Consider the following 72,089-nt stretch of genomic DNA (forward strand, 5'->3'; position numbering starts at 1 on the left):
AGCTTGGTATGTACCCACTTATGCTGTAATGAATTCTCTCTTAAAAGCTATCCACTTTCTGAAAGTTGAAGAGCTATTGACACAAACTAAAAGCTTTCTTGCTGTGATCAAATTTCTCACGAGCTGGATGGATTCCCTGTTTATTTTGGGAGCCTGGAGGCAGGGAGGCTGAAGAACAACACATTCTGGGAAACCTCTGTAGCTTTATGTTTTGATGGAGGCAACACATCAGGTCGCATTGTGTACCATTCCAGAGCACTAGAGTCACGCGCTCAGAGTGTTAATCTATGCAGAGAATATGTCATGGTTTAATATTTTGCATTTTGCTTTGATCTACAGCTTTTTGGTGCATCAAAATGTCTTTGCAAAACAAGTGGTCGCAGAGTTTAGGTGGCAGAATGCGGTCGGAAATTGTCCAGGTTTTTCCTGGAACAGGGGTGGGCAACTGAGACATCCATGTGGGGAGTACCTATGTAGTTCATTGCAAGAGAAAACAGGGTGGCAAGGTGGCTCAGCGGTAGAGTTGCTGCCTCAAGGAAACCTGGCCTCCAGTGGTTCGTTCCTCAAAGTGAAATGCAGGAAGACTGTGCCACTGTCTGCATGCCACCAATGACACAAACGGAGTACCAGCATTACCTGTATATTCTGACACTCAGCAGGACAGGCAGCATCTATGGAGAGAAAAACAGAGTTAATATCTCGAGTAAATATATTAATGATCTGGATGAGGGAATTGAAGGCAATATCTCCAAGTTTGCGGATTACACTAAGCTGGGGGGCAGTGTTAGCTGTGAGGAGGATGCTAGGAGACTGCAAGGTGACTTGGATAGGCTGGGTGAGTGGGCAAATGTTTGTCAGATGCAGTATAATGTGGATAAATGTGAGGTTATCCATTTTGGTGGCAAAAACGGGAAAGCAGACTATTATCTAAATGGTGGCCGACTAGGAAAAGGGGAGATGCAGCGAGACCTGGGTGTCATGGTACACCAGTCATTGAAAGTAGGCATGCAGGTGCAGCAGGCAGTGAAGAATGTTAGCTTTCATAGCGAAAGGGTTTGAGTATAGGAGCAGGGAGGTTCTACTGCAGTTGTACAGGGTCTTGGTGAGACCACACCTGGAGTATTGCGTACAGTTTTGGTCTCCAAATCTGAGGAAGGACATTATTGCCATAGAGGGAGTGCAGAGAAGGTTCACCAGACTGATTCCTGGGATGTCAGGACTGTCTTATGAAGAAAGACTGGATAGACTTGGTTTATACTCTCTAGAATTTAGGAGATTGAGAGGGGATCTTATAGAAACTTACAAAATTCTTAAGGGGTTGGACAGGCTAGATGCAGGAAGATTGCTCCCGATGTTGGGGAAGTCCAGGACAAGGGGTCACAGCTTAAGGATAAGGGGGAAATCCTTTAAAACCGAGATGAGAAGAACCTTTTTCACACAGAGAGTGGTGAATCTCTGGAACTCTCTGCCGCAGAGGGTAGTCGAGGCCACAGTTCATTGGCTATATTTAAGAGGGAGTTAGATGTGGCCCTTGTGGCTAAGGGAATCAGGGGGTATGGAGAGAAGGCAGGTACGGGATACTGAGTTGGATGATCAGCCATGATCATATTGAATGGCGGTGCAGGCTCGAAGGGCCGAATGGCCTCTACTCCTGCACCTAATTTCTTTGTCTCTATGTTTCTATGTTTCGAAATGACCAGAACTTGGAAACATTAGAAATCAAGCAAGTTTAGATTCATGGAGAAGGGGGATTTATTAATAGCAAAAACTGGATTATTCTTGAATTCCTGTCCTTTCTCTTCCTGGCGAAAATCTGCCCCTCGCTCCACCGCTTTGACATTCTTCCACTTCACGGGATTCAGTGCCCACTCTTGCCTTCAATCCATCAAAACTCACCGCCACCAACACATCCTTTAGGGGCTGTCCCACTTGGGCGACCTAATCCGCGAGTTCTGGCGAGTTTGCCCTCGACTCGTACTAGCAACATGGTCGACACGAGGTCGTAGGAGGTCTTCGTAACTCTCCTTCATGCTCGAGAGAGGTCCCCGCGTACTCGAGGCCTCAGCTAGGTCGCGGCGTTTTTTTTCAACATGTTGAAAAATGCCCGCGAGTGAAAAAAGGTCGCCATGGGAAAAATCGATACTTTTTTTACTCGTGGGTTTAGTCGTAGTAGGTCGGCATGTTAGTCATAGGTAGTCGAGGGTAGTCGAAGGTAGTCCTAGATAGTCTTCATCATAGTTGAAGGGAGGTTGAAGGAGATCGAAGGAGGTCATCTTCACTCTCCACAAGAATTTCATTGTCCTATCAGGGACACATGACAATAAACTTTCTTGACTTGACTATTCGGTGCCCAATTTTCGGCCTGTCCCACTGTACGAGCTAGTTCAAGAGTTCTCTCTCCCGAGTTTTCCCGGATTCGAACTCGGAGATTTACGGTAATAGCCGCTCGTAGGTACTCGGGGCTCTCGTGGACATTTTTCAACATGTTGAAAAATCTTCCCGAGTCTTCCCGAGCTTACCGCGTTTCCCGAGTACCTGCCGTTAGCGTTACGAGCCGCTAAGAGGCGTCCCCGAGCTCCGACGTACCCGCGACGTACATTCTACGTGCTTACCACGAGTCAAGATTGAACTCGGGTCTCTGGCGCTGTGAGGCAGCAACTCTACCCGCTGCGCCACCGTGCCGGCCCCTTTGATCTGAACCAAAGGTCAAAAGAAACAAAATATTCAAGCCTTCAAAAATGAGAACTAAGTTTGAGTTTAGTAGATTGTCATGTGTGACAATGCAGTGATAAGCTTTTGTTTTGCGTGCTAACCAGTCAGCGGAAAGTCAATAGTGATTTCAATCGAGTGATTCACAGTGTACAGATACATGATAATGGAAATAGCGTGAATAATGTTTAGTACAAGATAAAGCCAGTAAAATCCGATCAAAGATAGTCCGAGGGTCTCCAATGAGGTAGATGGGAGGTCAGGACCGCTCTATAGTTGGTGAGAGGACGGTTCAGTTGCCTGATAACAGCCGGGAAGAAACTGCCCCTGAATCTGGAGGTGTGTGTGCGTTTGTTTTCACACTTCTGTACCTCTTGCCTGATGGGAGAGGGGAGAAGAGGGAGTGGCCGGAGGGTGAGACTGGTCCTTGATGATGCTGCTGGCCTTGCCGAGGCAGCGTGAGGTGTAGATGGAGGCGATGGAAGGGAGGGAGGGAGGTTGGTTTGTGTGTGACGGTCTGGGCTGCGTCCACAACTCTCTGCGATTTTTTGCGGTCTTGGATGGAGCTGTTCCCAAACCGTGCTGCGATGCATCCCGATAAAATGCTTTCCACGGCGCATCTGTAGAAGTTGGGGAGAGTGGCTGGGAACATGCCGAACTTCCTCAGCCTTCCGAGGAAGCAGAGTGGTTGGTGTAGACACACCATCCAGTCACTAACTGAATCAGCCGAAAACCACTGATGTCAAAATTGGCAGACCAGTGTCACCGGTTTTGTCGATAGACACAAAATGCCGGAGTTATGGGCTTGTCCCGCTTACGGGATTTATTTTAGCGACTGCCGGCACTCGGCATAGTTGGAGCTGATCGCCGAAAATTTTTAACGTGTTGAAAATCCAGCGGCGACCAGAACAAGGTACGACTACTCACGACCGTACAAGGCGTTACCCCGCGACATGTCGCCTGTACGGTCGTGAGTCGTCTCCCTCAGTCGCCCAAAGCGTCGTAGCGTCTTTCTGCTCGCCGCTGATATTTGACCTATGCCGGCAAGTGGCCGAATAATTTGCGTAAGTAGGACAGGCCCATAACTCAGCGGGCGAGGCAGCATCTCTGGAGAGAAGGAATTGGCGACGTTTCGGGTCGAGACCCGGCTGCCCCAGCCCCTTTAAAGATTCTTTGTTTTCGACACTGTTGCATCTAATCTCACAGCTCCTCAGTCATTCTCACCTGAAGCTACAGGCTCGGTAAATGCTCAGCAAATTGTGCCATCATTGAAATGATTGCAGGCGTTTTTACAACATGAATATTTGCAAAGCAGAGAATACATCCACAGATTTTGCATAAGGCTTCACTTAAGTGGTTTTTTTTCTAGTTGAGCTACTGAATGAGTGATTTAAATGGGCTGTCATAAAAGATTTATAAATTGGCTCCATTTATCTGCAGTTGATAAAATCTCATATTTCTTGGCAAAGTTATGTATATATATCTGGAATATGCAAAGCAAACTTCCAGAATTGTATAAATCTATCGTTGCTACATTTGATTCATTAGTTGCGATCTTTGTATCAGTTGGTCACCTGTGTGTGGGAAGGAACTGCAGATGCTGGTTTAAACCGAAGATAGACACAGAGTGCTGGAGTAACTCAGCGGGTCAGGCAGCATTTGTGGAGAACATGGATAGGTGACGTTTCACAGAGTGCTGGAGTAACTCAGCGGGTCAGGCAGCATCTGTGTGGAGAACATGGATAGGTGACGTTTCACAGAGTGCTGGAGTAACTCAGCGGGTCAGGCAGCATCTGTGGAGAACATGGATAGGTGATGTTTCACAGAGTGCTGGAGTAATTCAGCGGGTCAGGCAGCATCTTTGGAGAACATGGATAGGTGACGTTTCACAGAGTGATGGAGTAACTCAGCGGGTCAGGCAGCATCTGTGGAGAACATGGATAGGTGACGTTTCACAGAGTGCTGGAGTAACTCAGCGGGTCAGGCAGCATTTCTGGAGAACATGGATAGGTGACGTTTCACAGAGTGCTGGAGTAACTCAGCGGGTCAGGCAGCATCTGTGGAGAACATGGATAGGTGACGTTTCACAGAGAGTGCTGGAGTAACTCAGCGGGTCAGGCAGCATCTGTGGAGAACATGGATAGGTGACGTTTCACAGAGTGCTGGAGTAACTCAGTGGGTCAGGCAGCATCTGTGGAGAACATGGATAGGTGACGTTTCACAGAGTGCTGGAGTAACTCAGCGGGTCAGGCAGCATCTGTGGAGAACATGGATAGGTGACGTTTCACAGAGTGCTGGAGTAACTCAGCGGGTCAGGCAGCATCTGTGGGGCTAAGGAAATAGGTAACGTTTCAGGCCGAAACCCTTTCGGGTTTCGGCCCAAAACGTTGCCTATTTCCAGAAGGGTTTCGGCCCGAAATGTGACGTTTCACAGAGTGTTGGAGTAACTCAGCGGGTCAGGCAGCATCTGTGGAGAGAAGGAATGGGTGACGTTTCGGGTCGAGACCCTTCTTCAGACTAGTCAGGGGAGAGGGAAACGAGAGATATGGACAGTGAGGTCATATTTTGCGTTTGTTTACAACGTGAACTTCCTATTGCGGGTCCCGGCCAGTTCTCTCATTCAATGGCTCAGCTCTCTGGTGTCAGATTCAGTCTGAAGAAGGGTCTCGACCCGAAATGTCACACCCTTCTTCAATCTGACCCGCTAAGTTACTCCAGCATTTTGTGTCTATCCAACTAATGGAGGCGTTCTCAGGCAGGACTGGGTCGTGATACAGTCAAAATGAACCCCCCCTCAGAACCAAGTCATGCAGGTAAAAATGTCTGAAGAAGGGTTTCGGCCCCGAAACGTTGCCTATTTCCTTCGCTCCATAGATGCTGAGTTTCCCCAGCTTTTTTGTGTACCTTCGATTTTCCAGCATCTGTTTTAACCACTCATGCAGGTAAACGTTGCCCGTGGCCATGGGGCAGTTGGCTAGCAAGGCGAGGAAGCATCGGGGGAGGAAACTTTGTGAGAACAAGATTACGTGCATTACTTCTCTGCCAATTTTCATTGTTTGTTTGGTGCTGAATTAGGGAACAAAATGCCCTTTGTCTTGTCAGTACAGTGGCTGATGGAGACCGGATGCAGCTTAGGAGATCTCTTGGATGGCAGCCCATCGAATGGAAATGAGAAGCAGCTCCTTCTGCAAACCAGGAATTGCCGTTGCGTTATAGACAGCCTGCTCCAAGTCATTTCCCTCTACACTGGTCCTAACACTGCCTGAATACATTGCATTAAAGTGCTCCATTTGGAGTTTAAATAATTGAAAATGCCTTGCTTTGGCGCTAGCAATCAGTGCCTGGTCCATCCCATAATTTAATGTGAAGGGCAAATGTCATTCATGTCTGGATGCCATTTGTACTGAAAACCAGGAGCAGTGGAGGGGGGGGGGGGGAATTTCTGTAAATATCAATTGTATGTGACAGGTTCCAGTGGATTTTTCTGCTCTAATGCTCATATGGCTCAGTGGGCGGCACGATGGCGCAGCGGTAGAGTCGCTGCCTCACGGCGCCAGAGACCCGGGTTCCATCCTGACTACGGGCGCTGTCCACACGGAGTTTGTCTCTTCCCCCCGTGACCTGCGTGGGTTTTCTCTGAGATCTTCAGTTTCCTCCCAACCTCCAAGGACGTGCGGTTTTGCAGGTTTAAGTGAATTGGCGTAAGTGTAAATTGTCCCCAGTGTGCGTAGGATAGTGTCAGTGTGCGGGGATCGCTGGTCGGCGCGGACTCGATGGGCCGAAGGGCCTGTTGCCGCGCTGTATCTCCAAACTAAACTAAATGATGGGTTGGGTTAAAATTCACCGTGGATGTTCACCAGATCTCCATGAATGATAAAAGGCGATATTTACTCAACACATAGTTCAGACTGCAATTGCAATCAAGATTCATAGTGAAAAAGAAGTTTATACAGCAGGAACGTGAAGTGCCACAGAGAAAACAGGTTAAAAGTGGTTCAATTGATGCATTAAGGTATAAGTGTAAATGATCCCTAGTGTGTGTAGGATAGTGTTATGCCCCCGTCCCACTTAGGAAACCTGAACGGAAACCTCTGGAGACTTTGCGCCCCACCCAAGGTTTCCGTGCGGTTCCCGGAGGTTGCAGGTGGTTGCCGGAGGTTGCAGGTAGTGGAAGCAGGCAGGGAGACTGACAAAAACCTCCGGGAACCTCCGGGGACCTCACGGAAACCTTGGGTGGGGCACAAAGTCTCCAGAGGTTTCCGTTCAGGTTTCGTAAGTGGGACAGGGGCATTAGTGTGCGGGGATCGCTGGTCGGCGCGGACACGGTGTTTTTGGGCTGATTCTCTAAACTAAACTAAACTAGACTAAACTAAACTAGACTAAACTAAACTAGACTAAACTAATCATGAGGCCCCTCAAACTGGCTTCTCCATTCAATGTCATGGAACTGATACCCAGAGAGTAGTGAATCTGCGGAATTCTCTGCCACAGAAGGCTGTGGAGGCCAATTCACTGGATGCTTTCAAGAGGGAATTAGATGTAGCTCTTGGGGCTAAGGGAATCAAGGGATAGGTTGAATAAGTTAGGTCTTTATTCTCTGGAGCGCAGAAGGTTAAGGGGGGACTTGATAGAGGTCTTTAAAATGATGAGAGGGATAGACAGAGTTAACGTGGACAAGCTTTTCCCTTTGAAAATAGGGAAGATTCAAACAAGAGGACATGACTTCAGAATTAAGGGACAGAAGTTTAGGGGTAACATGAGGGGGAACTTCTTTACTCAGAGAGTGGTGGCGGTGTGGAATGAGCTTCCAGTGAAGGTGGTGGAGGCAGGTTCGTTGGTATCATTTAAAAATAAATTGGATAGGCATATGGATGAGAAGGGAATGGAGGGTTATGGTATGAGTGCAGGCAGGTGGGACTAAGGGAAAAAAAAATTGTTCGGCACGGACTTGTAGGGCCGAGATGGCCTGTTTCCGTGCTGTAATTGTTTTGTTATATGATATGGGGAGAAAGCAGGAACGGGGTACTGATTTTACATGATCTGCCATGATGATATTGAATGGCGGTGCTGGCACGATGGGCCGAATGGCCTCTACTCCTGCACCCAAGTTTCGACGTTTCTATGATCCCGATAACCCTTATTTTCACTATGACAAAAAGATCTGTGGCCTCAGCTTTGAATATATCAATAGCCTTCCTGGGATAGAAAATGATAAGGATTCACCACCATCTGAGAGAATAAATATACCCACCTCTGTCTTGTATTCTGAGACTACAATTGCTATGTTTAGATCCTGTCACCAAGCGAAACACCCTCTCAGCATCTACTCTGTCAAGTGGCCTCAAAATTGTAGTTTCAATACTTATTTTTCACTTCTTAGTTTTCCAGACTCCAGGGTTTGTGGACTCCATCGAATCAGTTGTTCCTTTGTGAGGCATAAGGCACGGAATGGTGGCGCAGCGGTAGAGTCGCTGCCTTGCAGCGCTTGCCACCTCAGAGACCCGGGTTCGATCCCGACCACGGGCGCTGTCTGTACGGAGTTTGCACGTTCTCCCCATGACCTGCGTGGGTTTCCTCCGAAACCCTCGGTTTCCTCCGACACTCCAAAGACGTGCAGGTTTGTAGGCTGGTTGGCTTTGGTAAATGTAAAAATTGTCCCCAGTGTGTGTAGGGTTGTGCGGGGATCGCTGGTCGGCACGGACTCGGTGGGCCGAAGGGCCTGTTTCCGTGCTGTATCTCTAAACTAAACTAAACTCAACATATTTTGCATTCTCCAGTGAATAGTGGTCTAGAGCAGGAAGCTTGGATTAGTTTTCCCTCCCTAGCCGAGGAGACCAGGACAGTATACATCATTAATCAAATTGATAGCTTAAATACACTCAAAGAGCTGCTTTGCAAACCTGCTTCATCTTTATCCGACAAAATAAACACACGATAAAACCTGATTGTTCAAACTGAGGGAAGGGGGAGTGGAGTTATGTTGTGTGGCGGCTTTCTTTATTCCTGTATTATTGTAATGATGAATGGGAGAGGGTTGCAGTAAAAGCCCTTTTAGTGCCTCAAATAGGAAAATTAATTTGAATTGAAGATTAACATTTTATTTAAAATTCCCGTAATTATTTAGAACAAACAGCCTATTTTTTTTAAATGAAAGAAGAGCACATCTAGAGTTTAAACTTAGAAACATAGAAAATAGGTGCAGGAGTAGAGGCCATTCGGCCCTTCGAGCCTGCACCGCCATTTAATATGATCATGGCTGATCATCCAACTCAGTATCCCGTACCTGCCTTCTCTCCATACCCTCTGATCCCCTTGGCCACAAGGGCCACATCTAACTCCCTCTTAAATATAGCCAATGAACTGGCCTCAACTACCCTCTGTGGCAGAGAGTTCCAGAGATTCACCACTCTCTGTGTGAAAAAAGTTCTCCTCATCTCGGTTTTAGGATTTTAAAGTATCCCGTACCTGCCTTCTCTCCATACCCCCCTGATCCCTTTAGCCACATCTAACTCCCTCTTAAATATAGCCAATGGACTGTGTGGCCTCAACTACCTTCTGTGGCAGAGAATTCCACAGATTCACCACTCTCTGGGTGAAAACAGAGATACAGCGCGGAAACAGGCCCTTCTGCCCTTCCGAATCCCCGCCGACCAGCGATCCCCACACACTAACACGACCCCACACACACTAGGGCCAATTGACATTTACACCCAGCAGGTTCAACTACAAACCCGCACGTACGTCTTTGGAGCGTGGAAGGAAACCGGAGCACCCGGAGGAAACCCACGCGGGTCACGGGGAGAGAACGTGCAAACTCCGTACGGACAGCGCCCGTGGTCGGGGATGGAACCCGGGTCTCTGGCGCCGTGAGGCAGCAGCTCTACCGCTGCGCCACCGCGCCGCAGATTAAAAAAATAAAAATGAATGGGAAATATCGTCGGAGACACTTGACCATCATTCGTAACTTTAAAGGCCCAGAAAGATGATTTGGAATCTCCTTATGACAGTTTCTGGGATACAACTGAATGAAGACCCATCATTGTCAGTGTCTCTACAGTGTAATTTCCTTCCGGGCACAATGCATCAATCACTGGAGGTTAATGCAGGTAATATACCTGTCAGAGAACAATAGAAATGAAATCCCAAACGCTCTGCAGAGATAAGAAAGATTCTGGTCTGTGCAGTCAAAACCCCTTAAGAACAAACAGATCATTCAACAGAAGCTAGTAGTTATCAGGAATTTACCTCTCTCTCACAAGCTGATCTCAACATTGATAGCTGGAAGTAAATTGCTGTTAAGCTGTTCATGTTTCAGTTGAGTGGTCCACAAATTGTAATGAGGTGCCTTCACGTTAATGATGGCAATAGAGGCCGGGGAACGTGTCATCCAGCGAGAGACTGAACCCAAATCCCGAATGGAACGGCAGCTCCAACATGTTATTGGCACGTGAATGAGAATGGAACGTCCAAAATGGAACCCCGCAAATTCAGTCCCGATTAGAAAGGTATTACTTGGTCTCCATTCATTGACTACTTGAACCAGCAGGTCCAGGAACAGCTTCCTCCCTGTGGGAGTAACGGGCCTAGCCAGCACTGAACCCTGAGGCACACCACTAGTCACAGGCCTCCAGTCTGAGAAGCAACCTTCCACCATCACCCTCTGCTTCCTTCCATGGAGCCAATTTGCTACCCATTCAGCTATCTCTCCTTGGATCCCATGCGATCTAACCTTCCAGAGCAGCCTACCATGCGGAACCTTGTCGAACGAAGTCCATGTACACAACATCTACAGCTCTGCCCTCATCAACCTTTTTGGTTACATCTTCAAAAAACTCAACTGGATGTGTGAGACACGGCCTCCCACATACACAACAACGTTGACTATCCCTAATCAGCCCTTGCCCATCCAAATGCACCTTATCCTCAGAATACTCTTCCAACTTTCCAACTACAGATGTTAAGCTCGCCGGCCTATAGTTCCCAGCATTTTCCCTTCTTGAAAAGAGGCACAACATTTGCCACCCACCAGTCTCCCGGCACCTCTCCTGTATTTAAGGGCGACTTCGTCAATTTCGACCAGGGCTCCCGTAATTTCCTCTCTAGTTTCCCTCAATGTCCTCGGATATATCAGATCAGGCCCTGGAGATTTGTCCACCCTCATACACGATCGTACCTTCAGTAACTCTTCGACGGTAACACTAACTGCTCTAAAGTGACTTCCAGTGACTGCCCCAAGTTCCTCCGTCCTACTGTCATTCCCCTCGGTAAATACAGAGGAGAAATACTCATTGAGGACCTTGCCCATCTCCTGTGGCTCCACACAGAGGTGACCACTTTTATTCCTGAGTTGTCCCACTCTCTCTCTAGTTACCCTTTTCCCTCCTTATGTATTTATAACATCTTTTGGGATTGTCCTTAATGCTACCCACCAGAGCTATCTCCTGGCCCCTGTTTGCCCTTCTGATTTCCTCTTTCAGTTTATTTTTTAGTTCCCGAAACTCCTCCAGGGATGCACTTGATCGCAGCTGCCTATACCTGTCGCGTGCATCCGTCTTGTTTTTGACCAACGCCTCAATTTCCCTTGTCACCCAAGCTTCCTTACGTTTGCCTGCCTTGCCCTTCACTCTAACGGGGAAGTCAAGTCAAGTCAAGTTTATTTGTCACATACACATACGAGATGTGCAGTGAAATGAAAGTGGCAATGCTCGCGGACTTTTGTGCAAAAGACAAAACAACAAAACAACCAACCAAATTATAAACACAATCATAACACACATATTCTTTTACATAATAAATAATGGAAGGAAAAAAACGTTCAGTAGAGTTAGTCCCTGGTGAGATAGGCGTTTACAGTCCGAATTGTCTCTGGGAAGAAACTCCTTCTCAACCTCTCCGTTCTCACCGCATGGCAACGGAGGCGTTTGCCTGACCGTAGCAGCTGGAACAGTCCATTGCAGGGGTGGAAGGGGTCTCCCATGATTTTATTTGCTCTGGAGTTGCACCTCCTGTTGTATAGTTCCTGCACGGGGGTGAGTGAAGTTCCCATAGTGCGTTCGGCCGAACGCACTACTCTCTGCAGAGCCTTCTTGTCCTTGGCAGAGCAATTCCCAAACCAGATGGTAATGTTCCCGGATGCACGTACGTTATCCTCAACGTATATCTGTAGAATTTAGACCAGAGATACAGCGCAGAAACGGGCCCTTCAGCCCGGCGCCAACCATTGTCCACCCCGGTACATTAACACGACACGACACACACTCGGGACAATTTGCCATTTTTCTACCGATGCCACTTAACCTACTAATCTGTACGTCTTCGGAGTGTGGGGGGAAATTGGAGCACCCGGAGAAAACCCACGCAGGTCACGGGGAGAACGTGCAAACTCCGTACAGACAGCACCCGTGGTCAGGATCGTACCCGGGTCTCTGCGCCACCATGCCGCCCCTTCTTGGGCTCACCATTGCCATCAAAATTTGCCTTTTTAATTTCAGAGCACGTATATCTTAAATCCCCGTGGTCAGCTTGGCTGTCTCTTAATTACCCTATAATTTTCATTTGCAAAAAATAAATTAATTCTTTTCCCGTGGCCTTGTGTGAATCTACTCATGATGTGATTCCACAATGAAAGCATTACAACAGTCTTCGTTGAATGTGATCCCAGTACTGTTCTTAACTACCATTAAGACTGTTTTCATTTCACTGCAATAATAGAATATTCTATAAAAGTTATAGATGGTCGGATAACTAAAAGGCTGTAAAACTGACATCTATAAACCACTCAAGTTTCCCCTCGTGAATTATGATATCATATTAACCCCGCACAGTGAATTATGGCTATATTTGGAGAGCCAAGCCACCCGTAGTTTGATACAAAGTCAGTGTTGATGTATCGTGTGAAATTGATGAGCACGGGTGGTAGATCACCCTTTGCACAAGTGGCCGTAGCAATGGGCCAGTTGTCCCTTGTGTTGAGTGGGCCCTATCCCCTGATCCAGGGTTGGCACGGTGGTGCAGCGGTAGAGTTGCCGCCTCACGGCGCAAAAGACCCGGGTTCGATCCTTTCTACGGTACGGAGTTTGTACGTTCTCTCCCCGTGACCTGCGTGGGTTTTCTCCGAGATCTTCGGTTTCCTCCCACAAAGACGTGCGGGTTTGTAGGTTAATTGGCTTCTGTAAGTTGTCCCAAGTGTGTGTTGGGTAGTTCACAGTCACACGTTCATGAGTTATAGGAGTAGAATTAGGTAATCGCCTCTACTCCGCCATTCAATCACGGCTGATCTATCTCTCCCTCCTAATCCCATTCCCCCCATAACCATTGACACCCGTTCTAATCAAGAATTTGTCTATCTCTGCCGTAAAGATATCCACTGACTTATGGCAATGAGTTCCACAGATTTACCAGCCTCTTACTAAAGCAGTTCCTCCTCACCTCCTTTCTAAAAGAGCGCCCTTTAATTCTGAGGCTGTGCCCTCTGGTCCTAGACTCTCCCACCAGTGGAAACATCCTCTCCACATCCACTCTCTCCAGGCCTTTCATTATTCTGTAAGTTTCAAGAGTGGTGAATCTGTGGAATTCTCTGCCACAGAAGGTAGTTGAGGCCACACAGTTCATTGTCTATATTTAAGAGGGAGTTAGATGTGGCCCTTGTGGCTAAAGGGATCAGAGGGTATGGAGAGAAGGCAGGGATGGGATACTGAGTTGGATGATCAGCCATGATCATATTGAATGGCGAATGGTGCAGGCTCGAAGGGCCGAATGGCCTACTCCTGCACCTATTATCTATGTTTCTATGTTTCCACCTTCACATTCGCAATCCTTTTATCTCACACCTTCATCTCTGGCCATTGTCCAACCATCTGTCTATTAAAATACCCCCTGCTGGGGTATCCACCTTAGAATACCCCCTTCTAAAATATCCCACTCCTGACACCATGTATTGTAACAAAGTATTAGGTGAACCACAAAGGTTTTATTAAAACGTATGCAGAGAGATAATAGGTACTGCTGCACTCGGTGTATCATCTTGCAGAACGCCGAGGTCAGGGAGTAGCAGTAACTGTATTCCTTTTGCCCCTGTCCCACTTAGGAAACCTGAACGGAAACCTCTGGAGACCGGAGGTTTTTGTCAGTCTCCCTACCTGCTTCCACTACCTGCAACCTCCGGGAACCGCACGGAAACCTTGGGTGGGGCGCAAAGTCTCCAGAGGTTTCCGTTCAGGTTTCCTAAGTGGGACGGGGGCATTACTCAAATCCCGGACTGGATTACATAGTGGAATGTGTATCATGCATAACATATGTGGTGAAGGTTATATTGATGGAGACTAATATGGTTGATCCAGGGTTGACCTGAACCATGCAGAACTATGCTGAACAAACAGTTGGCATAATGTCTTAAAATTGCAAGTAACTCGTTGCTCTACTTATATACAACATTGCAATGATTTAATGATTAATATGTTAAATACAATCATATACAGTTAAATTCTGCATCTGGGAACGTTATATATTGTGCTGTTCCATTGTAATTAGTCCCCTTAATTGGAATATGTGACTGTGCTTCCTCCTTCATTTGGCTGTTTATAACGCAGATGAATTTTCCGAGCCATGCTTCTAAAATAAACACTTAACAAAATAATATTCTGCAAGGATTTCTCTGTAATTAACTCCGTGGGTTCATTCTGTGTTTACATCAGAGTGCTTTTAATCGAAACATACTCCGTTATTAACTGATGAGTTATGCTTGGCAGAAAAAAAGCTCGAGCTAAATATTTCATTGCACATAATGTCAGCCTCCGCTAGTAAAGAGGATGCATATGCGCCGCTGATGGACCTGCCAAAGCGAGTCAGTTGTATTTCTACGCCGCTGTAATTTTATTTTGCACTGCTCGTTTAGATCGCCATAAGCACGCCGGCACTTGGGCGAACGAGAATGGAGATTACAACTTAAAATTAATGGGCTAGAAATTTAATAGACCTTGAAAAGATATGTGAGTGTCACAGTGATGGCAACTGTACGGGTTTGGCCGGATGGGATTTTCTTGCCCTTTCCATTCACTGTGAATGAAGGTGTGAGGTCAATAAAGTGCTTGCAGCATCGAGGCTAGGTCCCCAGGGCTACTCTGCGGACACTGGCCACTGGCTAAGTCCCCTCACTGCGGATTTCAGACTCTGCATGCCAAGGAACTGCAGCCAAGTCAGCAGGTCCCAGCATCTGCCGATTTATTTTCAGACTCTGCAGGGGTCAGGCAGCATCTGGAACATGCATAGACGCACAGAGTGGGAAAGACACAAAGCGCATCTGGAGGAACTCACAGAGTGCTGGAGTAACTCAGGGTCAGGCATCTGTGGAGAACATGGATAGGTGACGTTTCACAGAGTGCTGGAGTAACTCAGCGGGTCAGGCAGCATCTGTGTGGAGAACATGGATAGGTGACGTTTCACAGAGTGCTGGAGTAACTCAGCATCTGGGAGCTAAGGCAAATAGGCATCTGTTCGGGCCGAAACAGGGGTTTCGGCCCGATAGGTGTCCCAAAACGTTTCCTATTTCCTTAGCTCCATAGATGCTGCTGCACCATAACTGAGTGGGTCAGGCAGCATCTGTGGAGAACATGGGTGCTGGAGTAACTCAGCAGGTCAGGCAGCATCTGTGGAGAACATGGATAGGTGACGTTTCACAGAGTGCTGGAGTAACTCAGCGGGTCAGGCAGCATCTGTGGAGAACATGGATAGGTGACGTGTCACAGAGTGCTGAGAACTCATGGCATCTGTGGAGAACATGGATAGGTGACGTTTCACAGAGTGCTGGAGTAACTCAGCGGGTCAGGCAGCATCTCTGTGTCCACTTTTAAAGTACCAAGTTCATAAATTCATAAGTGATAGGAGCAGAATGAGGCCATTCGGCCCATCAAGTCCACTCCGCCATTCAATCAGGGCTGATCTATCTCTCCCTCCTAACCCCATTCTCCAGCCTTCTCCCCATAATCCCTGACACCCGTACTAATCGAGTCTGTCTATCACTGCCTTAAAATTATCGATTGATGTGGCAGTTCATTCGAGTTACTGCAGCAGTTTGAGTTTTTCCTTATTTCAGTTCATGCTTGCTTTCTTGGCCCCCAGCAGAAGGATGACAGCTCAGGTGGGGTGGGGCATTCGGCCCATTGAGTTTGCATTGACTGCACGGAAGGCAGCAATGCAGCCTATCCCAAACCCTCTCTTCAAGGCCCTGTAAATACTTTCCTTTCAGGCACGAATCTGACTCCCCTTTGAACAGGAGAAGGGAAAGTGCTCCCACTGCTGCCCCCTGCAGGACATTCTAACCCTAAACATCCACTATTTTTATTTTTCCTCATGTGCGTTTGGTTCTTTTACCAATCACCATCATTCTCAGCCCCTGATGTTTGAACCCTTTCCCAATGAGAACAGTCCACTTCATAATTTTAAAATATTAGATCTCCATGCAACCTCCTCTGTCCCAAAGAGGACAACGCAGGACTAGTGTAGATGCCGGTGTGGCCAAGTTGGGCTGAAGGGCCTGTTTCCATGCTGTACTCACTCTATTGTATTGTACATTTCATCAAACATTAAACATATAGCATAGATATACATACAAACAGATGCATTACATAATACATAAGGGCATTTCGTTGTCTCTGTATGCTTATTCTTATTCCTCACCGTACAGAGTTTAAAATGTTAATTGCAGTGGGAATGAAACTGTTTTTAAAGCGGTTTGTTTTGGAGGCAATTGTCCTGTAGCGCCTCCCAGAGGGCAGTAGCTGAAAGGCATAGAGTGCAGGGTGAATAGGATCAGAGATGATCTTGCGGGCTCTGTGTAATGTCCGTTTGTGGAAAAGTGATTCAAGGGATGGTAGGGGTAAGCCAATAATTTTAGATGCTCTGTAATTTCTTCCGGGAGAGTGAGTCGAGACTGCCGAACCAGACTGTGATGGATGAAGTGAGGATGCTTTCGATGATGGCTGTATAGAAGCGCAGCATGAGATGAGACCTTGCTCTGAACTTCCTGAGCTGTCGGAGATGGAAAAGTCTTTGCTGGGCTTTTCCATAGATGTGGTCTCTGTTTGTCCTCCATGTTGCTATGACTTGAATTGTCAAGTCAATGGTGTTTCATTGCCACATGTCCCAAAACGGAACAATGAAATGGAACAAAACGGAGCAAAGAATCCCACAGATTCACCACCCTCTGGCTAAAGAGGTTCCTCCTCATCTTCCTTCCGAAAGGAACGTCCTTTAATTCTGAGGCTGTGTCCTCTAGTCCTAGACTCGAGTTGTTTCCACTAGTGGAAACATCCTCTCCACATCCACCCTTTCACTATTCTGTACGTTTCAATGAGGTCCCCCCTCTCATTCTTCTTATCAGAAGGATTCCTTTGAGCTGCCCTGTACAAAGGTCTGTGCTGTGGCTGGATTGATTTGTGCCATGCTAGCAGTACATCAAATGCCAGCAGGCCCAGCTTGTTTCACCATCACTGTGACTATTGAATCTTTGCATGCAGCCACTCACAATGGGGGGTCTCATGTTCTAACAGAGCTGCAGTTCTGGTCGTCCTTGTCATTTGGCACAGAAGCACACTAGCAGGCCTTGACGCTTTTGCCACCAATGGGGACACTTTCAGAATGTGGGGAGCGTATTGTTACCTTTGTCCATTCTCCGCGCCACATCTGCAGCTGATAACATCAATTAAACGACATCAGCTCCGGCAGATCTTCGGCTGGGTAAAGGACTGGGTCCCCATCACCCACCCCCAGTGTTTCCTCCCCTCTGGTTCTACCCTTCAAAGCCAGTCCGTTGCATTTGAATATATCTACCTACAGATAGATTCCTGCAACCCCCTTCTTGTAGTGTGTTCTCCTCTCACAAAGGAACACACTTTTAGTTTTGTTTTAGAGATACAGCGCGGAAACAGGCCCTTCGGCCCGCAGCGACCGACGACCCCCACGCATCAATACTATCCCACACTGGGGACAACCTGCAGACCCGCACGTCTTTGGACTGCGGGAGATCCCGGAGAAACTCCAGAACTAGGGGTCACAGTTTAAGGATAAGAGGGAAGTCTTTTAGGACCGAGATGAGAAAATCATTTTTTACACAGAGAGTGGTGAATCTGTGGAATTCTCTGCCACAGAAGGTAGTTGAGGCCACACAGTTCATTGGCTATATTTAAGAGGGAGTTAGATGTGGCCCTGTGGCTAAGGGGATCAGGGGGTACGGAGAGAAGGCAGGGATGGGATACTGAGTTGGATGATCAGCTATTGAATAGTGGTCGAAGGGCCGAATGGCCTACTCCTGCACCTATTTTCTACGTTTCTATGTCTATGTTTCTATGGAAACCCACGCAGGTCACGGGGAGAACGTGCAAACTCCGTACAGACAGCACCCATAGTCGGGATCGAACCCGGGTCTCCGGCGCTGTACGCGCTGTAAGGCAGCAACTCTACCGCTGCCACTTGAACTTAACAGCGGAATAAAATTGTGCCATTCAGAAAATCCACTTTTAAATGGATAATGGCTTGATGTGTGCAAGCCGGGACTCAGAGAGATTGAAATGACTTCAGCCCATAGTATCAATCAAGGCTCGCTTAATAGATTCTAACATAGAAGGATTAATATTTTTACACAGTTGACAATAGCAGACTGTTGTCAGCTTGAACTTGGACCAGAAGTGACTGCCAGTGTTAATTACACACTCATTTATTAGGAGCAGGGAGACTTCACTTGTTCAGCAGTACCAGTTTCACCATTGGCGTCTAAGAATCCTTCACATAAATGAGATGCCTGGCCTGATTGAAGGTGTTCCCATTGTAGCATTTTTATTTCCTAATTCCCTTTCTAATCCTTACAATGTAACTGTTTTTTTTTTTGGAATGCCAGAATGCAGATTATTTTGCGTTATGCTTTGTCAGAGTCGAGGGCACTTGAATAACTAGGGAGGAAATATACAATATTTCAGTCACGGTAAGATCTCTTGCTTGTGAAGAAAAGGAATAGGCGATATTTCGAATCGCATTCCTTCTTCTGACTGAAACTCAACGGGTCTGGCAGCAAATGTCACCCATTCCTTCTCTCCAGAGATGCTGCCTGACCCGCTGAGTTACCCCAGCACTCTGTGAAACGTCACCTATCCATGTTCTCCACAGATACTGCCTGGCCCGCTGAGTTATGGTGCAGCAGCATCTATGGAGCGAAGGAAATAGGCAACGTTTCGGGCCGAAACCCTTCTGGAAATAGGCAACGTTTCGGCCGCCGAAACCCTTATTTCCTTAGAAATAGCTGCAACCCGTTTCGGGCCAAAATGTTCCCGATGCTGCCTGACTCGGTTACTCCAGACCCGTCAAATCGTTCTCCTATGCTGCCTGACTTGAGTTACTCCAGCACTCTGTGAAACGTCACCTATCCATGTTCTCCACAGATGCTGCCTGACCCGCTGAGTTACTCCAGCACTCTGTGAAACGTCACCTATCCATGTTCTCCACAGATGCTGCCTGACCCACTGAGTTACTCCAGCACTCTGTGAAACGTCACCTATCCATGTTCTCCACACAGATGCTGCCTGACCCGCTGAGTTACTCCAGCACTCTGTGAAACGTCACCTATCCATGTTCTCCATAGATGCTGCTGCACCCGCTGAGTTTCTCCAGCATTTTTGTGTACCTGAGGTGGTTGACTGATGCACAAAATGATTCATACAGTACAACCCGTTTGACTTCAACCTCAGCCCTTTATGCAAACGTACAACTTCTTTTCTTATCCCAGTCTGGAGTGCTGAGTTTCCTCCCACGCTCCAAGGACGTGCAGGTTTGTAGGTTAATTGGCTTCGGTAAAAATTGTAAATTGTCCCGAGTGTGCAGGATTGTATTGTATTGTATATCTTTATTGTCATTTCCTGAGTATTCGCATACCCAGAGGAAACAAAAAAACGTTGCTCAACCAGTGTCCATTCAGTGTGCATGAAAAATAAATAGAAATAAAAAAAATACATGTATCATGAACAAATTTAACACTCTACTAAACATTCAACAGGCGTTCCGATCGGCAGCGGCACAACAGTGGCTCTGCTGCAGTGTGGGGGTTTGTGCGCGATACTTGGCAGGGGGCAAAGTCCGTTTATCAGTCTTATAGCCTGTGGGAAGAAGCTGAGGAGCATCCTGCTGGTTTTGCAGCTAATGCTCCTGTACCTCTTCCCAGATGGGAGGATGGAGAAAATGTCATGCGATGGGTGGTAAGGGTCTTTGATGATGGAGATGGCTCTGCTGATACATCTCTTCCTGTATATGTCCAGCAGGAAGGGGAGTGGAGCACCAATAATCCTGCTGGCGGTCTTCACTATCCTGTCTAGTTGGTGCCGTTCGTACGCCTTGCAGCTCCCGAACCAGGAAGTGATGCCGTAGGTCAGTGTGCTCTCGACAGTCCCCCTATAAAAAGTCCGTAGGTGTGTCAGGATGGTGTTCGTGTGCGGGGATCACTGGTCGGAGCGGACTCGGTGGGCCGAGGGTCCTGCTTCCAAATGCTGTATCTCTATACTAAGCTAAACTCAAAGAGGATAGACACAAAATGCCGGAGTAACTCTGCGGGACAGGCAGCATCTCCGGAAAGAAGGAATGGGTGACGTTTCGGGTCGGGACCCTTCTTCAGAATAAAGGACTCAGCTCGGAGAACTGGCAAGTTGGGTACTGAGTCTCCTGCACCCTCACCTTTCCCATCTGTGAGCAGGAAACAGAAAGCAGTACACGACAGGGGAAGTAAAACGGGATCTGGGGGTCCTTGTTCATCAGTCAATGAAAGTAAGCATGCAGGTACAGCAGGCAGTGAAGAAAGCTAATGGCATGTTGGCCTTTATAACAAAAGGAGTTGAGTATAGAAGCAAAGAGGTCCTTCTGCATTTGTACAGAGCCCTAGTGAGACCACACCTGGAGTATTGTGTGCAATTTTGGTTCCCTAATTTGAGGAAGGACATTCTTGCTATTGAGGGAGTGCAGCGTAGGTTCACTAGGTTAATTCCCGGGATGACTGGACTGTCATATGCTGAGAGAATGGAGCAGCTGGGCTTGTACACTCTGGAGTTTAGAAGGATGAGAGGATATCTTATTTAAACATATAAGATTATTAAGGGTTTGGACACGCTAGAGGCAGGAAGCATGTTCCCGATGTTGGGGGAGTCCAGAACCAGGGGCCACAGTTTAAGAATAAAGGGTAAGCCATTTAGAATGGAGATGAGGAAACACTTTTTCTCACAGAGAGTTGTGAGTCTGTGGAATTCTCTGCCTCAGAGGGCGGTGGAGGCCGGTTCTCTGGATGCTTTCAAGAGAGAGCTAGATAGGGCTCTTAAAGATAGCGGAGTCAGTGGATATGGGGAGAAGGCAGGAACGGGGTACTGATTGTGGATGATCAGCCATGATCATATTGAATGGCGGTGCTGGCTCGAAGGGCCGAATGGCCTCTACTCCTGCACCTATTGTCTAATGTCTATTGTTTATTGACCTCTTAGGACCTCCTACGACCTCGTGACGACCTCGCTGCGAGTATGAGTCGAGGGCAAACTCGGCAGAGGTCGTGAATTAGGTCGTGAAAGTTGGACAGGCCCTGAAGGTTTACAACTAAAACTTAAGGCATCTCCAGCCCCACTTGTGAAACAGTCTACAGTTCCCACATTGGCCTTATCAGGCACCACAGAATCCACAGAAGCATGGTGGAAGCAAGTCATCTCCAATCCTCGGAACTTGTAGATGTAGTACATTTCTGGAAGACACTTCCACATAAAAGACTGGTGCGCAAGATATGAGCTGACAGTAATGGGAGAAATGTATTCACGTGAATTGAAGGCTGGTTATCACCATAAAGATAGGGAGTCGGAATACATGGGTCTTTTTCAAGCTGGGAATATGTAACTGGTGGAGTGCTCCAAGGATCAGTTCTTGCTTCTCAATTATTTATGATTTATATACATATAACCATATAACCATATAACAATTACAGCACGGAAATAGGCCATCTTGGCCCTACAAGTCCATGCCGAACAAATTTTTTTCCCCTTAGTCCCACCTGCCTGCACTCGTACCATAACCCTCCATTCCCTTCTCATCCATATGCCTATCCAATTTATTTTTAAATGATACCAATGAACCTGCCGACACCACTTCCACTGGAAGCTCATTCCATACCGCTACCACTCTCTGAGTAAAGAAGTTCCCCCTCATATTGCCCCTAAACTTCTGTCCCTTAATTCTGAAGTCATGTCCTCTTGTTTGAATCTTCCCTATTCTCAAAGGGAAAAGCTTGTCCACATCAACTCTGTCTATCCCTCTCATCATTTTAAAGACCTCTATCAAGTCCCCCCTTAACCTTCTGTGCTCCAAGAATAAAGACCTAAATTAGTAACTTAGTTGTTGAAACCCCCAGGCAACATTCTAGTAAACCTCCTCTGTACTCTCTCTATTTTGTTGACAATACATGACCTAGAGAAAGCATCCAAGTTAGCCAGTGAAACTAAATTAGGTTGGAGGGCATGTTGTGATTTGGACAAAAATAGTCATAGAGTGATACAGTGTGGAAACAGGCCCTTCAGCCCAACTTGCTCACACCAGCCAACATGTCCCATCTACACTAGTCCCACCTCCCTGTGTTTGGCCCATATCCCTCCAAACCTGTCCTATCCATGTATCTGTCTCACTTTCTTAAACGTTGGGATAGTCCCTGCTTCCTCCGGCAGCTCGTTCCATACACCCACCACCCTTTGTGTGAAAATGTTGCCCCTCACATTCGTATTAACTCTTTTCCCCTTCACCTTGAACCTGTGTCCTCTGGTCCTCGATTCCCCAACTCTGGGCAAGAGACTCTGTGCATCTCCCCGAACTATTCCTGCAACATGGACTCTGCGACAGGATCGAGGTAAATTTACCTGGTGAGTAAAATCTGAGGAAGGGGTTGGACAGGCTAGATGCAGGAAGATTGTTCCCGATGTTGGGGAAGTCCAGGACAAGGGGTCACAGTTTAAGGATAAGGGGGAAATCTTTTAGGACCGAGATGAGAAAAACATTTTTCACACAGAGAGTGGTGAATCTGTGGAATTCTCTGCCACAGAAGGTAGTTGAGGCCACAGTTCATTGGAAGGAGTACCTCTGTATTTAAATGCTGGATAAAACGGGTTGGCAAGGTGGCGCAGCGGTAGAGTCGCTGCCTCACAGCGCCAGAGACCCGGGTTCGATCCTGACCTCGGACGCTGTCTGTACGGAGTTTGCACGTTCTCCCCGTGACCTGCGTGGCTTTTCTCCAGAATCTCCGGTTTCCTCCCACACTCCAAAGACGTGCAGGTTTGTAGGCTGTTTGGCTTGGTTAAAATTGTAAATTGTCCCTAGTGTGTGTAGGACAGTGCGAGTGCACAGGGATCGCTGGTCAGCGCGGACTCGGTGGTTCCGCGCTATATCTCTAAAACTAATAGACGCTGGATTTTGGAAGGCAGTTTAGCATTCAGCTCTGCAGCTCCGACCATCCTTGTGTTCTTTTAAATAGAGAGCAAAGCAACAAACCTCGTTCCACTGAGACTTTCCCACAGCAGTTGCAGCCTGGAGCTTTGATCTGTAATTCATGTCGGTATAGAAATGGGGAGCGATGTGAATAATGGCATCATTTGGCACACACCTGATGCTCACAAAACATCAGGAGCACTAACAAGGGATGCTCAGACCAATGTTATAATTAGCATGATTTCATGCAGAAATGATAATTCATGCAATCTAATATGCATCCCATCACATTTTGCACAATTAGCAACAAGAAAATAAGCGAACCGCAGTCTAATTTCTGGACAATATTGTCACCAGTACATTCCATAAAATTACGCATGGTATCACGTCATTATTGCTTTGCAAGGGTATAAGGAGAAAGGGTCCAAAACTAAGCAATGTGACACTGTGGCGCCAGAGACCCGGGTTCCACCCCAACTACGGGCGCTGTCTGTACGGAGTTTGCACGTTCTCCCCGTGACCTGCGTGGGTTTTCTCCGGGTGCTCCGGTTTCCTCCCACACTACAAAGACGTGCGGGTTTGTAGGTAAATTGGTTTGTGTGAATTGTCCCTAGGATGGTGCTGGTGATCTCTTCCATGTCTCTTTAGACTTTGGAGATACAGCGGGGGAAACAGCGGCCCACCGAGTCCGCGCCGCCCAGCGATCCCCAAGCGCTAACCTACACACTAGCGGCAATTTGCAATTTTACCGAAGTCTGAAGAAGGCTCTTGACCCGAAACGTCACCGGTTCCACCTATCCAGAGATGCTGCCGCTGAGTCCCGCTGAGTTACTCCAGCATTTTGTGTCTACCTTTGGTGTAAACCAGTTCCTTCCTACAGTTTTCTACACGTGGTTATTTTTTGCAGGTTTGGAGAATTTTCTGCCCGGGCTTTTATCATTCTTGAACATCCAGTACACTTACTCTGTCCTTAATGTACTTAGTTGCTTTTCAAGTTTGGTTAATGTATCTATTCACTTCAGAGTTAAACTCATTCTGTATTTGAGGGAAAAAATGGTTTCATTGAAACATCTCTGTCACATCCATCATTTTATTGATCTATCAACCAGTCAAATCAAATCATCGAAACAATAGTCCTTTTTATCTTCCAACCTTATTTTTATTTTAAGTCTGACAACATTTAGAATACAGGACTTGAAGATATCCCCCATAATTACACATTTCTTTCAGTTCTTTATCCAGATATATATGCCCTTTCATTTTTAATTCACTTTTCTTGACTCCATATTTGAATTTAAACAAATGTGAAATCAATTATAATGCATACGGCATGTTTTTAGCTTATATTCCGCCTGGGCTGCTTGCATCCTGATGGCATGAATGTTGAATTCTCCCAATTCTGCTAGCTCTTGCTGTCTCCTCCCCTTCCTTAACCCTCGGGCTGTCTCCTCCCATCCCCCCGCCCTCGGGCTCCTCCTCCTCCTCCTCCCCTTTTTCCTTCCTTCTCCCCTCCCACCCCCATCAGTCTGAAGAAGGGTTTCGGCCCGAAACGTCGCCTATTTTCTTCGCTCCATAGATGCTGCTGCACCCGCTGAGTTTCTCCAACATTTTTGTGTACCTTCGATCTTCCAGCATCTGCAGTTCCTTCTTGAACACATGTTTTTAGCTTAGTTTGGTTTAGGGATACAGCACGGAAACAGGCCCTTCGGCCCACCGAGTCCGCGCCGACCAGCGATCCCCGTACACTAACACCATCCAACACACACTAGGGGCAATTTACAATTTTACTAAAGCCAATTAGCCTGCAAACCTGCACGTTTTTGGAATATGGGAGGAAACCGGAGCACCCGGAGAAAACCCACAAAGGTCACGGCGAAAACATACAAATTCCGTACAGACAGCAGCGGTAGAGTTGCTGTCTCACAGCGCCAGAGACCCGGGCTCGATCGTGACTACGGGTGCTGTCTGTACGGAGTTTGTACGTTCTCCCCGTGACCTGCGTGGGTTTTCTCCGGGATCTTCTGTTTCCTCCCACACTCCAAAGACGTACAGGTTTTTAAGATTAATTGGCTTGGTATAAATGTAAAAATCGTCCCTAGTGTGTGTATGTGTAGGATAGTGTTAGTGTGCGGGGATCGCTGGTCGGCACGGACTCGGTGGGCCGAAGGGCCTGTTTCCGTGCTGTGTCTCTAAACTAAGCAAAAACGAACTTTTTTTGTAACTAATTTGTTATTTGCACTATATTAGTTATTTATTAAACTTTTTCATTTATTTCCCATTTTATACAATGTTTACATGTTCACTCTTTCTGTTGTGCTGCAGTAAGTAAGAATTTCATTGCCCCCGTCCGTGCCATAGACCAATATACTCTCTAGAATTTAGAAGATTGAGAGGGGGATCTTATAGAAACTTACAAAATTCTTAAGGGGTTGGACAGGCTAGATGCAGGAAGATTGTTCCCGATGTTGGGGAAGTCCAGGACAAGGGGTCACAGCTTAAGGATAAGGGGGAAATCCTTTAAAACCGAGATGAGAAGAACTTTTTTCACGCAGAGAGTGGTGAATCTGTGGAATTCTCTGCCACAGAAGGTAGTTGAGGCCACACAGTTCATTGGCTATATTTAAGAGGGAGTTAGATGTGGCCCTTGTGGCTAAGGGGATCAGGGGGTATGGAGAGAAGGCAGGTACAGGATACTGAGTTGGATGATCAGCCATGATCATATTGAATGGCGAATGGTGCAGGCTCGAAGGGCCGAATGGCCTACTCCTGCACCTAATTTCTATGTTTCTATGTAAAACACTCTTGACATGACTTGAATAAGTCTGCAAAGCAAAAAGAGAATAGATGAGAATGAAGAATAACCAGGAATAATCGCAGGCAAATAAATTAATAAATTCAAGGGTTTAATTAATACACAAGCTTGCAGGAACGCTGCTGATGCTTTCCTGAAGAATGAAACCTATGATGCAAGGAATGAGCCTGTTACGGTCTTGATAGCTAATGTTTTTAAGAAGTGCTGAGACTTAAAGTTGTTCATTTCTTGACAGCACTAGCTTCCTTATTTTTTCTGCAGTAAATTACAGTGCAATATGTAGTAATACTGGGGGAGTGGGGAAGGATTGATTTTCAACTGAAATCAGTCAGGGTTAAAAGGTAACATTGAAACAGGAATTGGCATAGAAATGTGACACAGGATTAATGCCAATTCGGCCCTTCGAGCCTGCACCGCCATTCAATATGATCATGGCTGATCATCCAACTCAGTATCCCGTACCTGCCTTCTCTCCATACCCCCTGATCCCCTTAGCCACAAGGGCCACATCTAACTCCATCATAAATAAAGCCAATGAACTGGCCTCAACACCTCTGTAGCAGAGAGTTCCATAGATTCACCACTTCTCGTGTGAAAAACCCTTCTTGGCATCTCGGTTTGTAGTAGCATTTGCCCCCACTAGAGGTGCTGTGACCCTGTTGCCAGGGAGGGAGGTTCACATCGGGAACAAGCGTTTGCATCATAACTTGTCCATGGCGCAGAATTTTAGTAAGTTTCTACGGTGGCCCAGCTCAAGAGTCTCCTAACGGCGCCAGAGACCCGTATAAACCAAATGAACTTAAAGTTGTTCATTTCTTTACAGCACCAGCTTCCTTATTTTTTCTGCAGTAAATTACAGTGCAATATGCAGTAATACTGGGGGAGTGGGGAAGGATTGATTTTAGACTGAAATCAGTCAGGGTTAAAAGGTAACATTGAAGCAGGAATTGGCATTTGCATGTGAGACAGGATTTAATGCAAATTCACGAGTATGAATGAAACCGAGGTGCCCAGAAAGCCGTGGCTGTTTCCTGCAAACTCTTTAATAATGAAATGCTGCCTCTGTCCCACAGCAGAACAAGTAAACTGCAGGCATAGGGGTGATGTAGTATCTCCCTGCCCCCACTAGAGGTGCTCTGTTGCTGTTGCCAGGGAGGGAGGTTCACTTCCTCGACAAGCGTTTTGTATCATAACTTGTCATGGCGCAGAATTGTTAGTGGCGGCACGGTGGCGCAGCGGGTAGAGTCGCTGCCTCACGGCGCCAGGGACCCAGGTTCGATCCTGACCACGGGCGCTGTCTGTACGGAGTTTGCACGTTCTCTCCCCGTGACCCGCGTGGGTTTTCTCCGGGTGCTCCGGTTTCCTCCCACACTCCAAATACGTGCAGGTCTGTAGGTCAATTGGCTTTGGTAATTTGCAAATTGTTGAACCTAGTGTGTGTTGGGTTGGGAATGTGAGAATGTAGGCGGCCCTATCCCTATCTCGATGGGCCGAAGGGTCTCTTTCCTTGCTGCGTCTCTCAACTAAACTAAATTATTCACTACTGGGAAAAATCTCAATCTGCCTGGACACTTCATGATTTTGAACTTCAAATCTCTTCTCAAAGTTCATCGCTCCAGAGTCACAGAGTGATACAGCATGGAAACAGGCCCTTCAGCCCAACTTGCCCACACCGGCCACCATGTCTTTTCTACACTAGTCCCACCTACCCACGTTTTGCCCATATCCCTCCAAAACTGTCCTATCCATGTACCTGTCTAACTGTCCTTAACCTTGGGACCTTCGCTTACCGCCTCAACTACCTCCTCTGGCAGCTCGTCTCATACACCCATCCACCGGTGTGGAAATGTTGGACGGGGATTCCTACTGTGCGTTCGGCCCCACTAAACAAAACCCTCTGGTCACGCTGGCCCCTACTCGGTTGGACTTTGTGTGCAGTCCAGCACCCGGGGCCAACTCATCATTCACCCAGCCACGGCCCAGTCGCTCAACGAATTGCCGTTGGGAATTTGTCCCGTATTTTTGACCTCTTGTCCCTTATTTGGGAGTGAGAATGTTGGCAACATCCTCGTAAATCTTCTCCGAACCCTTTCCAGCTTGACGACATCTTTCCTATAACACGGTGCCCAGAACTGAACACAATATTCTAAATGCGGTCTCACCAACGTCTTATACAACTGCAACATGACCTCCCAACTTCTATACTCAATACTCTGACTGATGAAGGCCAAAGTGCCAAAAGCCTTTTTGACCACCTTATCTACCTGCGACTCCACCTTCAAGGAACCATGCACCTGTACTCCTAGATCCCTCTGCTCTACAACACTACCCAGAGGCCGACCATTCACTGCGTAGGCCCTGCCCTTGTTTGACGTCCAAAAATGCATCACCTCACACACTTCTCTGTATTCAATTCCATCAACCATTCCTCCGCCCACCTGGCCAATCGATCCAGATCCTGCTGCAATCGTTCACAACCATCTTCACTATCTGCAAAAGCACCCATCAGCAAACTTGCTCATCTTGCCATGTATGTTCTCATCCAAATCATTGATATGGATTAAGCACAAAAAAAAACATGTTTGTGTCGCCTATTTCACAACCATGGGATATTTGAAGGTGCTTCGCACATAGTGAAGTATTTGTGTTGTGTGGACAACAATCAGGCTTTAAAATATCTGTGCCTTACTTGAATATCTTTTGTCCCATAACAATAGCCACAAGCAAAACAGAATGTATCGGCTAAAGTGCATTCTGATGCATTGTTTTCGGATAAACACTTCATTTCATTTAAAATATTCAGAAGAAATTGTACAGAGTTCACGCCAAAAAAAATTCTTATAACCAATATATGGTGCAGTCTCATTTCTTTTTTAACATACTTAGCATAAGCTAGGTGTACCACAGGTACTGACCTCCCCACCATCGAAGGGATCTACAGGACTCGCTGCCTCAAAACGGCAGCCAGCATCATCGGAGACCCACACCAGCCTGGCCACGCTCTCATTCCATCCCTGCCATTGGGAAGAAGGTATCAAAGCTTGAAAACTGTAACATCCAGGTTCAGGAACAGCTGCTTCCCCACAACTATCAGGCTATTAAACACCACAACCTCAAATAAGCTCCGAACTACATAGACTTGGGGGCATCGGTTTTGTCTTTTTGCATTATTATTGGGTCTTTTCATGTGCGTGTGTGAATGAATTAATAAATTTATTGGCCAAGTATTCATACAAGGAATTTGCCTTGATGCTCTGCCCGCAAGTGACAACATGACATACAGTGGCAGTTGGTGCATGTATGTATGTATGTATATATATATATATATATATAGATATATACACACACATTATATATATATATATACACACACATACACATATATATGTATGTGTGTGTGTGTGTGTGTATATATATATAACATACACACATACATACACATAAAAAAACTGCCTTTCTGCCTTTTGATTCGTTGACGGCTGCTCCTTCCTATCAGCTTCCAACACACTTCAATACAAAGTTGCAAGACAGGAACACTATGAACTTTTCACCTCAATGGGATATCACAGCAGGTTACACAAAAAAGCTGGAGAAACTCAGCGGGTGCAGCAGCATCTATGGAGCGAAGGAAATAGGCAACGTTTCGGGCCGAAACCCTTCTTCAGACATCACAGCATCAGATCACAGCAAGTGCTTCAACAGGAGGGGGAGGGCCAATTGGTATTGCAATTGGAACTGCTGCAGCAGGCAGGGCAGGTGAAATTGGAATGTTTTTTAAATCCACTACTGAGGGAGGCAGGAGAGTGCTGGAATCTTACATTTGGGAACGGCTTCAGTTCCGTTGGAGGAGACGGGTGCATGGTGGAATATTGGGTTGGGGGATCACACCATTGGGGGAGCAGACCCAACGGGTCTGCACTTGGTCTAGTATATATATATATACATACACATTATATATATATATATACACACACACATACATACACACATACACATAAAAAAACTAATATATATATATATAAACAAAAATTATATTATATATTATATAATCTATATCTACACGCTGAACTTTTTTATAGGGTTATTATATTTTATGTATGTATATATATATATATATTACATATACACTCACTGAATTTTTTTTGCTTATTATACTATTTACAGAGTGCTATGTTGACACATTCTGTGGGGCTGTTGCAAGTAAGAATGTCATTGTTCTGCCTGGGACATCCGACAAACACTCTTGACTCATGCACGTTATGTGCGGAGGAGGTTTGGAGTGGATGGCGTAACACAGACCCTTCACCCATCTGGGCCTTTCTGCTGGTCATACGTGGCCTTAAATGTGTCCAGGGGTTTATATCCCTGAACCTTGTGCTGCACCAGCCAGAAACACGCAGACATGGATAGTTCCACTAGCAGATTTAGGGTGGCCAATGGAGACTATTTTCACCCAATTAATAGCGCGGAGTTATTTTTATATGATTGGGCATTATTGGCTCGTTCCGATACCTCCTCTAGAATTGGTGATCCCCCCAGTTCAGTTGAGTTTATTGTCACGTGCACCGAGGTACAGTGAAAAGCTTTTGTTGCGTGCTAACCAGTCAGCGGAAAGACAACACATGATTACAATCGAGCCATTTGCAGTGTACAGATACATGGTAAGGGAATAAGTGGAAGGTGAAGCCAGTCAAAGGGTCTCCAATGAGGTAGATGGGAGGTCAGGACCACTCTCTGGTTGTGGTAGGATGATTCAGATGCCTGATAACAGCCGGGAAGAAACTGCCCCTGAATCTGGAGGTGTGTGTGCGTTTGTTTTCACACTTCTGTACCTCTTGCCCGATGGGGGAGGGGAAGATCAAATTCTCGGCGAGTTTATGTCGCGACTGTCCTCAAAGGTCAACAGCCCAGTAACCGACACCAGCAACACACACACATTTGTACCAGCGTAAAAAAACCGAATGCAAGTATTATTATTTCTCAGTCGGGGCTCAATTCTCTCAAAAACATGTGTGTCACATCAGAGATAAGTCGTTGCAGTGAGGAAATGTCCTGCGTAGATTTCATTTTGAGGATTTCACATAAAATGTGGGTTATGTGGGAGTTAGGGAATATTCTAACTTATCTTTCAGGACATGACAATTTATTAATAAAATTTCCAGCTTTCAGATATTACATCTTGCCTTTCACCACCTTTCAATAGGAGGAAATTAAACTTAATTGACAGAAAATTATCATCCCTCTTGAGTTCTATTTTACAAGGTCTCTCTAGTGGACTAGTTACGTCATTTCCAATTATCTAAATGAATACAGTATTTCACCTCCCAGCTCAAATTAGCATAGAAAATAAAGACTGTTTATTACCATAATTAATCTGTATTACTCCAATATTCCGAATACCAAAGCCTTTCCTATACATAGTTATTTCCCAAGTCATTTGGTGAGCATAAAAGCCTCTTTGTCCTTCAATATCTCGATGTTGCAGTGCCTCAGTCATTTTTGAATGTAACCTTGAAAACATTTTTTTGAACTATGAGTCAGTCTTTTATTCCATTTCCACCCTGTGCACATCTGAACCATATTTGTGGTTCCATCTTCCCAGTCTAATGTCTCCTGGCTATTTCAAACCCTCTTCAACAGCTGTTCCGCCACTGTGGCTCATACAATTCCTTTTCATGCATCTTTTGATGTGGCCCCACAGATTGAAATTATTTTGGTAAATTTTAAAAATGGATGAACCCCCTTTACAATAAAACGCTCACCACCTATTTCCCCTGGCAATTTGGCGTAAAAAAAACCGAATGCAAGTATTATTATTTCTTCGGGGCTCAATTCTCTTCAAAAACATGTGTGTCACATCAATGTCCTGCGTAGATTTCATTTGAGGGTTTCACATAAAATGTGGGTTATGTGGGAGTTAGGGAATATTCTAACTTATCTTTCAGGACATGACAATTTATTAACAAAATTTCCAGCTTTCAGATATTACATCTTGCCTTTCACCACCTTTCAATAGGAGGAAATTAAACTTAATTGACAGAAAATTATCATCCCTCTTGAGTTCTATTTTACAAGGTCTCTCTAGTGGACTAGTTACGTCATTTCCAATTATCTAAATGAATACAGTATTTCACCTCCCAGCTCAAATTAGCATAGAAAATAAAGACTGTTTATTACCATAATTAATCTGTATTACTCCAATATTCCGAATACCAAAGCCTTTCCTATACATAGTTATTTCCCAAGTCATTTGGTGAGCATAAAAGCCTCTTTGTCCTTCAATATCTCGATGTTGCAGTGCCTCAGTCATTTTTGAATGTAACCTTGAAAACATTTTTTTGAACTATGAGTCAGTCTTTTATTCCATTTCCACCCTGTGCACATCTGAACCATATTTGTGGTTCCATCTTCCCAGTCTAATGTCTCCTGGCTATTTCAAACCCTCTTCAACAGCTGTTCCGCCACTGTGGATCATACAATTCCTTTTCATGCATCTTTGGCCACAGTTTGATGTGGCCCCACAGATTGAAATTATTTTGGTAAATTTTAAAATGGATGAACCCCCTTTACAATAAAACGCTCACCACCTATTTCCCCTGGCATTTGTTCTTGCAGTTTTCGATGGCTAAAGTTTAGTTGTTTCAGCTGTGCAGCTTTCCGAATCAGAATCAGAATCAGACTTTATTCGGCAAGTATGTTTTGCAACATACGGGGAATTTAATTTGCCAGGTCAGTCATACAATTAAAAGCAACAGATCACTTCAAAAACACATTTTAACATGAACATCCTTACAGCACCGCCCCGCGCGGCTTGGAATGGCCGCGGGACTCTGCGAGCGCACGCCGGGGGCTCTAACACCAAGACCCGGTGTGCGACCTCGCACCACCCGGCGTGGCTTTAATGGCCGCGGGACAATCGCCATCGCCAGCCGGGGGTTTTGACTTTGACTCTGACATCGGGGGGGGGGGGGGGGGCAGAGTGCAGTGGAGAGATAAGTTTATTTGGCCTTCCATCACAGCGATGTGATGGATGTTTATGTAAATTATGTTGTGTCTTGGGTCTATTTGTTTGTAATGTATGGCTGCAGAAATGGCATTTCGTTTGCACCTCAAGGGGTCCAAATGACAATTAAATGTATCTTGATGACAATTAAATGTATCTTGATGACAATTAAATGTATCTTGGTCTTGATCCACCACAGTGAGGAATGTGGAGGAGTCACTGTGGTGGAAGGCGAAATAAAGTTCGTCCCTACCTTAGTTCTTCCTCGGTCGTGGGCCCTCGAGCCCCCACCCCCGTTGACGGGACGGTCTTGACTCGGGGTTGGTCGAGCCTTCTGCGATGTTGGAGCTCCGGACTAACGTCACCCAAGACTGCGAGCCCTTGGTGGTCGCGGTGGGAGCGATCCCAGGCAAGGGACCCGCTCCGATGTTACGTCCGTGCCCCGCGGTGGGGCTCACGGCAATCCGAGGCGGCCTCCAGCTCCATCGATAGTCGGCTGCAGAGCCCGGAGAATGTGATCCGAAAATTGATCACATCTCCGGGAAGGTAGGAGCTTGAAAATAAGTTTCTTCCCAAAATTGCAACACCTCACATTTCTCTGTATTAAACTCCAACAGCCATTCCTCAGCCCACCTGGCTAACCGGTCCAGATCCTGCTGCAATTTTTGAAAAACCAACGGGTCTGCACTTGGTCTAGTAAATAGTTCAAAGCAGGTAAAACAGCAACATTAAAATACAGTAAAACCAATCATTAAAATGTCCAGGACAGCTGATTTGAGTGGCCAGTGCCAGAGTTATTAAATTGTCAGTGCAAAAGCAGCAGAAGCAGGTGGAGTGCGTGTTTAGCAGCCTCACAGCCTGTGGCAGGAAGCTGTTTAGCAGTCTTGTAGTCCGGGCTTTGATGCTTCGATATCTCTTGCCTGATGGCAGGAGATCCAGGTGTATGTGGAGGGGGTGCAGTTTGTCCTTAGCTATTCTCAGAGCTTTTTACAGACAGCGGCTCTGGAACAGTTCTTGTACCGAGGGTAGGGAGACGCCAATGATCCTCTCTGCTAAGCATGTGGGCAGAGCACCAAGGCAAATTCCTTGTATGTGAATACTTGGCCAATAAACTAACTTACTTACTTACTTACTTAACCTACAAACCTGTACGCCTTTGGAGTGTGGGAGGAAACTGAAGATCTTGGGGGAAAAAAACACATATGGTCACGGGGAGAACGTACAAACTCCGTACAGACAGCACCCGTAGTCGGAATCGAACCTGGGTCTCTGGTGCTGTGAGGCAGCGACTCTACTCGCTGTGCCACCACCATTTGCTGTACCCTGCTCTTCAAAGGCAATCTTCCTCCTGTCTTATGGATTCCCAGGCTGCAGGTTAGGTTAAAATTAAACCCACGCCACACAACAAAGGAGTACAAAGTAGATTATTAAACATGATGAATGCCACTCTGAGCTTCTGAACGCTTGGCAAAATTGGATTAGACTGTGCAAACTAATTTTCTGCTAAGCACAAATTGTGTTGAATCGAAAAAAAACCATTTCAATGATTTTGCCTTCCCGAATAAATGAACAAGTTGAGAGGCCAAGTATAAAACTTCCACTTCCTCATCATATATCTCCTCATTATATAGAATTCCTGTAACACTATCTAGCCTTGGCTCAAGCATAAATCATTTTTAAGTTAATAATTTTTTCATTACACAGCCCCAAAGATTCTGTCAATCTGAGGCCTAATTTTCTCCGAGAGGCAAAGCAAGTCTTATCTTTTGCTCATGAACACAGTGTAGTAAAAGGCTGCATTTTTTTCTGAATGGCTCTTTGTCACTGCAAAGCTTTTACAGTGTTAAATCATTTTGACTAGCGAAAGGGACTTAGACAAAAGTGAAACAAGAGGTCAACAGACCAAGTTAATTTGGCTATTTCAATGCAGAAGAAGTGGAAATCCCAATTCGAACATGATGAATGGTTTTACATGGATTAGATTATACCTCGATACAACCTTAAGATTCAGATTCAGATTCAATTTTAATTGTCATTGTCAGTGTACAGTACAGAGACAACGAAATGCATTTAGCATCTCCCTTGAAGAGCGACATAGCAAACGATTTGAATAAATAATAATAAGTGTCCGGGGGGGGGGGGGGGGGGGGTGGTGATTGGCAGTCACCGAGGTACGTTGTTGAGTAGAGTGACAGCCGCCGGGAAGAAGCTGTTCCTCGACCTGCTGGTTCGGCAACGGAGAGACCTGTAGCGCCTCCCGGATGGTAGGAGGGTAAACAGTCCATGGTTGGGGTGAGAGCAGTCCTTGGCGATGCTGAGCGCCCTCCGCAGACAGTGCTTGCTTTGGACAGACTCAATGGAGGGGAGCGAGGAACCGGTGATGCGTTGGGCAATTTTCACCACCCTCTGCAATGCCTTCCGGTCGGAGACAGAGCAGTTGCCATACCATACTGTGATGCAGTTGGTAAGGATGCTCTCGATGGTGCAGCGGTAGAAGTTCACCAGGATCTGAGGAGACGGATGGACCTTCTTCAGTCTCCTCAGGAAGAAGAGACGCGGGTGAACCTCTCTCCCCCCCAATTAATACTTAATACTCTCTCCCCCCAATCCAAGCTCTTGATAACTCAGTCTGAAGCTTTCCCAGACCCGTTGATAGAGCCCAGGGTCAAGAATTACAATTGCAAGGCACGCCATTCATACGCTAAAAGATGTTTCTTTCTTTCCCTTCCAGCAAGCTGAATGTTGGTCGGGTTAGAATGTGTTCGTGGAATTCAAATGACAGGAGCTAAGGTTCAAAACGATCGTTCAACTAAACGCATCTCTCCAGTCTCAACAGGTGTTATTGGATTTGGACTGGCAAGCCAACCATTGACCATTTGTTATTACGTTTGAGGATAGAACTATACATCAGGAGGTGCAACTCCAGAGCCCGCAAGATCATGGGGGACCCCTTCCCCCCCAGCAACAGACTGTTCCAGCTGCTACGGTCAGGCAAACGCCTCTGTTGCCATGCTGTGAAAACGGAGAGGATGAGAAGGAGTATCTTCCCAGAGGCCATTAGGACTGTAAACTCCTATCTCACCAGGGACTAACTTTACTGAGCCATGTTACTGTGTGGTGTCTTTTTAAAATTGCTGTTTTTTTCCTTTTTCTTCCCCACAAATATGTGAATATGTGATTCTGTTCCATTCTGTTTGTAGTTTGTTTGTTTGTCTTTTTGCACAAAGTCCGCGAGCATTGCCACTTTCATTTCACTGCCCATCTCGTATGTGTATGTGGCGAATAAACTTGACTTGACTTGATGGTGGCAGCAAGCTGCCTTGGTGAACGCCTGGAGTTCATCTGGTGAGGTTGTTCGTGCAGTGTCGCTGGAGGTAGTGGTATTGATGTCCCCATGGTACTGACCTCCCCATGACTGAAGGGATCTCAAACAGGCAGCTGACATCGTCATATACCCGTGCCACCCGAGCCACATTCTCATTTTGCTACTACTATTGGGAAGAAGGTACAAGGAGGCTGAGAACCGTGCTTCTCCCCAGCAACCAACAAGCTCGTGAACACAACACGGCACGGTGGCGCAGCGGTAGTGTTGCTGCCTTCGAGCACTTGCAGCGCCAGAGACCCGGGTTCGATCCCGTCTACGGGTGCCGTCTGTACGACGTTCCCCGCGGGTCCCCGGTGGGAGACCGCTTCACGGAGAACTTCTCCCGCCCGAATTGCGGGGTTGAAAGTGACCTGGAGCGGGGGCCTTACATCGTTTAAACAGCCGCGGGACTTGCTAGCGCCCTGCCGGGGGCTCCAACATCAAGACCCGGAACAGGGCCTTACATTGCCCCAGGTGGCTATAAATGGTCGCGGACTTGTTAGCGCCCGCCGGGGGCTTAGACTCGGGAGAAGAATGGAGAGCAGGGGAGAGACAAGACTTTGCCTTCCATCACAGTGAGGAGGAGATTCACTGCGATGGATGTTTGTGTAAATTGTGTTGTGTCTTGGTTCTTTTCTTGTATGACTGCAGAAACCAAATTTCGTTTGAACCTTGTGTGAGGTTCAATGACAAATAAATGGTATTGCATTGTATTGTATTGTTTGTACGTTCCCCGCCCGTGACTGCGTGGGTTTTCCCCGAGATCTTCGGTTTCCTGCCACACACCAAAGACGTGCAGGTTTGTAGATCAATTGGCTTAATGTAAATGTAAACATTGTCCCTAGTGTGTGTCCGATAGCGTTAATTTGCGGGGATCGCTGGTCGGTGCAGACCCGAGTGCCCGTCATCATTTTATACGCCTCTATAAGGTCACCCCTCAGCCTCTTGCACTCCCCAGAGAGTGGTGAGTCTGTGGAATTCTCTGCCTCAGAGGGCGGTGGAGGCCGGTTCTCTGGATGCTTTCAAGAGAGAGCTAGATTGCGCTCTTAGAGATAGTGGAGTCAGGGGATATGGGGAGAAGGCAGGAACGGGGAACTGATTGGGGATGGTCACATTGAATGGTGGTGCTGGCTCAAAGGGCCAAATGGCCTCCTCCTGCACCAATTGTCTATTGTTTGTAGGTTAATTGGCTTGGTATAAGTGTAAAATTGTCCCCAGGGTGTGTAGGATAGTGTTAGCGTGCGGGGATCGCTGGTCGGAGCAGACTCGGTGGGCCGATGGGCCTGAATCTCTAAAACAAAACTAAACTAAATGGCCACCGTCAAGATTGTATGAAGTGGTGCCTCACCCTTGCCTGTAGGGGTGCGTAGGCCCCGACGACACTTTTCGCAACATCCGAGCTGCAAATTGGAAAGCTGTCCATTATTGACAGCGGGCGATGGTTGCCTGTCGACAGTGTATTTGAGCAGCACGGCTCACACTGTGAGCCTTTCATTGTGGCTATACCCCTACGGCAGCTTTCGGAATAATTTAACAGAACAGGTGTACGGGACTAATTATAGCCCATTATTCCTGAACTGTTAACTACTGCCGAGACCTTCATAAAATTAATTTGACATTTGGTTTCTAAACCATAACACCAAAAGACACATGTTATTAGGTTTCAGTTGGTTTAAAACAAAGCAAAGGGCTTCATTCATTTCTGACGGGAATTCTTATTTGTCAAGGATAACAAGGCAGCATAAGCGGATTGAGGGGGGATCTTATAGAAACGTACAAAATTCTTAAGGGGTTGGACAGGCTAGATGCAGGAAGATTGTTCCCGATGTTGGGGAAGTCCAGAACTAGGGGTCACACAGTTTAAGGATAAGAGGGAAGTCTTTTAGGACCGAGATATACAAACTTAAAGCACACGGTATTAGGGGTTCAGTATTGATGTGGATAGAGAACTGGCTGGCAGACAGGAAGCAAAGAGTAGGAGAAAACGGGTCCTTTTCACAATGGCAGGCAGTGACTAGTGGGGTACCGCAAGGCTCAGTGCTGGGATCCCAGCTATTTACGATATATATCAATGATTTGGACGAGGGAATTGAATGCAACATCTCCAAGTTTGCGGATGACACGAAGCTGGGGGGCAGTGTTAGCTGTGAGGAGGATGCTAGGAGGCTACAAGGTGACTTGGATAGGCTGGGTGAGTGGGCAAATGCATGGCAGATGCAGTATAATGTGGATAAATGTCTCCGAGGATCCTCCAGTGCTTCTACGCAGCGGCGGTGGAAAGCATCTTGTCCGGGAACATTACCATCTGATTTGGGAATTGCTCTGCCAAGGACAAGAAGGCTCTGCAGAGAGTAGTGCGTTCGGCCGAACGCACTATGGGAACTTCACTCGCCCCCCTGCAGGAACTATACATCAGGAGGTGCAACTCCAGAGCAAACAAAATCATGAGAGACCCCTTCCACCCCTGCAACGGACTGTTCCAGCTGCAACGGTCAGGCAAACGCCTCCGTTGCCATGCAGTGAGAACGGAGAGGTTGAGAAGGAGTTTCTTCCCAGAGGCAATTCGGACTGTAAACGCCTATCTCACCAGGGACTAACTCTGCAGAACGTTTTTCCTTCTATTATTTATTATGTAAAAGAATATGTGTGTTATGATTGTGTTTATAATTTGTTTGGTTGTTTTGTTGTTTGTCTTTTGCAGAAAAATCCGCGAGCATTGCCACTTTCATTTCACTGCACATCTCGTATGTGTATGTGGCAAATAAACTTGACTTGACTTGACTTGATAAATGTGAGGTTATCCATTTTGGTGGCAAATTCATTCCATAAGTTATCGGGGGACTGCACCTTTAAGAATCATGTATGGGCAAGTCTATCTTAGGATGATATTATGTGCTGACTGTGGGTTGGTACTTTGTACTTGGTACTTGGTACAGAGAGTGGTGAATCTCTGGAATTCTCTGCCACAGAGGGTAGTTGAGGCCAGTTCATTGGCTATATTTAAGAGGGAGTTAGATGTGGCCCTTGTGGCTAAGGGGATCAGGGGGTATGGAGAGAAGGCAGGTACGGGATACTGAGTTGGATGATCAGCCATGATCATATTGAATGGCGAATGGTGCAGGCTCGAAGGGCCGAATGGCCTACTCCTGCACCTAATTTCTATGTTTCTATGTACCCTGTATGTAGACTGAGGTTAAGTCGTGGTCGCTGTGTGATGAGATTAAGTTGGGAAAGCCGATACCTGCGTGATGAGATTAAGTTGTTGTCCGATACCTACTTGATGAGATTTAGTTGTGGTCGATACATCCTTGTTTACTCCATTGTATAAAAGAATGAGTTTGGGCGCTGCTTCGGCAGAGAGACCCGTACAGACTCCTGTACTCTGTGCGATCCTCTCTCATGTATTAAACACTCAGTTGGATCTAAATTGCTGTGACTGTCGTTTGTTGGGAAAATATTTCTAACAACGTCTATGTAAAAGAAAGAGGTCATGTCGCTTTGAAAGTTTGCTTTGTGCATCGTTGACAGTAAAATGTGAAAGATGCCGACTGTGTCGGCATCTTTCCCATTTTACTATCAACGATCCACAAAGCAAACTTTAACCAAGCTTGTCCCACTAAACATGACGTGCAACTGAGTTATGTTACACGCCCACCACCTACTGGCCACGAGAGATATTGCGAGTGCAATGTTTGTTTACGTGACCACATTGCCCCACCATCAAACCAGGCAACCATTTTGTTTCAAAGTGCAAGGTGCCATTTTAAAGAATTATTAAAGACAATATTCAAGACCGGGCTCACAGTGTATGGTGTTCTTTTTTGTTTGTGTGGCTGTACTCTGATGCCTTTGGTGGAGGCTGGTTCTGAACACTCAGGATGGAAGGAACTCAACAGAAGATTCCATCCTCCCATTTCCAACCATGAACCAGCCTCCACCAAAGGCATCAGAGTACAGCGTACCACCTGCAGGCTCATAAGAGATGTGCCTTTTTCTGGACTCTTTCAATAAGGGGTTGGACAGGCTAGATGCAGGAAGATTGTTCCCGATGTTGGGGAAGTCCAGGACAAGGGGTCACACACACAGTTTAAGGATAAGAGGGAAATCTTTTAGGACCGAGATGAGAAAATCATTTTTCACACACAGAGAGTGATGAATCTGTGGAATTCTCTGCCACAGAAGGTAGTTGAGGCCACACAGTTCATTGGTTATATTTAATAGGGAGTTAGACGTGGCCCTTGTGACTAAAGGGATCAGTGGGTATGGAGACCAAACCTTTTGGAAATGATCTGCTTTGCCAGCTAGGAGGAATCTCATGTCTTCCAGGTGTAACATTTCGGACATATTTGAAATCCACATTTTTATCGTTGGTGTGGGAGCGTTTTTCCAAAATTTAAATATATATTTTTTTGCCGTTATTAAGAAAGCTATTTTGGAACAAAGTCAGTTCCAAGCCGGTTGAGCCAATATTTTGAAGAGGAATGTGTAATATATTGTTCTGGTTTGGCGAAGAATAAACTTACAACAGATACTGCCAAGTTCAAGTTCCATTTATTTTCAAAGTGCAAGGTGCCATTTTAAAGAATTATTAAAGACAATATGCACAACTTGGTACAGTGAGATTTGAGTTACCATACAGCCACACAAATAAAAACTATACACGATGGAGTTTAACGTGAACATGGCCGTCCAAAGGTGTGTGCGATGGGCCCGGTGGCACCACCCTTTTTTCCCTGAGTTAAAAAAAATGTTGGGTAGTGCAAGTGTGTGCGGGGATCGCTGGTCGGAATAGGCCATTCGGAAGGGTTTCGGCCCAAAACGTTGCCTATTTCCTTCAGGATTTCGGGTCTGAAGAAGGGTTTTGGGACGAAACGTTGCCTATCTCCAGCATAATTTTCTCATCTCGGTCCTAAAAGACTTCCCTCTTATCCTTAAACTATGTATGGCCCCTTGTCCTGGACTTCCCCAACATCGGGAACAATCTTCCTGCATCTAGCCTGTCCAACCCCTTAAGAATTTTCCTTTGTTTTTTTTTTAAGGTTTAAAATAAGAAGTGGCACAGGAAATATATTATATTATTCTTGGCTTATGTACATGTAATGTAATAACTTCTAATAAATAAAATATTGTAAAAAAAATTGGCTCGTAAAGAACATGACTAATAATATGATCATGGCATTTTGATGCATCACATTCCCAGCAGTGCCCCCATTCACAATGCCACTGTGGAAACAAAATGTAAAGAGAAACATAAAATTACTATTTTATGAATGCAATGAACGAATAGTTACGAGTATTAATATCCAATAGATTAAAATGACATAGCAATAAACTGCTCAATGCACTGGTGTCAATTATTTTTCTATGAATGAATGAAACATCAGATGGGATCAAGATCCTATCAATCGCTGTTTTAAAAATGTCCACTGACGTGGCCCCCACAGCCGTCTGTGACATTGAATCCGACAGATTCACCACCCTCTGGTTAAATAAATTCCTCCTCTCCATTCAATAGGAATGTGCTTTTATGTGTCCATGTCCATTTCATATCATTGTATGGTCACCCCATTGCAGGGAGGATGCAGAATGCTTTGGAAATGGTGCAGAGAAGGTTTATCAGAAGACAGACAAAAAGCTGGAGTAACTCAGCGGTAACTTGGATAGGCTGGGTGAGTGGGCAAATGCATGGCAGATGCAGTATAATGTGGATAAATGTGAGGTTATCCACTTTGGTGGCAAAAACAGGAAAGTAGACTATTATCTGAATGGTGGCCAATTAGGAAAGGGGGAGATGCAACGAGGGGGAGACCTGGGTGTCATGGTGCACCAGTCATTGAAAGTAGGCATGCAGGTGCAGCAGGCAGTGAAGAAAGCAAATGGTATGTTAGCATTCATAGCAAAAGGATTTGAGTATAGGAGCAGGGAGGTTCTACTGCAGTTGTACAGGGTCTTGGTGAGACCACACCTGGAGTATTGCGTACAGTTTGGTCTCCAAATCTGAGGAAAAGACATTCTTGCCATAGAGGGAGTGCAGAGAAGGTTCACCAGACTGATTCCTGGGATGTCAGGACTTTCATATGAAGAAAGACTGGATAGACTCGGCTTGTACTCGCTAGAATTTAGAAGATTGAGGGGGGGATCTTATAGAAAGGGGGAGGGAGAGGGGAGGAGGGGGGGGAGAGGGGGAGGGAGGAGGGGAGAGGGGGGGGGTGGGAGGGGAGAAGGGAGAGGGAGGAAGGGAAGAGGGGGGAGGGAGAGGGGAGGGGAGGGGGGAGGGGGAGGGGAGGGGGGGGGATGGGGCGGGGGGGGGGGAGAGGGGGGGGGGGGGGGGGGGGGGAGGGGGAGGGGGGGGGAAGGGGGGGGGGGGGGGGGAGGGGGGGGGGGAGGGGGGGGGGGGGGGGGAGGAGGGGGGGGGGGGGGGAGGGGGGAGGAGGACGGGGGGGGGGGGGGGAGGGGGGGGGAGAGAGGGGGGGGATAGAGGGGGGGGGGAAGGGGGGAGGAGGGGACCCACCCCCCCGGGGGGGGAGGGGGGGAGATAGGGAAGGGTGGGAGGGGGGGGGGACCAAAAAATGGAGAAGGAAGGGGGGGAGAAGGGAAGAGGGGGGGGGGAGAAGGGGGAGGGGGGGGGGGGGGGGGGGGGGGAAAGGGACAAGGGGGGGGAGGGGGGGGAGGGGGGGGGGAGGGGGGGGGGGGGGGGGGGGGGGGGGGGGGAGGGGGGGGGGGAAGAGGGGGGGAGAGAGGGAAGAGGGGCGGAGGGGGGGTGGGGGGGGGGGCTGAAGGGCGCTGGGGGGAGGGGAAGAGGGGGGAGAAGGGAAGAGGGGGGAGAAGGGAAGAGGGGAGGAGGGGAGGAGAGGGGGAGAAGGGGGGAGGGGAGTATCTCTAAACTAAACACAGATCCTCTACCGCTGGCATTGGTTCTCAAACTAACCGTCAGTATCTGGTACAACGTATCAAAGTCACATCACATGGTAATTTAAGATGGTAATTATGCAGTACAATATGCAAATGTGGTATAATGAAAGTGATCCCTACTCACGTTTTCCCATTTTGACGCAAATCGCTGGGTGAACAGTTGCGTTCTGCACATGGACGACACTCGGTGTCTGTCCAGTAAGTTCCTGGGAAATATAAAGTTTAAACACTGAACATTGGCAATAATGACACAGACTTGGCGGCAGGATTTGAATTTGAGAATCACTGAGAAACATTGAAGATCACAGTCAAATCAATTAACTGGCAGTGGCACAGCTGGTAGAGCCGCCGCCTTACAGCGCCAGAGACCTGGGTTCAATCCTGACCTTGGGTGCTGTCTATGTGGAGTTTGCACGTTCTGACTGCGACCTCATGGGTTTCCTTCCACATCACAAAGATGTGCGGGTTTGTAGGTTAATTGGCCCCTGGTGTGTAGGGAGTGGATGAGAAAGTGGGATACCATAGAATTAGTGTGAGCGGGTGATCGATGGTTGGCATGGACTCTGTAATATATTCATAGATAATCATGAATATGTTGATGAGTTGGTGTTCAATGTAAGCAGGGAATGTTGGGTAATAAATCTCTCTCTCATGATCCAGGCAACCTGCGTGTAAGTTGTTATTCATTCTGCCGTCCGGAATAGAACTGACTCGTTTGGCCGAAGGGCCCGTTTCCAAACTAATCCCCGTCACGAATCCATGCAGCCAATATCCAACAAGGCTCATTCCCCGACTAATTCCACAATGCCCGCAGAATCTGCAGTCAGATTTAATTGCCGAGTTCAGTCCACACATATATAAACAAAATCAGAAAATGCTGAAAACACTCAGATCAGGCAGATTCTGTGAAGAGAAATAAAAGCTTTGCGTCACAGATGTTTCATCAGAATCCAAAGTACATTTTTCCACAGCTGCTCGCTGACCTGCTGAGTGTTTCCAGCATTTCCTGTTATTATTTAGAGTCATACAGCACAGAAACAGGCCATTCGGCCCACCGTGTGCCTGTCGACCAGTGATCACGCCGTATACTATCCCACACACTCGGGACAATTTACAGAAGCCAATTAACCTACAAACCTGCACGTCGTTGGAGCGCGGGGGGGAAACCGGAGCGCCTGGAGAAAACCCACGCAGGTCACAGGGAGAACGTACAAATTCTGTTCAGACAGCGCCCGTAGTCAGGATGGAACCCGGGTCTCTAGGCAGCGACTCTACGCTGTGATTGTAGATGGTGAAAGGCTTTGCTCCTTACCCAGGACAAGGGGTCACAGCTTAAGGATAAGGGGGAAATCCTTTAGAACCGAGATGAGGAGAACTTTTTTCACACAGAGAGTGGTGAATCTCTGGAACTCTCTGCCACAGAGGGTAGTTGAGGCCACAGTTCAGTGGCTATATTTAAGAGGGAGTTAGATGTGGCCCTTGTGGCCAAGGGGATCAGAGGGTATGGAGAGAAGGCAGGTACGGGATACTGAGTTGGATGATCAGCCATGATCATATTGAATGGCGGTGCAGGCTCGAAGGGCCGAAATGGCCTACTCCTGCACCTAATTTCTATGTTTCTATGTAAACCATGTAGAGTGGGCCCAACCGCTGCATTACACCAATAATGACAACATCAAATGGATCCATTTTGTAGAACGTGTTTGTGCACACGCACAGCGTGGCGGATGTCAGAGAACGGGGAATAAATAATTTGGGTAACACAGGACAGAAGTAGGAGTGGGAGGGAGGGAGGGAGGGCAGAGGGGAAAGGCGTAGAGCAGGAGAGTTCCCCTTGAGGGAGATGCCTGGAAGAGGCTGGGCTCTTTCACAGTCACTGGGCCAGGTTCTTGTCTGAGGACCTACTGAAGTCTAGCACAGAACGTGCTGATCAGCTGGACGCTCCGCTGATGTGCGTCCGTTCTCTGGTGCCCAACAGGCACTGAAAGAATGCATGGGATTGATGGATATCGTTAGATCTGATCACAAAGTCCAGCACACACACACACGTAGACACACACACACACAGACACACACACACACATACGTAGACACACACACACACACACACGTAGACACACACACACACACACACACGTAGACACACACACACACGTAGACACACACACACACGTAGACACACACACACACGTAGACACACACACGTAGACACACACACACACGTACACACACACACACACACACACACACACACACACACGTACACACACACACACACACACACACACACGTACACACACACACACACACACACACGTAGACACACACACACACACACACGTACACACGCACACACACACACGTAGCACACACACACACACACACACACACACACAGATACACACACACACACGTAGACACACACACACACACACACACACACACACACACACACACACACACACACACACACACACACACTCACACACACACACACACACAGACACACACACACACACACACACACACACACACACACACACACACACACACACACACACACACACACACACACACACACACACACACACACACACACACACACACACACACACACACACACACACACACACACACACACACACACACACACACACGTACACACACACACACACACACACACACACAGACACACACACACGTACACACACACACACACGTAGACACACACACACACACACACACACACACACACACACACAGACACACACACACACACACACACACACACACACACACACACACACACACACACACACACACATAAACACACACACACACACACACACACACACACATACACACACACACACACACACACACACACACACACACACTACGATACACACACACACACGTAGACACACACACACACAATGTAGATCACAGTCTGACGTCTCACCTTTGCTGACTACCATTTCTGTTGCCAGGCAGCTCGTATGTTTCAAACATCTCGCACAACTGTTCTTGGTGATGTTACGCACGCAGTAGTGTCCTTCCATGCAGTTGCAAACAGAGTTGTGCGTAGAAGAACACGCCTTGATTTCCTCGGCTCCTGTACCAAACCAGAAGGCAATCACTCCTCTATGTATTTTGCAGGCAGCGCTATTGTGTTGAATCGGTTGCAACCAGTTTCAGGTGCGTTTGCTGGTTTAATCTTATAGAAACTTACAATATTCTTAAGGGGTTGGACAGGCTAGATGCAGGAAGATTGTTCCCGATGTTGGGGAAGTCCAGGACAAGGGGCCACGCACACAGTTTAAGGATAAGAGGGAAGTCTTTTAGGACCGAGATGAGAAAATTAAGCTGGAGATAGGCAACGTTTCGGGACGAAACCCTTCTTCAGACCCGAAATCCTGAAGGAAATAGGCAACGTTTCGGGCCGAAACGTTGCCTATTTCCTTCGCTCCATAGATGCTGCTGCACCCGCTGAGTTTCTCCAGCGTTTTTGTCTACCGACGATGAACAGTAGATAACTTTTAACATCAAATCCTCCCGTCATTGACGCTGAACAACCCCAAACAGAACCCGGTCATTGTCATTATAGAAACGTACAAAATCCTTAAGGGGTTGGACAGGCTAGATGCAGGAAGATTGTTCCCGATGTTGGGGAAGTCCAGAACAAGGGGTCACAGTTCAAGGATAAGGGGGAAATCTTTTAGGACCGAGATGAGAAAAACATGTTTTTTCACACACAGAGAGTGGTGAATCTGTGGAATTCTCTGCCACAGAAGGTAGTTGAGGCCACACAGTTCATTGGCTATATTTAAGAGGGAGTTAGATGTGGCCCTTGTGGCTAAAGGGATCAGGGGGTATGGAGAGAAAGCAGGGATGGGATACTGAGTTGGATGATCAGCCATGATCATATTGAATGGCGGTGCAGGCTCACTCTTAAATATAGCCAATGAACTGTGTGGCCTCAACTACCCTCTGTGGCAGAGAATTCCACAGATTCACCACTCTGTGTGTGTGAAAAAAAATGTTTTTCTCATCTCGGTTAAATGTTATCTACTGTTCATCGTCGGTAGACAAAAGTGCTGGAGAAACTCAGCGGGTGCAGCAGCATCTATGGAGCGAAGGAAATAGGTAACGTTTCGGGCCGAAACCCTTCAGGGTTTCGGCCCAAAACGTTGCCTATTTCCTTCAGGATTTCGGGTCTGAAGAAGGGTTTTGGGACGAAACGTTGCCTATCTCCAGCATAATTTTCTCATCTCGGTCCTAAAAGACTTCCCTCTTATCCTTAAACTGTGTGTGTGACCCCTTGTTCTGGACTTCCCCAACATCGGGAACAATCTTCCTGCATCTAGCCTGTCCAACCCCTTAAGAAAGACCCACTTGACCACCCAAGGAGAACTGCCCATATAACATCAGTTCACGAAAGCCGAGTGCTCTTAACACCCACAACTTTCTTCTAAACAAGAAGAGCTGTTGAGGACAAATATAGGCAGTGAATGGAACAGGGTCACTATTCGCAACATCCCAGGCACTGAAAACAAAACCCTTACCCTATCCTATCCTGCTCACAGGCTCAGAACTCTACTTCAGAACCGAAACGTTGCCCATTTCATTCAGGATTTCGGGTCTGAAGAAGGGTTTTGGGCCGAAACGTTGCCTATCTCCACCATACTTTTCTCAGTTATAGAGTCATACATTGTGGTAACAGGTTTTAGCCGAACATGCCAATCCCAACCCACGTCCCATCTACATTACTCCCACCTTCCTCGCGCTTGGCCCATAACCCTCCAAACATAACCAATCCATGTGCCTATCTAAATGTGTCTTAAATGTTATGAATGTACCCACCTCAACTACCTCCTCTGGTTGTTAATGAAACTCTATTGCCCCAAGATCTCACCACCCCTTCTCACCCCCCCCCCCCCCCCCCCCCCCCCCACCCCCTGCAACAGCATAGATTTCTTAGCGACCCAGAGCATAAAGACGAATACTTTTAATTACGCAAGTTTCATTATTATGATATTTCACTTATTCTGCCCCCAGCATCTAACGTTGACCCACTAGGTATAGGAGCAGAATTAGGCCATTCGGGCCATCGCGCCTATTTCACCATTCGATCACGGCTGATCTATCTTTTCCTCCCAACCCCATTCTCCTGCCTTCTCCCCGTAAAGACCCCTGACATCCGTACTAATCAAGAACCTATCAATCCCCTCTTTACAAATACCCAGTGACTTGGCCTCCACAGCTATGGGACAGCTATACACTGGCTCACCTTCGCCACAGATGGCACAATTAACGCAATCCTTGGACCCAGTGTAATAAGGTTGATAGGTACCATGACTACAGTTCTGACAGGTTGTTCCAGAATCTGGTGTGCAGTGTTCTTGTACTCGAGAACCTAATGAAGAGAGAGAGAGAGAGCTAACGATTAAACCGGCACAAAGTAACTCAAAATACATCAAAACCCAACAGTCGTGGGAAGCCAGAGGAATGAAAAGTGGAGGCAGCGATTAGAATGGTGTCCGGAACTGCAAGAAATACAAACAGCAAACACTCTGCAGGTCAGGTAGCATCTGCAAACAGAGAAAGGAAGTTAATGTTTCAGGTTGAAAAACTGATGAAGTAACTCGGGACTTTGGAATTGACTATGTGCAAGAAAGAAACCAGTCTGAAGGGTCTCGACCTGGAACGTTGCCCATTCTTTCTCTCCGGAGACGCTGCCTGTCCCGCTGAGTTACTCCAGCATTTTTGTGTGTACTTTTGGAATAGACTGATGGATATGAAAGGTTTAGAGGGACATAGGTCAAAATTGTGGCCGATTAGGAAAAGGGGAGATGCAACGAGACCTGGGTGCCATGGTACACCAGTCATTGAAAGTAGGCATGCAGGTGCAGCAGGCAGTGAAGAAAGCAAATGGTATGTTAGCATTCATGGCAAAGGGATTTGAGTATAGGAGCAGGGAGGTTCTACTGCAGTTGTACAGGGTCTTGGTGAGACCACACCTGGAGTATTGCGTACAGTTTTGGTCTCCATTCTTCTGAGGAACAGAGATTCACCAGACTTGCCATAGAGGTTTTGAGTAAGAGGAGACAGGGTAGGTAGAGTTTTACAAAATGCAGTTGTAGATGCAGGGTCTTCCCGTGATGTTGGGGAGTCCAGAACATCACAGTTTAAGGATAAGGAGTATCTTTTAGGACCGTGCAGTTTTGGAGTGGTGAAATCCTGAATTCCCTGCCAGGAAGGTAGTTGAGGCCACATTCTTGGCTATATTTAAGCCATAGAGGATTTGAGGGATAGGGGTAGGAGCAGGGCAGGGATGGGATACTATGATGCCAGTTGTACGGGGGCTCTTATCCTTAAACTGTGAGACCACAAGAATTTTGTACGTTTCTATAATGACAATGACCGGGTTCTGGAGTATTGCGTACAGTTTTTTGCATGTCCACGTCTCCTCAATCTGAGTATTTCCTTCAGGATTTCGGGTCTGAAGAAGGGTTTTGGGACGAAACGTTGCCTATCTCCAGCATAATTTTCTCATCTCGGTCCTAAAAGACTTCCCTCTTATCCTTAAACTGTGTGACCCCTTGTTCTGGACTTCCCCAACATCGGGAATAATCTTCCTGCATCTAGCCTGTCCAACCCCTTAAGAAAGACCCACTTGACCACCCAAGAAGAACAGCCCATATAACATCAGTTCACGAAAGCCGAGTGCTTTTAACACCCACAACTTTCTTCTAAACAAGAAGAGCTGTTGAGGACAAATATAGGCAGTGAATGGCACAGGGTCACTATTCGCAACATCCCAGGCACTGAAAACAAAACCCTTACAGCATCCTGCTCACAGGCTCAGAACTGGATAGACTTGGTTTATACTCTCTAGAATTTAGAAGATTGAGAGGGGATCTTATAGAAACTTACAAAATTCTTAAGGGGTTGGACAGGCTAGGTGCAGGAAGATTGTTCCGGATGTTAGGGAAGTCCAGGACAAGGGGTCACAGCTTAAGGATAATGGGGAAATCCTTTAAAACCGAGATGAGAAGAACATTTTTCACACAGAGAGTGGTGAATCTCTGGAACTCTCTGCCACAGAGGGTAGTTGAGGCCACAGTTCATTGGTTATATTTAAGAGGGAGTTAGATGTGGCCCTTGTGGCTAAGGGGATCAGGGGGTGTGGAGAGAAGGCAGGTACGGGATACTGAGTTGGATGATCAGCCATGATCATATTGAATGGCGGTGCAGGCTCGAAGGGCCGAATGGCCTACTCCTGCACCTAATTTCTATGTTTCTAACTCTACTTCAAGAGCCATCGAACACCACCTCTATGGTTACAAACTGGATGTAGAATTCAGAAGATGGGACACACAAAATGCTGGAGTAACTCAGCGGGACAGGCAGCATCTCTGGAGAGAAGGAATGGGTGACGTTTCGGGTCGAGAGCCTTCATCGGACTGAGAGTCGGGAAGAGAGAGGGAAGTTAGAGGTATTCAGAGTTACCTGGGAGACATTCTGGACAACAAATGTCCTTATATTTATACTCTTTTGGTTGGCATGCATTACTGGAGTACCCAGGCATCGCAGCAACGTATACCTGCATAGGAGAACAACAAACAACTAAGTTAGATTTGAATATAAACATTTCAACTGTGCCTTTAGAAGGGCCCGATGGTACCTCAGGGCTCACGTTCAAAACGTCTTGTGAAATGATCCAGTCATACCCCCACTGTTTAAACCTACTCTCCACGTGTGTCTTTCAATATGCAGGCATGTGTGTAGAATATGGACCCATGAAGTGATGCTTCAGAAGCAGGGCTGTGGAGTCGATGCCCAAAACACCCGACTCCGACACCTTGATTTCTGGTGCATCCAACTCCGCAGCCCCTGTTACTAACAGGCAGCATCAGCATCTCTGCAGAGAAGGAAGAAGATAGATGGAGCCGAGTGAGGGAAGGGGAAGGGTAAAGGTGGAGACAATGACTGGAGGGCAATGAGAGGGGACACAAAAACCAAAATCTGAGAATCTGGTAATAAATGAGAAGAAACATAGAAACATAGAAATTAGGTGCAGGAGTAGAGGCCATCCGGCTCGTCGAGCCTGCACCGCCATTCAATATGATCATGGCTGATCATCCAACTCAGTATCCCGTACCTGCCTTCTCTCCATACCCCCTAATCCCCTTAGCCCAAGGGCCACATCTAACTCCCTCTTAAATATAGCCAATGAACTGGCCTCGACTACCCTCTGCGGCAGAGAGTTCCACAGATTCACAACTCTCTGTGTGAAAAAAGTTCTTCTCATCTCGGTTTTAAAGGATTTCCTCCTTAAGCTGTGACCCCTTGTCCTGGACTTCCCCAACATCGGGAACAATCTTCCTGCATCTAGCTGGTCCAACCCCTTAAGAATTTTGTACGTTTCTATAAGATCCCCTCTCAATCTCCTAAATTCTAGAGAGTATAAACCAAGTCTATCCAGTCTTCTCTTCATAAGACAGTCCTGACATCCCAGGAATCAGTCTGGTGAACCTTCTCTGCACTCCCTCTATGGCAATAATGTCCTTCCTCAGATTTGGAGACCAAAACTGTACGCAATACTCCAGGTGTGGTCTCACCAAGACCCTGTACAACTGCAGTAGAACCTCCCTGCTCCTATACTCAAATCCTTTTGCTATGAAAGCTAACATACCATTCGCTTTCTTCACTGCCTGCTGCACTTGCATGCCTACCTTCAATGACTGGTGTACCATGACTCCCAGGTCTCGCTGCATCTCCCCTTTTCCCAATCGGCCGCCATTTAGGGATGAAGGGTCCAATGATGCCATATCAGGGAGGAACACAGCGAGTGAGAATGAGGGGTCGGCCATTTAGTACTGAGATGAGGAAAACGTTTTTCACACAGAGAGTTTTGTATCTGTGGAATTCTCTTGCAGGACAATTCCCTGGATGCAGAGAGTTAGATTTAGCTCTTGGGGCTAACGGAATTAAGGGGTATGGGGAGAAAGCAGGAACTGATTTTGGATGGTCAGCTATGATCGTAATGAATGGCGGTGCTGGCCAGAAGGGCCGAATGGCCTACTCCTGCACCTATATTCTATGTTTCTATGAGTGAAGATAGTCAGCTGTCATTCATTCATCATGGTTGAAAACATTAGCGACGCAGTGGCGCTGGTTTCCGACGGGAACGGTGACAGACGCACCACACATCTCTGTCCTCCACTTCCACCACTGGAAGTACAGGATGTTGGTGTGTGTGTGATGTGGTGTGTGTGTGTGTGTGTGTGTGTGAGAGAGATGTGGTCTGTGTGTGTGTGTTATCATCATTCCCTACAATGCCGTGTACGACAGTGATCGCAACTTCTACTGAAGTGTGGATGGCCGTTGGCTCGCTAGAAGCTCATCCACCCTTTGGCGGGTCTTGTTTTTGGCCCTCCTGAGGGTCCACAGCCCCCTCCTCACCTGGCAAACCAGGTGGGGGAGACGGTTTAGTCGCCGACTATCCGACCATGGAGCAGGATTACATGGTACCCGTGGTCAGTAGTAGATGGATTAAAAAGGTTTACAAGAATGATCCCACGAAGAGTAGGTTAACAATTGAGGCAATTATTGCATTTCTTCACTGCATTTCATCAACAGTAAGGCATTATTTGTGTTTTTTCTAGATTCCTTTGGTATCTAAAAAGTTTTAGAAGTGATAAATCTGGCTGTAAAAATGTTAAAATCGCCCATGGTTCTCAAGTGGGATTTTACATGCAAAAAGAAAACGCTTCGGAAGCAAAATTTATCATTAAAAAAAATGTTTTAATCTCAAACCATATGTGGGCTTTGAATTACATTTTACTCAGATGCAAGTCAAGGAATGGCATAATTGTTAGCTGTTTTGAAAGGGAGTGGGTGTTTAAGCTGCCAAGACATTTTATTATTTGCCAAAATATACATGTCAATAGCATAATGATAGAAAACTTCCTTTTCCACACACCATTCGCAAGTCTGGAGATTTTTTAAATGATAAATTTTTAAGAAAGTTGTGGAATTTTGACTGTCCTCGATCACAGCTTTTGTGTTAAGTCAATGGAAAATCAATAGGGAACAAGATGCTAATTTCAGTATGAAAATGGCCATAACTTTTTTAATACTGAAGATATGAAAGTGAATTAGGTGTCAAATTAAACTTATTTTTATGCTTTATCTGATGGGATAAATTGCAGACTTGATTTTTTAAATCTCAACATTTTGTAACATTGTAACAATTTGGAAATGTATAGGGTGATTTCACCAAAGGTCAAATGAGCGTAGATCCCCCCTCACGTGGCCGAAAATTTTAACTGGAGGACATATCTCAGTTTGGTACATGTAAGTGAATGGGGAAACACGCACTTTCCCACCCGTTAAAAACATCGAAAACGGCCGATTTTGGAGCTGAAATTTTCTGTGCTAGTCGGGGTGACCGTGAGCGTTTGCTCGCTGAATTTCATCAAAAGTAAGTTAACAATTCCTTACTTTTGATGAAATTCAGCGAGCAAACGCGATAATTCCCGATATTTTGGATCTTTAAATCTCCACGGCAAATGTTTGCTGTTCACTTCCACTGTTTTCCCACCTTCAGTTCCCTCTTGTAATTACCTCACTTTCTATCTTTTTTTTTGCCTGAAAATTTAGGTCGCTGTGCTTCACGGTCACCCCGACTAGCACAGAAAATTTCAGCTCCAAAATCGGCCGTTTTCCATGTTTTTAACGGGTGGGAAAGTGCGTGTTTCCCCATTCACTAACATGTACCAAACTGAGATATGTCCTCCAGTTAAAATTTTCGGTCACGTGAGGGGGATTTACGCTCATTTGATATTTGGTGAAATCTCACCCTATTGAATGACCAGATATTTCTGAGGCAGTGCAGCCCGTGTGTGTGTGTGTGCTTTATTCCCACTGAATGTTGTGCAATACACGACGGGATGATTTCATACTTCTAAAATCCAACCACTTGTTACAGGTTAATGCTACAACCCCTGTTCAACAAAAGATTCCAACCACCCCGTGTGTCCCAAATAAATGGAAACAGAATAGAAACATAGAAACATAGAAATTAGGTGCAGGAGTAGGCCATTCGGCCCTTCGAGCCTGCACCGCCATTTAATATGATCATGGCTGATCATCCAACTCAGTATCCCGTACCTGCCTTTTCTCCATACCCTCTGATCCCCTTAGCCACAAGGGCCACATCTAACTCCCTCTTAAATATAGCCATGAACTCAACTACCCTCTGTGGCAGAGAGTTCCAGAGATTCACCACTCTCTGTGTGAAAAAAGTTCTCCTCATCTCTGTTTTAAAGGATTTCCTCCTTGGGATTTCCCCCAGAATCTTCTATGATTCTGTCTCTCCCTCTATCATTCGCCGGTTTTTTTAAAAACAGCTTCCAAGATGATTCATTTTAAAGCGCCAGCAATCGGCTCACAACTTTACTTTGCTGGGCATGCCGGCATATTTGCAATGGGACCGGAGACCGCAGTGACTTTCCACCGAGGTCAGTAATATACATGGTAACAGTCCAGGACTATGACTATGTCAATATCAGGTGGAGTGTAGAGGGTGGGCGTCTGGCGGGGTAGCAGAGACCCTCTGAGTCTCTCAGCCGCTTTTCTGCCTCCACGTCTATAGCGACGCAAAAGGTACATCTTTGCAAATTTAAAAAACAAAACGTGGTCGAATCCAACCAGACTGTGAGAGCGTTGTCTCTGTCTGTGCGGAGTTTGCGCGGCTGCAGCCTGTACATTTCTCCAAAGACGCGCGCACACTGGAAAGGATGTCACTGCGATTAAATCTAAATAATAAAAAACCACAAAACTCCAAAACAACACAACGGAGCTTAATAATAATAATAATAATAATACAAACCGCCATGAAGGCAACCAGCAAATGCCATGCTGCTCGCATTGTGAACGGTGGCTCCAGACTCCAGCGAGAGCAGCGGGTACCAGCAAAGACCAGCGGTGAAATGGGCAGCTTTCAAATGCTCTCTCCTTGCTTTGCAATGGGAAAGACCAGCGGGTACCAGCAAAGACCAGCGGTGAAATGGTGACAAATAACTCCTCCCATTCAACACTCTCCGCCCAGTCCTGTACTGTCAGAGTAATGCAACCCGCTATAAGATCTTTGGTCAGAGTAATGCAACACGCAAGTTGGAGGGACAGTTCTTCATATTTGGTTTACTTTCGCTTCTTTCGTTCGGGTAGTTTATAATCCAGCGGGGTATGGTAATTGATTTCTCTAACTTCAAGCAACCCTTGCATTCCCTCTCTCCCCACCCCTCCCCCACCCTAGCCTTGCATCCCCTCCCCCATAATTTCACTGTCGTCCTCCTGAGTTTCACGGTATCACTTCCCCCACAGCCAACAATGAACCATTGTGGGCTCCACCTTTCCTTGATCATCGTCGCTGGCTTTGATGCGTCTATTTCTATACCTTTCATTCACAGCAGGTGGAGTTTGCGGTTTTAACCCATTCCATGTGGAACAACGCCCAGCGATTTGGATTTTGCTGACTTTGCCTTGCACTAAACGTTATTCCCTTATCATGTATCTATGCACTGTAAATGGGTTGATTGTCCATAAGGAAATCTTCCACCTAGGCATTCTTTGGGATCGATGATTGCTGACTTCCACTCTGGTTTTGTGAGATCAGAAGGTGATTGTTGAGGCCAATCTGGAAGCGACAGACTTCCACAGATCTGTATGGTTATACCCAAAGATCCTATAGCAGAGCTCTGCTATAAGATCTTTGGTTATACCTCTGCCTGAAACCAGCTTCTATCTTGTGTGAGTGTATCTACGGGCAGCAGGGTGGCACAGTGGTAGAGTTACTGCCTCACAGTGCCAGAGACCCGGGTTTGATCCTGACTACAGGTGCTGTCTGTACGGAGTTTGCACGTTCTCCCCGTGACCTGCGTGGGTTTTCTTTTGAGATATCCGGATTGCCCCCACACGCCAAAGACGTACAGGTTTGTAGGTTTATTGGCTTGGCATAAATGTAAATTGTCCCCAGTGTGTGTAGGATAGTGTTAGTGTGCGGGGATCACTGGTCGGTGCGGACTCGGTGGGCTGAAGGGCCTGTTTCCACACCGTATCTCTAAACTAGACTACACTAAATCTGCTGGGGGAATTCTCTTTGCCGCTCTTTGGTTCTGATGATTCTGGTTCCAGCTGATAGGATGACTCAAAAATAGACACAGAGTGCTGGAGGAACTCAGTGAGTCAGGCAGCAATTGTGGAGAACATGGATTGGTGACGTTTCACAGAGTGCTGGAGTAACTCAGCGGGTCAGGCAGCATCTATGGAGAACATGGATAGGTGACGTTTCACAGAGTGCTGGAGTAACTCAGCGGGTCAGGCAGCATCTGTGGGGAACATGGATAGGTGACGTTTCACAGAGTGCTGGAGTAACTCAGCGGGTCAGGCAGCATCTGTGGAGAACATGGATAGGTGACGTTTCACAGAGTGCTGGAGTAACTCAGCGGGTCAGGCAGCATCTCTGGAGAACATGGATAGGTGACGTTTCACATGGATAGGTGACGGTTCACAGAGTGCTGGAGTAACTCAGCGGGTCAGGCAGCATCTGTGGAGAACATGGATAGGTGACGTTTCACAGAGTGCTGTAGTAACTCAGCGGGTCAGGCAGCATCTGTGGAGAACATGGATAGGTGACGTTTCACAGCGTGCTGGAGTAACTCAGCGGGTCAGGCAGCATCTGTGGAGAACATGGATAGGAGACGTTTCACAGAGTGCTGGAGTAACTCAGCGGGTCAGGCAGCATCTGTGTGGGGAACATGGATAGGTGACGTTTCAGGTCTGGACTCTTCTTCAAACTGATTGCAGTAGGGGTGGGGGAGGGGAGAGTAAGCTGGAAGAGAGGAGGTGGCAGAATAAAGACAGGAGAGTGATAGGTGTATGCAGGTTGGGGGGGGGGGGGGGGGCAGGGTAGTTTGATGGGCAGATGATTGAACAAAGGCCAGCGATGAAAACAACATAAACTCTGAGATAAGGATAGAAGAGGAGCAAATTGTGACGGGGGGGACGAGAGGGAAAGGCAGAAATGGGTGCTAATCCAGTTGGGTCACAGGGAAAAGAGGGAGGAATAAAGGGTGAAGTTGTTTACAGTTTGGTAGTCATCTAAAATTGAGTATAGAAGCTGGGATGTAATGTTAAAATTGTACAAGGCATTGGTGAGACCAAATCTGGAGTATGGTGTACAATTTTGGTCGCCCAATTATAGGAAGGATGTCAACAAAATAGAGAGAGTACAGAGGAGATTTACTAGAATGTTGCCTGGGTTTCAACAACTAAGTTACAGAGATAGGTTGAATAAGTTAGGTCTTTATTCTCTGGAGCGCAGAAGGTTAAGGGGGGAACTGATAGAGATCTTTAAAATGATGAGAGGGATAGACAGAGTTGATGTGGACAAGCTTTTCCCTTTGAGAATAGGGAAGATTCAAACAAGAGGACATGACTTCAGAATTAAGGGACAGAAGTTTAGGGGTAAAATGAGGGGGAACTTCTTTACGCAGAGAGTGGTGGCGGTGTGGAATGAGCTCCCAGTGGAAGTGGTGGAGGCAGGTTCATTGGTATCATTTAAAAATAAATTGGATAGGCATATGGATGAGAAGGGAATGGAGGGTTATGGTACGAGTGCAGGCAGGTGGGACTAAGGGGAAAAAAATTTGTTCGGCATGGACTTGTAGGGCCGAGATGGCCTGTTTCCGTGCTGTAATTGTTATATGGTTATATGGTTAAAATTGCAGAATTCAATGGTCATTCTGTGGGGTTGAAAGCTACCCAAGTGGAACATGAGGCGCTGATCTTCCAGTTTACATGCAGCCTGACTCTGGCAATGAGGGAGGTCCAGGACAGAAAGGTTGGTATGGGAATGGGAGTTAAAATGGTTGGCAACTGGGAGATTGTCCAGGCCTTGGCAAGCCGTGTGCAAGTGGTCGGCAAAATGGTTGCCCAGTCTGCGCTTGGCCTCACCGATGTAAAGGAAGCCGATTGGGACCACCTTTCAGTGAGATGTCGCCCTTGGTTGCCCGATAATGCATTATCTTTGGCTGTGGTTGTTTAATCTTTTCAGGCCTCCACAAATCACCTGATCAAAGAGCATCTGAAAGCCATGTCTCTGTCAATCTCTTGGATCTACCTGAGATTTGCCTTTGCAAGGCAGCATATCTTCATGCTGAAGTCTCTCATCTTATGCTCCCCCTTCTGCGACAGAGCCCATTTGCTGGCACCCGATTATTTCCTAATTTACATTTAAAAGTGAACTCACATCTCCGAGACCTCGTCCCGATTCCCATCAGGCAAAAGGTATGGAAGTGTGAAAATGCACATCTCTAGATTCAGGGACAGTTTCTTCCCAGCTGTTATCAGGCAGCTGAACCATCCCACCACAACCAGAGAGCAGTGCCGAACAACTATCTAAGGAGCAGGGAGGTTCTACTGCAGTTGTACAGGGTCTTGGTGAGACCACACCTGGAGTATTGCGTACAGTTTTGGTCTCCAAATCTGAGGAAAGACATTCTTGTCATAGAGGGAGTACAGAGAAGGTTCACCAGACTGATTCCTGGGATGTCAGGACTTTCATATGAAGAAAGACTGGATAGACTCGGCTTGTACTCGCTAGAATTTAGAAGATTGAGGGGGGATCTTATAGAAACTTACAAAATTCTTAAGGGGTTGGACAGGCTAGATGCAGGAAGATTGTTCCCGATGTTGGGGAAGTCCAGAACAAGGGGTCACAGTTTAAGGATAAGGGGGAAATCCTTTAGGACCGAGATGAGAAAAACATTTTTCACACAGAGAGTGGTGAATCTGTGGAATTCTCTGCCACAGAAGGTAGTTGAGGCCACAGTTCATTGGCTATATTTAAGAGGGAGTTAGATGAGGCCCTAGTTGCTAAAGAGATCAGGGGGTATGGAGAGAAGGCAGGTACAGGATACTGAGTTGGATGATCAGCCATGATTATATTGAATGGCGGTGCAGGCTCGAAGGGCCGAATGGCCTACTCCTGCACCTATTTTCTATGTTTCTACCTCTTTGGTGACACTTGGACTATCATTGATCAGTCTGAAAAAGGGTCTCGGCCTGAAACGTCACCAATTCCTTCTCTCCATAGACGATGCCTCAGCCGCTGAGTTTCTCCAGCATTTTTTTGTCTACCTTTGATTTTTCCAGCATCGGCAGTTCTTTCTTAAACAGTGATCAGACTTTACCTTGCACTAAATGTTATTCCCTTATCTGTACATGTATCTGTACACCTCGGTACACGTACACTGAAGCATCTTGCAATCTTTTCTAAAAACCCTCATTGTATTTTAGAATATGGGGACAAGAGCTGGGAATTGTAATTAAAGTCCACTTTTCCCTTCCCATTCTCCATGATTCGGTCTTAAATGTGTAGATGAGTTGGGTCGGCACGATGGCGCAGCGGTAGAGTTGCTGCCTCACAGCGCCAGAGATCCGGGTTCGATCCTGACTACGGGTGCTGTCTGCACGGAGTTTACACGTTCTCCCTGTGACCGCATCCGTTTTCTCCGGGTGCTCCAGTTTCCTCCCACACTCCAAAGACGTACAGACTTATAGGTTAATTGGCTTTGGTAAAATTGTCCCTACTGTGTAGGATAGTGGTAGTGTAAGGGATGCACAAACTCAGTGGGCCAAAGGGCCTGTTTCCACGCTGTATCTCTAAAGTTTCTCAAAGAGGCTGTGATAATTCCATGTGGCCATTAGGTGGCAGTATGGGATTAAACGCCACACCATCACAGCACAATGCGGTCGAATTTATATCAGGTGGCACAAAGTAATGAATGGGAGGCCCCTATAGCCTGTCATAAGTTGTATTGCAGTCTGAAATAAGGAAATGGAAGGTGTGCTCAATAATGACTTGGCATTGACCTTCACATTAAACAGTAGGGGCTTGGGAAGTGTTGCAGAACAGAGAGATCTGGGGGTACAGCTACAAAAAGTAGTAAACACTGCCCAGTCCATCATCGGCTCTGACCTTCCTTCCATCGAGGGGATTTATCGCAGTCGCTGCCTCAAAAAGGCTGGCAGTATCATCAAAGACCCACACACCATCCTGGCCACACACTCATCTCCCTGCTACCTTCAGGTAGAAGGTACAGGAGCCTGAAGACTGCAACAACCAGGTTCAGGAATAGCTACTTCCCCACAGCCATCAGGCTATTAAACCTGGCTCAGACAAAACTCTGATTATTATGAACCCATTTTCTGTTATTTGCACTTTATCAGTTTACTTATTCATGTGTGTATATATTTATATTATAGTATATGGACACACTGATCTGTTTTGTAGTAAATGCCTACTATGTTCTTACAAAGCAAGAATTTCATTGTCCTATACAGGGACACATGACAATAAACTCACTTGAACTTGTTCCATGAAAGTGGAAACACAGGTACTGTATATAGGGTGGTGAAGACGACTTTTGGCACATTGCCCTTCATCAGTCCGGGTACTATGTACACGAGGTGAGATATCATGTTACAGCTGTACAAGAAGAAGGCAAGGCCAGTTCTGTGTACTGTTCTGACCACCCTGCCATAGGATGTCATTAAACTGGAATGGATGCATACAAAGAGTTAGAAGGATGTTACCAGGCCTGGAATGCTACGTTTATAAAGAGAGGCTGGATAAGATGGGTCTTTTTTCCATGGAGCACAGGAGGCTGAGTGGTGACCATAAAGTGGTTTATAAAGTCATGAGAGGCATAGATAAGGAGAATGGTCACAGTTTTCCTCCCCTCAGTTGCAGGGTCCAGAACTAGAGGGCATAGGTTTAAGATGAGTGGGCCTGAGGGTAGTGTGTATATGGAACAAGCTGCCAGAGGAAGTGATAGAGGCAGACATTGAAACGCATTTGGGCAGGTACATGGATAAGAAAGATTTGGAGAATCTCTTAACTATCTCCTAAAAATCTCCTAACTCCTCTCAATCCCACCACACCCTTTGGAGATTTGGAGAAAAATGGTAGACACAAAATGCCGTAGTTACTCAGCGGGACAGGCAGCATCGCTGGAGAGAAGGAGTGGGCTGGAGAAGGGTCTCGACCCGACCACCCATTCCTTGCCCATCCCGCTGAATGATTCTTATGTCTATCTTTGGTGTAAACCAGCATCTGCAGTTCCTTTGACACCAGTAGAGGAAAATAAGAAGGCATCAGAGATACAACATATGTCGACACGTGACGCCTGTATGGTTGTGAGTAGTCGCCCAAAGAGTCGTACCTTTTTCTGGTCGTCACTGCTTTTTCAACATGTTGAACATTTTCGGACACATGCTTCGACTACTGACGCTGCCGGCAGTTGCCGAAAAAAAATCACATGTGGGACAGGCCCTTTAAGGTCTCAATATAACTGGGATTTTCTGTATATGATCCCCAAGTCCACGACCGACCGCATCATTTGCCAATTAAACAGAAGTGACTGCATTCCACAAAATGAATTATTCATTAGGAGATTATTTAGGATAACCTGAGGATAACAAGGTGTTTCACAAAGCCAACCCTTTTTTACATGTCGGAATGGCTCAGTGCATTCACCACTAAACCTTTGGACACAAATCCAGCTTTAAAACAAGTTACATTTGTAAACAGAAGCATGAAGAGAGATTCATCTTTAAAAATATACAATTAAGGTCAGAATACAGGGCATCATTTTTACTTTGAGCATGTTGCCATTAAGTGTGAATCTCAATGACTTGGTAGATTCAAAATGCTGGAGTAACTCAGCAAGACAGGTAGCATCTCTGGACAGAAGCAATGGGTGACATTGAGTCAATTCCTTCTCTCCAGAGACGCTGCCTGTCCCAGAGTCACTCCAGATTTTGTGTCTATCTTTGGTGTAAACCAGCAACTGCACTCAATGACCTGGTCACAGCTTGGCATAAATGAAGACACCTCGTCTATCCCAGAGACTGGAATGAAATCATCCCGTTAAACTTTTTTTGCCCGCGCCTGACAGGATGGGGTAATGACAGGTGGGGAAATACAAGTGAAAAGCTACATTTAGTCCCAAGAGTGTGAAATGCTGGTCTCGGAAGGGAAAACTGAGCAAGGAAATACTGATGGCATAGTGACGCAAATAGCAGAGCCACTGCCTCACAGCTTCAATGATCCAGGTTCAATCCTGACCTTGGGTGCTGTCTGTGTGGAATTTCCATGTTCTCCTTGTGACCGCGTGGGCCATCTCCAGACACTTTACCTTCCTCCCACATCCCAAATTTCTATGTTTCTATGTCGGAAAATACTGATGGCATAGTGACGATTAATCACAGCTTCATTGTCCAAATTGCCCTTGGGTGTGTCTACAATCTGTGGAGAGTTCCAGGGGAAAGTGATCGAAATCCCAAAGACATGGAAAACTACCCCTGTTGGGGTGGAGGGGGGGGGGGGGGGGGAATGGGAATGCTTTGTGACTGAACATAGACTTGATGGGCCAAAATGACCTCCTCCTTAGTTGAATATATAAGTAGCAGATCGAACAGAGAAACATTGGAGCTCATGTTCACAGCTCCCAGAAGGCAGGACAGGATGATAAGGTGGTCAAGAAGATACCCAGGAGATCAGAGTGTATTGCCTGAGGTCTAGAGCAGGAGGCATCATGAGCAGGAGCAGGAGGCATCATGCTGGAACTGTATTAAACATCAGTTGGGCTTCAGCTAGAGAGAGGATTGTACAGTTTTTGGTTGCCAGCTTGCAGGATATAATGGCACAAGAGAGATTTCTAAGGATATTGCCCAGGACAGGAAATTTTATTTTCAACGAAAAATTGGCTAAACCAAGGTTGTTTTCTTTGGAAGAAAAGATACTGAAGTTTTAGTTCAGGTTTGTACATTTATACGAGGCCCTGAAAGGGTGAACAGGAAGGACCTATTACCCTTAGCATGGAGGTCGGTAAGTAGGGGACACAGATTTAGGTTAATTGGTGAAAGATTAGAAGGGAGTTAAGAAAAACTTTCTTCACCCAGCTTTGAGGGGGGTGTCTGGAACTCACTGCTAGAAAGGCATATTGCATTCCAATTGACTACCTGTTTTTGCATTGTGGCCTGGTACAGCAATTCCAACGCACAGGAACGCAAGAGGCTGCAGAAAGTGGAGGATTTGGCCCAGTCCATCATGGGCACAGTCCTCCCCACCTTCGAAAGCATCTGTGAGATGTTGCCTCAAGAAGGTGGGATCTATCATTAAAGATCACACGCCATGCAGGCTGTGCCCTCTTCTCACTGCTACCGTTGGGCAGGTGGTACAGAGGCGTCGAGTCTCACAACACCAGGTTCAGGAACAGCCACCTTCCCAACAACTATCATGTTCTTGAACCAACCATCACACCCCTAATCCTACCCCTACAACAGAACATGACCGACCGACCACCTCTTATGCTACTATGGACTTTTAAACAAAAATGATGCTTTTACTCTAATATCTAGTTTTTTGTACCCGCTACGTTCATTCTCCGTGCTTACCGCAAGTTTGATTTTGTTTAAACTCGGGCGAGCTCTTGGAATGAACTCGCACCGTGGGACAGGGCTGTTAGGCAGTAGAAATCACATCACCCAAAGCTGGACAGGATACAGTCACTTGAGCTGTCGAGACACTATGTGAAGTCAAAGGATAACACTGTGTACACAGAAGAGAATAAACTTCAACATGGGCCAGGTTAAAAGTCAATCATTTCATTAAAAATGACTGACAGACACCGTGAACAAAATAAAGGCAGGCGGGAGGGATTTAGATGCCTTGCAGTATGTCCTTGCATGGATGTGTTATGAGTTCTCCATCCCAAAGTGCAAAGGCTGGAACAAGTGGTGCCCTAAACTCAGTCATTATTGTGCTAACAACAGCAGCTTTCTCAATTTCTATTAAACTGAGTGTCTTGGCTTCACAGTCCAGGAGAAAGCCAACTCGATCAGGCTTTCCAAAGAAGTCGACTGGTATCATCTCGCTGGATGCCATGGAATACCACTTCTTTTGGAGGTAAGCATAGACCCAGGAGCAGTTATCGGCACCAATACATTCTTCTCGAGACATATTAGTCTCTGCCACACCGATTCGGAACTCTTGCGACCGTTTCACTGTTACTTCCCAGTAATGCCTCCCAGATGACAGTGGCGTGTCAGCCAAGACCACAGCCCAGTCTGTGAAGCGTTCAGGGTTCTTTGCCGCTTTGGTTGGGTCAATACCGATCATGCGGTAGATCACTCCCGTCTCTTTTTTGAATAGGTCCAAGGAACAGTGAGCAGTCTTCTCATCCAGTTTGAAATTTAAATCTGCAAACATAAAAACAGTCTGAAGAAGGGTCTCGACCCGAAACGTCGCCCATTCCTTCTCTCCAGAGATGCTGCCTCACCCGCTGAGTTACTCCAGCATTTTGGTATGTACCTTCAACATTAAAAAAAAAAGGTCCCATGGTGATGGCACTACTTGAAGAACACGAGTTAACCTCAGCATTTTAGTCAACATTTAATATTGAACCAGTATCAATAAAGGCAGATGACGATGAACAGTGTGTTTAAGAAGGAACTGTGCAGATGCTGGAAAATCGAAGGTACACAAAAATGCCGGAGAAACTCAGCGGGTGCAGCAGCATCTATGGAGCGAAGGGAATGGGCAACGTTTCTGGACGAAACCCTTCTTCAGACCTGAAATCCTGAAACGTCCCGAAACGTTGCCTATTTCCTTCTCTCTATAGATCATGTTGAAGATCATGTTTTTGCAGCCTGCCACTTGACAAACCAACAGTAGGAAACATATGGATCAGTCGTGGCTATCCAAAATTTAAAAAAAAAAAAAAAAGCAGATGATGATCTGAAGAATGTTCAGAAGGAAACTCGAAACCAGATGGCAGCCTAACCGATTCAATTTCAGAGTTTTGCAACCAAGAGTTCAGTCTTTCCTTTGAACATCACAGAGGACACTATCAAGGTGTCCAATTTTAGGCCAACATAAACATTACAATTCGTCAGTATAAAAATTCTAATCCTATCTATAGATGCTGCTGCACCCGCTGAGTTTCTCCAGCATTTTTGTCTACCTGTGAATGGAAGATGATTTTTGAGAGAAACTAATGCATTCAGATGAAATGTCTTGGGCATCAGATCTCAGGGGCCCTGATCTAGGATACAAAGACTTTGCCTGGAGAAAAGGAAAAGGTGATATTTGACAGATTCTTGATCAGTCTGAAGAAGGGTTTCGGCACGAAACGTTGCCTATTCCCTTCGCTCCTTAGATGCTGCTGCACCCGCTGAGTTTCTCCAGCTTTTGTGTCTACCTTCGATTTTCCAGCATCTGCACAGTTCCTTCTTAAACACACTGTTCATCGTCATCTGCCTTTATTGATACGGGTTCAATAATAAATGTTGACTAAAATGCTGAGGATAACTCGTGTTCTTCAAGTAGTGCCATCACCATGGGACCTTTTTTTTGTCCATAAGGGAGAGTTGACATGGCAGAGGATAGACACAGTATAGACAGTTTTGTCTACCGACAATGAACAGTAGTTAACTTTTAACATCAAATGCTCTCGTCATTGATGCTGAAGACTCCCAAACAGAACCCGGTCATTGTCACATCTCAGTGTCTGCTGTGTGTGTGGAGCCTGCTGTGTGTGTAGAGTCTGCTGTGTGTGTGGAGTCTGCCGTCTGTGTGGAGTCTGCTGTCTGTGTGGAGTCTGCTGTCTGTGTGGAGCCTGTCTGTGTGGAGCCTGCTGTCTGTGTGGAGTCTGCTGTGTGTGTGGAGCCTGCTGTCTGTGTGAAGCCTGCTGTGTGTGTGGAGTCTGCTGTCTGTGTGTGGAGTCTGCTGTCTGTGTGAAGTCTGCTGTGTGTGTGAAGTCTGCTGTCTGTGTGTGGAGTCTGCTGTCTGTGTGGAGCCTGCTGTGTGTGTGGAGTCTGCTGTCTGTGTGGAGCCTGCTGTGTGTGTGGAGTCTGCTGTCTGTGTGAAGCCTGCTGTCTGTGTGGAGCCTGCTGTCTGTGTGGAGCTGCTGTCTGTGGGGAGCCTGCTGTCTGTGTGGAGTCTGCTGTCTGTGTGGAGTCTGCTGTCTGTGTGGAGTCTGCTGTCTGTGTGGAGTCTGCTGTCTGTGTGTGGAGTCTGCTGTCTGTGTGTGGAGTCTGCTGTCTGTGTGTGGAGTCTGCTGTCTGTGTGTGGAGTCTGCTGTCTGTGTGGAGTCTGCTGTCTGTGTGGAGTCTGCTGTCTGTGTGTGGAGCCTGCTGTCTGTGTGGAGCCTGCTGTCTGTGTGGGAGCCTGCTGTCTGTGTGGAGCCTGCTGTCTGTGTGGAGCCTGCTGTCTGTGTGGAGCCTGCTGTCTGTGTGTGGAGTCTGCTGTCTGTGTGTGGAGCCTGCTGTCTGTGTGTGGAGTCTGCTGTCTGTGTGTGGAGCCTGCTGTCTGTGTGGAGCCTGCTGTCTGTGTGTGGAGTCTGCTGTCTGTGTGGAGCCTGCTGTCTGTGTGGAGTCTGCTGTCTGTGTGTGGAGCTGCTGTCTGTGTGGAGCCTGCTGTCTGTGTGTGGAGTCTGCTGTCTGTGTGTGGAGTCTGCTGTCTGTGTGTGGAGTCTGCTGTCTGTGTGGAGTCTGCTGTCTGTGTGGAGTCTGCTGTCTGTGTGGAGCCTGCTGTCTGTGTGTGGAGCCTGCTGTCTGTGTGGAGCCTGCTGTCTGTGTGGGAGCCTGCTGTCTGTGTGTGGAGTCTGCTGTCTGTGTGTGGAGTCTGCTGTCTGTGTGTGGAGTCTGCTGTCTGTGTGTGGAGCCTGCTGTCTGTGTGTGGAGCCTGCTGTCTGTGTGGAGCTGCTGTCTGTGTGGAGCCTGCTGTCTGTGTGGAGCCTGCTGTCTGTGTGGAGTCTGTTGTCTGTGTGTGGGTCCTGGTGTCTGTGTGGAGTCTGCTGTGTGTGTGGAGCCTGCTGTCTGTGTGTGGAGCCTGCTGTCTGTGTGTGGAGCCTGCTGTCTGTGTGTGGAGCCTGCTGTCTGTGTGGAGCCTGCTGTCTGTGTGTGGAGTCTGCTGTGTGTGTGGAGCCTGCTGTCTGTGTGGGAGTCTGCTGTCTGTGTGTGGAGCCTGCTGTCTGTGTGGAGCCTGCTGTCTGTGTGTAGTCTGCTGTCTGTGTGTAGTCTGCTGTCTGTGTGTGGAGCCTGCTGTCTGTGTGGAGCCTGCTGTCTGTGTGGAGTCTGCTGTGTGTGTGGAGCCTGCTGTCTGTGTGGAGTCTGCTGTCTGTGTGTGGAGCCTGCTGTCTGTGTGGAGCCTGCTGTCTGTGTGTAGCCTGCTGTCTGTGTGGAGCCTGCTGTCTGTGTGGAGCCTGCTGTGTGTGTGGAGCCTGCTGTCTGTGTGGAGTCTGCTGTCTGTGTGTGGAGCCTGCTGTCTGTGTGGAGCCTGCTGTCTGTGTGGAGCCTGCTGTCTGTGGCCTGTGACCTTAAAATATCGCCCTGACCGCAAAAAGGACGCGCAAATAGCGGGGCCCTGAGCTGCACACAGCGGGGTCGGAAACGCGGACTATGCGGGTGTGAGGGGATTCCTGCAACTCCGACAGCTAGCATACTTACAGCGCCTGGGTTGGCCACTGGGAAAGCGACTCCCCTGCAGTAGCCGAGCCGCTGCCATTCCTCCCCACACCGTCCTCCCCGTCGCCATCTTCACTCAATCCACGCACAGCGTCTCCACGTCACCGGCCCGGCCCGGCCCGGCCCAGGCTGCAAATAAAGTGGCAATGAAAACAAACTTGTCAATAGCTTTTGTTCTTTGCTTAGCTCAGCTTTGTTTAGTTTAGCTTATCTTAGTTTAGTTTTACTTATTTTAGCTTATCTTAGTTTAGTTATACTTATTTTAGCTTAGTTTAGTTATACTTATTTTAGTTTAGTTTAGTTATACTTATTTTAGCTTAGTTTAGTTTAGCTTATTTTAGCTTAGTTTAGTTTTACTTATTTTAGCTTAGTTTAGTTTAGCTTATTTTAGCTTAGTTTAGTTATACTTATTTTAGCTTAGTTTAGTTTAGCTTATTTTAGCTTAGTTTAGTTATACTTATTTTAGCTTAGTTTAGTTTAGCTTATTTTAGCTTAGTTTAGTTATACTTATTTTAGCTTAGTTTAGTTTAGCTTATTTTAGCTTAGTTTAGTTATACTTATTTTAGCTTAGTTTAGTTTAGCTTATTTTAGCTTAGTTTAGTTATACTTATTTTAGCTTAGTTTAGTTTAGCTTATTTTAGCTTAGTTTAGTTATACTTATTTTAGCTTAGTTTAGTTTAGCTTATTTTAGCTTAGTTTAGTTTAGCTTATTTTAGCTTAGTTTAGTTTTACTTATTTTAGTTTAGTTTAGTTTTACTTATTTTAGTTTAGTTTAGTTTTACTTATTTTAGTTTAGTTTAGTTTTACTTATTTTAGTTTAGTTTAGTTTTACTTATTTTAGCTTAGTTTAGTTATACTTATTTTAGCTTAGTTTAGTTTAGCTTATTTTAGTTTAGAAACATAGAAAATAGGTGCAGGAGTAGGCCATTCGGCCCTTCGAGCCTGCACCGCCATTCAATATGATCATGGCTGGTCATCCAACTCAGTATCCCGTACCTGCCTTCTCTCCATATCCCCTGATCCCTTTAGCCACAAGGGCCACATCTAACTCCCTCTTAAATATAGCCAATGAACTGTGTGGCCTCAACTACCCTCTGTGGCAGAGAATTCCAGAGATTCACCACTCTCTCTGTGTGAAAAATGTTTTTCCTCATCTCGGCCCTAAAAGATTTCCCCCTTATCCTTAAACTGTGTGGCCCCCTTGTTCTGGACTTCCCCAACATCGGGGAAACAAACTTAGGTTTGCTTAGTTTAGTTTGGGTTTAGAGATATCCGTGTTGAATACATCCATGTCGTGGTAGAAAATCCGAGTCGCCGCGATGATTTGGTTTGATCCGTTCGTTTTTAGTTATCTTTCTTCTTTTTATGCCCATTTAAATGACAGTTGGATGAGTGCATGGATAGGGCAGGTTTAGAGGGATATGGGCCAAACGCAGGCAGCTGGGGCTATTGCAAATGGGGCTATTACAGCTGGGGCATGTTCGGAAGCATAGGCAAAGTTGGGTTAAATGACCTGTTTCCACGCTGTATGCCGTTGTTTGCAACCTCTGCCCACAGAGTAAGGACTGGTGCACGGTGTCAGAGCCCCAGCCTTAAATATATTGCTTCTCCGGGATAGAACTCGTCTTTTCTGACAGAGTGGGGACAACGGCACTGACAAATGCTGGGAACATTCAGCAGGTCGAAGATCCTGAGGTCGGGACTGGGGCAATTGCTGTACTTTGATTGTTTGCTCTTGCGCGAAAGAGGCTTGTGTATGGACGACCTGACAGGAGTTATTGAAATGATGACAGGCACAGATAGGTAGAAACACCCCTCAGGTTGGAAAAGTAAACTCATAGCTTTGAGATGAGAGAGGAGGGGGGAATTTAAAGGAGACGTGCGAGGCGGTTTTTGTGTACACAGGGTGGTGGGTGCCAGGAACTGGGTGCCAGGAACGCGCTGCCAGGAATGGTGGTGGAAGACAGTGGCGTTTAAAAGGCCTTTAGATAGGAATATGGATCATGTACTGGCAGAGGTTGCAAACAACGGCATACAATTAGTTTAATTTGGGATCATGTGTAGCACAGACATTGTGGGGCGAAGGGCCAGTTCCTGTGCTGTGTATTTCATTGTAAGTTACAACATGGAAAGAGGTCCTTCGGCCAACGGAGTCTCTGCCAACCATCATTCACACTAGTTCGATATTATTCCACTTAGGGGCAATTTACAGAGGGCAATTTTCCTACAAACCCACACGTCTTTAGGATGTGGGTAGAAGCCGGAGCATGCGGAGGAAACCCATGTGGTCACAGTGAGAATGTGCAAATTCCAAGGTCAGGGTCGAACCCGGGTCATTGGTGCTCTGAGGCATTTCTACCAGGCAATCAAGCAGATGGAATGGCCTTCTGTGCCATAATAAATCTATGATTCAATTTGATTGTGCTTCTCTGCCAAGTGGCTGTTTCATACCTTTCTATAGGTGGTGTTTAAGTAGTTGCACTTAAAACCAAACAAGGCTTTCTGATGTAATGTTTGGTTTTAAAGCAGACTTGAGATTTGGTTCCACAGGGCTGATGGAGTGGAATATGGTAACAACCATTTTCAGGTCATTTCGCATCAAGCTATAAATTCAACTGGGTGCTTCCTAGTGCGAGTTACATTTCTGTGTCTGTTGCTATGTTGGTTCCAGAAACACATGTGGGGGGGGGGGGGCCCTGTGCAAAAATCTATTTGGATCACTGCCAGGCAAATCAATTCACATTGTTCTGGCAACAGCGTCTATCGGTTGCTGCCAGGACAATTATGTGTTTATAGCATCTTTTGTATCACCCATCTCACCTCAACCTCCCTCTTCTGCCATCATTGGTTCAATAACATTTGAGGCCACGGGTGGTATTAATGTTTTCTGCGGCCCGCAGGCAGACCCATGATCAATCCAGTTGTTGGCATGTGAGTTTCGAAGCAATGTTCTTTCATCCTCCCTAGTTTAGTCCTTCCCCCCCCCCAGCAAGTTAATCCGCTTCCTCCCAAAATAATGCCCATCTTGATTTTAAAAAATGACCTAGCATGAACCAATCGCACATGCAATCCATCTCTAATGCCTGATCTTACCTCCTTCAAGAGAAGAGCATTTCAATCAAGCTTTTAACTGACTTTACTTCTGATGACATTGTAAATATTACCTTTTACAAATGATCTTGTATTTATCTCAGCATACCAGCAGCTTGTATGCTCATATGGTATATGGGTCTCTGATTTGACATCAGTGTTTATGTTTTTTGTCCTTTTACACTCAATTTTTTATTTTATATAAATATGTGCTTTTTATGTTATTAACTGTCTATGTCCTTCCTGTTTTAAATTGTATCTTTATTTAGTCATGTGTTTTTGTGAAAAGCACTTTGGGCTGCATTCAGTTGTATGAAAAGTGCTATACAAATAACGTTATTATTAGTGCTAGGAATTTGCCAAAGAAGGATTGTTATGTGAGTTTCCACATGCAAGGTCTGTTCCATAAAGCTCAACGTCTTGGCCTTGTGCCCAGCAGAATATTGATACCTCTAGGCCTTTACATGAAATTGTTATTATCCTGCTTTGCAGCCCGTGTGATACAAATGTCAGTCTTATTTCTAGGACAGTAAATGATCACCCAGAATTAGGGGCAGCATAGTAGCGTACGTCGCAGAGCTGCTGCCTCATAGTTCAAGACCCGGGTTCATTCCCGACTTCGGGTGCTGTCTGCGTGGAGTTTGCACGTTCTTCCTGTAACTGCACAGGTCTCTCCCAGGTGCTCCCACATCCCAAAAAACTGTGCAGGTTGGCTGCTGTAAATTGTCCTGTGTATAGGTGAGCGGTGGAATCTAGAGAGAATAGATAGAAAGGTGGGGAGAATACAATGAGTTCATTAGTGTAGCATTAGTGTAAAATAAATGCTGATTAGTTGGCTTAGACTTAAAGGCCTTTTTCCGTGCTGTATCCCTAATTGCTTTTGTTTGAAGCCAGGACAACGTGGCACTTGGTATTTAGTGATAACCATGACTTAGTCAAATCAAGTCAAGTCAGGATTGTCAAGACTTAGTGGATAACCTTGACAGAAACTTGGAAGTTTAAGTTTCAACCATGACCGTACAGGCTTTAAAACACATCTTTAGACTGTGATTTAGCTGCAGTCATGAGGGATACAGCACTGGGCAAAGGGATGTTAGGTGGGGGCCTTTCTGGTGACC

At 46.5% G+C, this 72,089-nt stretch overlaps 2 protein-coding genes across 3 annotated transcripts; both read right to left on the bottom strand.

Annotated features, from left to right (window-relative positions):
* Window positions 1-40,869: 40,869 nt before the first annotated feature.
* On the bottom strand, window positions 40,870-51,342 carry LOC129714666 (tumor necrosis factor receptor superfamily member 14-like). Its single transcript, XM_055664402.1, has 5 exons — window positions 50,791-51,342; window positions 48,569-48,694; window positions 46,241-46,393; window positions 43,403-43,484; window positions 40,870-41,589 (listed from the first exon to the last, which is right to left on the bottom strand). Exons 1-5 carry the CDS (start codon window positions 50,930-50,932, stop codon window positions 41,478-41,480), a joined length of 615 nt encoding a protein of 204 aa, XP_055520377.1. The 5' UTR covers window positions 50,933-51,342; the 3' UTR covers window positions 40,870-41,477.
* Window positions 51,343-64,000: 12,658 nt separating this feature from the next.
* On the bottom strand, window positions 64,001-67,996 carry spryd4 (SPRY domain containing 4). 2 transcript variants are annotated; one of them, XM_055664420.1, is made up of 2 exons: window positions 67,864-67,996; window positions 64,001-64,614 (listed from the first exon to the last, which is right to left on the bottom strand). In XM_055664420.1, the coding sequence occupies exons 1-2, from the start codon at window positions 67,949-67,951 to the stop codon at window positions 64,076-64,078; spliced, it is 627 nt and encodes a 208-aa protein (XP_055520395.1). In that variant the 5' UTR covers window positions 67,952-67,996; the 3' UTR covers window positions 64,001-64,075. The 2 variants fall into 2 exon arrangements, with proteins under 2 accessions (XP_055520395.1, XP_055520396.1); XM_055664421.1 differs by having other exon boundaries at window positions 64,001-64,726; window positions 67,864-67,979.
* Window positions 67,997-72,089: the final 4,093 nt, after the last annotated feature.

The sequence above is a fragment of the Leucoraja erinacea genome, chromosome 40, assembly GCF_028641065.1.
Source record: "Leucoraja erinacea ecotype New England chromosome 40, Leri_hhj_1, whole genome shotgun sequence".
In the NCBI taxonomy this organism is placed as follows: domain Eukaryota; kingdom Metazoa; phylum Chordata; class Chondrichthyes; order Rajiformes; family Rajidae; genus Leucoraja; species Leucoraja erinaceus.

What these genes read in the sequence shown, in the direction of transcription:
- LOC129714666 (XM_055664402.1), bottom strand. Translation starts at nt 50,932, where the DNA reads ATGTTTATATTCAAATCTAACTTAGTTGTTTGTTGTTCTCCTATGCAG. An exon ending in TTGTCCAGAATGTCTCCCAG is followed by an intron (nt 48,695 to 50,790) that starts GTAACTCTGAAT and finishes TCTCTTCATTAG; the next exon opens with GTTCTCGAGTACAAGAACAC. An exon ending in TTGCGTCAAAATGGGAAAAC is followed by an intron (nt 41,590 to 43,402) that starts GTGAGTAGGGAT and finishes TTGTTTCCACAG; the next exon opens with TGGCATTGTGAATGGGGGCA.
- spryd4 (XM_055664420.1), bottom strand. Translation starts at nt 67,951, where the DNA reads ATGGCGACGGGGAGGACGGTGTGGGGAGGAATGGCAGCGGCTCGGCTA. An exon ending in CAGTGGCCAACCCAGGCGCT is followed by an intron (nt 64,615 to 67,863) that starts GTAAGTATGCTA and finishes TTATGTTTGCAG; the next exon opens with ATTTAAATTTCAAACTGGAT.